We start from the raw sequence: 72,089 nt of genomic DNA, 5'->3' as shown, positions 1-72,089 counted from the left end.
AAATGATATAAGTGAAGCATGAGAGATCAATTATTTCTTTAAAATAAAACCACCACCGTGCTCTAAAAGGATATAAGTGAAGCACTAGAGCAACGACAAACTACTCCGAAAGATATAAGTGAAGATCAATGAGTAGTTGAATAATTATGTAACTATGTGAAGACAATCTAACATTTAAGAATTCCAGATCTTGGTATTTTATTAAAACATCAAGCAAAACAAAAGAAAAGAAAATTATGCTCCAAGCAAAACACATATCATGTGGCGAATAAAAATATAGCTCCAAGTGAAGTTACCAATGAACGAAGACGAAAGAGGGGATGCCTTCCGGGGCATCCCCAAGCTTAGGCTCTTGGTTATCCTTGAATATTACCTTGGGGTGCCTTGGGCATCCCCAAGCTTAGGCTCTTGCCACTCCCTATTCCATAGTCCATCGAATCCTTACCCAAAACATGAAAACTTCACAACACAAAACTTAAAGTAGAAAACTCGTGAGCTCCGTTAGTATTAGAAAATAAATCACCACTTCAAGGTACTTTAATGAACTCATTATTAATTTATATTGGTGTTAAACCTACTGTATTCCAACTTATCTATGGTTCATACCCTCCGATACTACTCATAGATTCATCAAAATAAGCAAACAACACATCGAAAACAGAATCTGTCAAAAACAGAACAGTCTGTAGTAATCTGGATCAAACTTATACTTATGAAACTCATAAAATTCCAAAATAAATTTCTGGACGTGAGGCATTTATCTATTAATCATCTGAAAAAAGAATTAACTAAATAGCACTCTCCAAACAAAAATGGCAGCAATTCTCGTGAGCGCTAACGTTTCTGTTTTTTACAGCATGATCGACAAGACTTTCCCCAAGTCTTCCCAACGGTTCTACTTGGCACAAACACTAATTAAAAGCATAAAACCACATCTAAACAGAGGCTAGATGAATTATTTATTACTAAAAAGGAGCAAAAAGTAAGGAACAAAAATAAAGTTGGGTTGCCTCCCAACAAGCGCTATCGTTTAACACCCCTAGCTAGGCATGATGAATTCAATGATGCTCACATAAAAGATAAGAATTGAAATATAAAGAGAGCATCATGAAGAATATGACTTGCACATTTAAGCCTAACACACTTCCTATGCATAGGGATTTTGTGAGCAAACAATTTATGGGAACAATAATCAACTAGCATAGGAAAGTAAAACAAGCATAACTTCAAGATTTTAAGCACATATAGAGTAAACTTGATATTATTGCAATTCCTACAAGCATATGTTCCTCCCTCATAATAATTTTCAGTAGCATCATGAATGAATTCAACAATATAACCAGCACCTAAGGCATTCTTTTCATGATCTACAAGCATAGAAAAATTACTACTCTCCACATAAGCAAAATTCTTCTCAATCGGAATAGTGGGAGTGCCATAAGAGACTTGAATACTATAAATTGTTTCCACATTAAAAGAGTAATGTTCAGAAAAAGGGTAATCATAATCATGACAAGTTTTATAAATATAATCATCACTACTTTTTATAGCATATGTATCATCACAATAATTATCATAAGTAGGAGGCATGCTATCATCATTATAAATTTGCATATCAAAACTTGGGAGACTAAAAATATCATCTTCATTAAGCGTAGCATCCCCAAGCTTAGGACAAACATTAACTGCAGAAAATATATTCTCAAAAACATCATCTTCATCAAACAGAGCATCCCCAAGCTTGGGCATTTTCATATCATAAGCATAATCACTTTCATCATTAATAGTGCGGATAGCACCAATAGTATAGCAATTATCATATTCTTCCAAGCAAGTGTCAAAAAGATTTTCAAGATCATAAGAAGTATCATTATTTTCCACAATTATATTTTCATGAGGCACAATAGTAATAGGAGCAGCATTATTTGGGGGAGATATCTTTTTACCTCTCTTCCTTTTTCTTTTCTTCTTCTTCACCACATCATGTGTGGGTTCAATCCTCTTTTTGGAGCTCCTTATTAATGAGATTGGTTGAATAGGAGGGTCTTCCTCGTTACCTGATTCATCATAAGAAATAATAGGAGAATATTGGTAAGTCTCTTCCCTTTCATTAGTATTCTCTTCATCTTCTATTTCTTTTCTTTTCTTTATGTAGTTGGTAATATAAGGATTTTCAATACAATTCACCGCACAATACATATAAATTTCCTCTAGATCAAAATGAAGAACTCTATCAAGGGCAAATTTTGGAATATCCTTAGTTATATGTTTCATTTCTTCATAACCCAAGAGCAAACTAAGTTCATTATGATGTTCAAGGGAAATCAAGTCATCACAATTTTTGGACACGATACGATCATGAAACAATTTGCATTGGGTATCGAAATGATCATGTTCATTGCAAAGCTCACAAGTACGGCTAAGAAAATTTAAATTTTTAGCACATTCATCTAGCCTTTCTTGCAACAATTTAGTTTCTAAGTACTTATGCCTCTTGCAATATCTATCTTCCCTATTTGGTGTGTACTTACAAACCCAATGTACTCCACAAAAATTGACATGTTTATAGGAGACATCATAACTAGTGCAATCATCATTAGTATCATGGATATTCAAGGAATTCATACTAACAACATTGCAGTCATTCTCATCATTCAAATATTTAGTGCCAAACATTTTATATATTTCTTCTTCTATCACTCATGAAAGATATTAAAAAGATGAAGCATATGAGGCAAACTTAATTCCATTTTTTGTAATTTTCTTTTATAAACTAAACTAGTGATAAAACAAGAAACTAAAAGACTCGATTACAAGATCTAAAGATATACCTTCAAGCGCTAACCTCCTCGGCAACGGCGCCAGAAAAGAGCTTGATGTCTACTACACAACCATCTTCTTGTAGACGTTGTTGGGCCTCCAAGTGCAGAGGTTTGTAGGACATTAGCAAATTTCCCTCAAGTGGATGACCTAAGGTTTATCAATTCGTAGGAAGCGTAGGATGAAGATGGTCTCTCTCAAGCAACACTGCAACCAAATAACAAAGAGTCTCTTGTGTCCCCAACACACCCAATACAATGGTAAATTGTATAGGTGCACTAGTTCGGCGAAGAGATGGTGATACAAGTGGTATATGGATGGTAGATAAAGGGTTTTGTAATCTGAAAAAAATAAAAACAGCAAGGTAACTAATGATAAAAGTGAGCACAAACGGTATTGCAATGCGTTGAAACAAGGCCCAGGGTTCATACTTTCACTAGTGCAAGTTCCCTCAACAATAATAACATAATTGGATCACATAACTATCCCTCAACATGCAACAAAGAGTCACTCCAAAGTCCCTAATAGCAGAGAACAAACGAAGAGATTATGGTAGGGTACGAAACCACCTCAAAGTTATTCTTTCCAATAAATCCGTTGGGCTATTCCTATAAGTGTCACAAACAACCCTAGAGTCTGTACTAGAATAACACCATAAGACACAAATCAACCAAAAACCTAATGTAACCTAGATACTCCAATGTCACCTCAAGTATCCATGGGCATGATTATATGATATGCATCACAGAATCTCAGATTCATCTATTCAACCAACACATAGAACCTCAAAGAGTGCCCCAAAGTTTCTATCGGATAATCACGACGAAAACGTGTGCCAATCCCTATGCATAGGTTCATGGGCGGAACCCGCAAGTTGATCACCAAAACATACATCAAGTGAATCACGTGATATCCCATAGTCACCACAGATACGCACGACAAGACATACATCAAGTGTTCTCAAATCTTTACAAACTCAATCCGATAGGATAACTTCAAAAGGGAAACTAAATTCATTACAAGAGAGTAGAGGGGGGAGAAAACATCATAGGATCCAAATATAATAGCAAAGCTCGCGATACATCAAGATCGTATCACCTCAAGAACACGAGAGAGAGAGAGAGAGAGAGAGAGAGATCAAACACATAGCTACTGGTACATACCCTCAGCCCCGAGGGAGAACTACTCCCTCCTCATCATGGAGAGCACCGGGATGATGAAGATGGCCACTGGAGAGGGATTCCCCCTCCGACAGGGTGCCGGAATGTGTCTAGATTGGCTTTCGGTGGCTACAGAGGCTTCTGGCGGCGGAACTCCTGATCTATTGTGCTCCCTGATGTTTTTAGGGTATATGGAGATATATAGGCGGAAGAAGTACGTCAGGGGGGCCACGAGGGGCCCACGAGGGTGGAGGGCGTGCCCTAGGGGGTGGGCGCGCCCCTACCTCGTGGCTCCCTCATTTCTTTCCTGACGTGTACTCCAAGTCCATCAGGTTGCTTTCCTTCCAAAAATAAGTTCCGTGAAGTTTCAGGTCAATTGGACTCCGTTTGATTTTCCTTTTCCGCGATACTCTAAAACAAGGAAAAAATAAAAACTAGCACTGGGCTCTGGGTTAATAGGTTAGTCCCAAAAATCACATAATATAGCATGTAAATGCATATAAAACATCCAAGGTTGATAATATAATAGCATGGAACAATCAAAAATCATAGATACGTTGGAGACGTATCAAGCACCACTAGGTGACAAACCTGCTGCAGGAGCAACACCAGATGTTATGAACGTCTGGCAGAGCAAAGATGATGACTACTCGATAGTTCATTGTGCCATGCTTTACGGCTTAGAACTAGGACTTCAACGACATTTTGAATGTCATGGAGCATATGAGATGTTCCAGGAGTTGAAGTTAATATTTCAAGAAAATGCTCGGATTGAGAGATATGAAGTCCCCAATAAGTTCTCCAGCTGCAAAATGGAGGAGAATAGTTCTGTCAGTGCACATATACTCAGAATGTCTAGGTACAATAACCACATGACTCAGCTGGGAGTTAATCTTCCTGATGATAGTGTCATTGACAGAGTTCTTCAATCACTGCCACCAAGCTACAAGAGCTTCGTGATGAACTATAATATGCAAGGGATGGATAAGACAATTCCCAAGCTCTTCGCAATGCTAAAGGCTGCAGAGGAAGAAATCAAGAAGGAGCATCAAGTGTTGACGGTCAACAAGACCACCAGTTTCAAGAAAAAGGGTACAGGGAATAAGGGGAACTCCAAGAAGAACGACAAGCAAGTTGCTGCTCAAGTGAAGAAGCCCAAGTCTGGACCTAAGCCTGAGACTAAGTGCTTCTACTGCAAAGCGACTAGTCACTGGAAGCGGAACTGCCCCAAGTATTTGGCGGAGAAGAAGGATGCCAAAGTGAAAGGTATATTTGATATACATGTTATTGATGTGTAGCTTACTAATGCTCGCAGTAGCACCTGGGTATTTGATACTGGTTCTGTTGCTAATATTTGGAACTCAAAATAGGGGCTACGGATTAAGCGAAGATTGGCTAAGGACGAGGTGATGATGCGCGTGGGAAATGGCTCCAAAGTCGATGTGATCGACGTCGGCACGCTACCTCTACATCTACCTTCGGGATTAGTTTTAGACCAAAATAATTGTTATTTGGTGCCAGTGTTGAGCATGAACATTATATCTAGATCTTGTTTGATGCGAGATGGTTATTCATTTAAATCAGAGAATGGTGGTTGTTCTATTTATATGAGTAATATCTTTTATGGTCATGCACCCTTTATGAGTGGTATATTTTTACTAAATCTTGATAGTAGTGATACACATGTTCATAGTATTGAAGCCAAAAGATATAAGTTTAATAATGATAGTGCAACTTATTTGTGGCACTGCTGTTTAGGTCATATTGGTGTAAAGCACATGAAGAAACTCCATGCTGATGGACTTTTGGAATCACTTGATGCTTGCGAACCATGCCTCATGGGCAAGATGACTAAGACTCCGTTCTCCGAAACAATGGAGCGAGCAACAGACTTGTTGGAAATAATACATACTAATGTATGCGGTCCGATGAGTGTTGATGCCTGCGGCGGTTATCGTTATTTTCTTACCTTCACAAATGATTTAAGCAGATGTGGGTATATCTACTTGATGAAACATAAGTCTGAAAAATTTGAAAAGTTCAAAGAATTTCAGAGTGAAGTGAAAAATCATCGTGACAATAAAATTAAGTTTCTATGATCTGATCATGGAGGAGAATATTTGAGTTACGAGTTTGGTCTTCATTTGAAACAATGAGGAATAGTTTCGCAACTCACGCCACCTGGAATACCACAACGTAATGGTGTGTCCGAATGTCGTAACCATACTTTATTAGATATGGTGCGATCTATGATGTCTCTCACTGATTTACCACTATCATTTTGGGGTTATGCTTTAGAGATGGCTGCATTCGCATTAAATAGTGCACCATCAAAATCTATTGAGATGACACCTTATGAACTATGGTTTGGCAAGAAACCCAAGTTGTCGTTTCTTAAAGTTTGGGGTTGCGATGCTTATGCGAAAAAGCTTCAACCTCATAAGCTCGAACATAAATTGGAGAAATGTGTCTTCATAGGATACCCAAAGGAGACTGTTGGGTATATCTTCTATCACAGATCTGAAGGCAAGATATTCGTTGCTAAGAATGGATCCTTTCTAGAGAAGGAGTTTTTCTCGAAAGAAGTGAGTGGGAGGAAAGTAGAACTTGACAAGGTAATTGTACCTACTCCCTTATTGGAAAGTAGTTCATCATAGAAATTAGTTCCAGTGATTCCTACACCAGTAAGTGAGGAAGCTAATGAAGATGATCATGAAACTTGGATCAAGTTACTACCGAACCTCGTAGGTCAACCAGAGTAAGATCCGCACCAGAGTGGTACGGTAATCCTATTCTGGAGGTCATGTTACTTGACCATGACGAACCTACGACCTATGAGGAAGCGATGATGAGCCCAGATTCCGCAAAATGGCTTGAGGCCATGAAGTCTGAGATGGGATCCATGTATGAGAACAATGTGTGAAGTTTGGTTGACTTGCCCGATGATCGGCGGGCCATAGAGAATAAATGGATCTTCAAGAAGAAGACTGACGCTGACGGTAATGTTACTGTCTACAAAGCTCGACTTGTTGCAAAAGGTTTCCGACAAGTTCAAGGAGTTGACTACGATGAGAACTTCTCACCTGTAGCGATGCTTAAGTCCGTCCGAATCATGTTAGCAATTGCTGCATTTGATGATTATGAAATTTGGCAAATGGATGTTAAAACTGCATTCCTTAAAGGAGCTGTCAGTTGGTGCAGTTCCAAGCAGAGCGTCGTGGCGGGATCTACGTGTGAAGCGGAGTACATAGCTGCTTCGGAAGCAACAAATGAATGAGTCTGGATGAAGGAGTTCATATCAGATCTAGGTGTCATACCTAGTGCATCGAGTCCAATGAAAATATTTGCTGACAATACTGGTGCAATTGCCTTGGCAAAGGAATCCAGATTTCACAAGAGAACCAAGCATATCAAGAGATGCTTCAATTCCGTCCGCGATCAAGTCAAGGAGGGAGACATAGAGATTTGCAAGATACATACGGATCTGAATGTTGCGGAACCGTTGACTAAGCCTCTCTCACGAGCAAAAGATGATCAGCGCCAGGACTCCATGGGTGTTAGAATCGTTACAATGTAATCTAGATTATTGACTCTAGTGCAAGTAGGAGACAGAAGGAAATATGCCCTAGAGGCAATAATAAAGTTGTTATTTATATTTCCTTATATCATGATAAATGTTTATTATTCATGCTAGAATTGTATTAACCGGAAACTTAGTACATGTGTGAATACATAGACAAACAAAGTGTCACTAGTATGTCTCTACCTGACTAGCTCGTTGATCAAACATGGTTAAGTTTCCTAGCCATGGAAAAAGAGTTGTCATTTGATAAATGGGATCACATCATTAGAGAATGATGTGATTGACTTGACCCATCCGTTAGCTTAGCACTTTGATCGTTTAGTTTATTGTTATTGCTTTCTCCATAACTTATACATGTTCCTATGACCATGAGATTATGCAACTCCCAAATACCGGGGGGACACTTAGTGTGCTATCAAATGTCACAACATAACTGGGTGACTATAAAGATGCTCTATAGGTGTCTCCGATGGTGTTTGTTGAGTTGGTATAGATCGAGATTAGGATTTGTCACTCCATGTATCGGAGAGGTATCTCTGGGCCCTCTCGGTAATGCACATCATTGTAAGCCTTGCAAGCAATGTGACTAATGAGTTAGTTACGGGATGTTACATTACGGAACGAGTAAAGAGACTTGCCGGTAACGATATTGAACTAGGTATTGAAATACCGATGATCGAATCTTGGGCAAGGAACATACTGATGACAAAGGGAACAACGTATGTTGTTATGCGGTTTGACCGATAAAGATCCTTGTAGAATATGTAGGAACCAATATGAGCATCCAGGTTCCGCTACTGGTTATTGACCGGAGATGAGTCTCGGTCATGTCTACATAGTTCTCGAACCCGTAGGGTCCGCATGCTTAACGTTCGGTGATGATCGGTATTATGAGTTTATGTGTTTTGATGTACCGAAAGTAGTTCGGAGTCCCAGATATGATCACGGACATGACGAGGAGTCTCGGAATGGTCGATACATAAATATCGATATATTTGAAGCCTATGTTTGGACATCGGAGTGGTTTCGGGTGAGTTCACGCATTTACTGGAGTGCCGGGGGGTTACCGGAACACCCCGGGAGTATATGGGCCTTATTGGGCCTTAGTGGAATAGAGGAGAGGAAGGCCAAGGAGGAGGGTGCGCCCCCCTAGCCCAATCCTAATTGGGTGGGGCCGGCCTCCCCTTCCTTCCTTCTCTCTCACTACTAGGGAAAAGGTTAGCAGCAGCGTGGGTTCTAGGTATATCAGTAGCGCGGGGACCGGTGCTACTAATAAGGCGCTACAGCTAACCCGTAGCAGTAGCGCGTGCACACCCGCGCTACTGCTATACAAGTGTAGCAGTAGCGCACTTCGTGGAAGCTCGCTACTGCTAATAGCTCTAGCACGCTTTGCCTGGACGCGCTACTGCTACTGTAGCGCTGCTGCTAACTTTTCTCCACTCGCTACTGCTAATTTTAGTAGTTTTTGTCTGCATATTTCTTTTGTATTTGAATAGGCTTTATACAATAATCTTTAGCATATGATACACATACAAATGTAATCATAGCATATACATACAAATAGTCTCATCAAATCATGTCATCATACAAATAGTCTCATAAAATGTAATCATACAAATGTAATCTGCAGAGTCTTCTCGAAAACCTTCTTCACTGGGTCCCAACGGTGCCGGGCCCTGAGGACGTCACGCTCTTGCGGGACGGTGAACTCCGCCAAGGGGCCTGGAATGCCCAGACTCGTGGCTTTCGCGTCCTCCTTGGCCCATATGGACCTCTTCACGCAGTAACCACGGCTTCTGAGGTGGTGGCACCCAATGTTCTTTTGTTGAAGCCCCTTCATGTACTATGACTTTTTTTGGCATCTTCGGCCTCGCAATCTGCGTTGAATATTTCAAAGTGCTCTGCCGTAATTGTCGGATTATCCTTTACAATCTCGGAGTAGGGTTCCTTTTCCTTGATGATCCGATATTTCACCCTTGCTTTCCAGGTGGCCAACGCATCGCTAAACTTGCTCATGGTGTGTTTGTTTATCTTCTTCATTGTCGGGTCCTTATCTGGATCTTTATAATCCTTTTCATTCCGGCCCGGGAACAAGAATATCTGGTGCAGCTTCTTTAGGAGGGAGGGCCTCATATTATCTATCTTGTTTAGTTTCTCATCGTTGATGGTGGCGGTTGTCCGTATGATGCAGCCAATTTGATTGTCGTAGCACGCGCGCGCTTCCTTGGGCGTGTTTAGCTCAAAATTGCCGTCGTCCACCTTCGTGACCACCAGTCTAGTAGTCCTGAGCTTGTTAGGAAGCCGTCGCCTCTTTGCTTTCGATTCTATACTGGCTCCGCTCCCCGAGGCAGCGCTGGTCTCGATGTCGGTCTGAGTCTCAGCACCGGTCTCAGTTTCAGCGCCGGTCTGCGTGTCAGTCTCAGTCCCCGATGCGACCGGTGGGCCTAGCAACAACATCGGTTGATCGTCGACAAGGCTCAAAAATTCGTCTACCACCAGGTAGACGTCGTCGCAATCACCAGAACCCTGTCCTTCATCGTTGCTAGCCATGTTTCCTACGACTAAATCTAGTAAATTAATTCTAGACCTAATAAAATGAAAAATGACATACAAAAGGTCTATGTTTTGTAGGAACATTGACTCCTTCCTGGTGCGGCAAATCCCGGGCACTCGATATGTCCTAGTTTGTAGCACAAGTCATGCCGAAATTCACAGAAAATTTCGGCATGACTTTTGCTAAAAAGTGGACAAATCGAGAACCTGAAATTTGCCGGAACGGAAATGAATCAACATTCCGGCAAAACATAGGCCACTCAGCTTCATTTCCTGGAAACAACAAAGCCACTTGGGCACAATCGAACCACTTCAATGAAAAGATATAACATGAGCAAACACTATTGAGGAATTTGCATATAACATGGCCACTTTAACGAAAAGGTATAATCAACAATAATGGAATATGCAAATGAACATCAATGACATATATCATATAACAACAATCTTGTTTTTTATTTACATAGAAACAATTATTTTAACCAAGTTTTTGAAAAGAAAAACAATTTTGTTTTTTGTTTATAGCTAAATGTCATAGCTACTGTTTTTTATTTATAGCTAAATACTTTTGTTTTTTATCTAAAGCTAAAAGTCTAGGAACTCCATTTTCTCTAACCCTTCTGACCTCACCGAAATTTCCACAGCAAGACCTTAGTACCTACACCCAATTTGTTAAAAAATATCCAGGTGCATAGTCCAAATAATTCAAATTTCATTTGAATGAAATTTGGAACAGATTCATATCCATAGTCCAAATAAGTTTTTATAGCTAAGTGTTTTTTGTTTATAGCCTCTGTTAATTTAAATCTAAATGCTACTATTATTTACATACCCTCTATTAATTTAAAGCTAAATGGAATTACTATTTAGGCACTTTCATAAAAAAATGCCCTAGCTAATTTCCTATAAAAATTGCTAATCATTTTTCCTAAATGCTAAAAAATGCCTACTGCCCTAAACAAATCTAGGGTTCATATGAACACCTAGGGTTCATATGAACATCAACACAACATTAACATATATATATATATATATATATATGAATTTCCCTAGCAGAGAGAGAGGAGGCTAGGGGAGAGGAGAGGCAGAGACTTACGGTCGGCGGCGAGGGCAGGCTCTGGCTCGGGCGGCGGAGGTCCTGGGCGGGCTCGGGCAGCGGCGGTGAGCTCGAGGGAGGCGACGTTGAGGTCGACGACGGCCTCGGACGGCGGCTGTGAAGTCGAGGGCAGCCTTGGCCGGCTGCGTTGTGGTCGAAGGCGGCCTCGGGAAGCGGTGGTGTGGTCGAAGGCGGTAGGGCGACGATGGCGATGGAGCAGTTGGGGGAGAGGGGGGAGTGGAGGGGGAAGGACTTAGCGAAATTTTGAGCCCGCGCCGCCGGGGGTTAAGTCAAACTAGGAGTAGCGTTTTCCAGGGAAACGTGCTACAACTGTTCCTTTCTATTTTATTTTTATTTTTCTTTTGTTTTCTTTACATTTTATTTTTTTCATTTCTCCTCTTTCTATTTCTTTCATTTTCATTTACTTTTCTACTTATTTTTCTATTCATTTTCTTTCTCATAGCTGTAGCGCTCTACAGCATAAACGCGCTGCTACAAAGTTTTTAGCAGTAGCGTGCTTCTGGAAGAATCGCTACTACTATTCCTAGCCTACCGGCACCAGTGAGGGAATTATAGTAGTAGCGCTTTTCCGCGCAGACGCGCTACTGCTATAACAATGGTTGTAGTGTGCTTTTGTAACAAGCGCTACTAATAAGTAGCAATAGCACCGTGTTTTGACCAGCGCTACTGCTATACCTTTGTGTATAAGGGTTTCCCTAGTAGTGTCTCCCCCTTCCTTCTCTCCTACTCCTACTAGGGAAAGGGGGAATCCTACCCCCGATGGGAGTAGGACTCCTCCTAGGGCGCGCCATAGAGAGGGTCGGCCCTTCCCTTCTCCACTCCTTTGTATACGGGTGAGGGGGGCACCCCATCGACACACAAGTTGATCTCTTAGCCATGTGCGGTGCCCCCCTCCACAGATTTCCACCTCGGTCATATCGTTGCAATGCTTAGGCGAAGCCCTGCGTCGGTAACTTCATCGTCACCGTCATCACGCCATCATGCTGACAAAGCTCTCCCCCGACACTCAGTTGGATCTAGAGTTCGTGGGACGTCACCGAGCTGAACGTGTGCAGATCACGGAGGTGACATTCCTTCGGTGCTAGGATCGGTCGAATCGTGAAGACGTACGACTACATCAGCCGCATTGTCATAACGCTTCCGCTTAAGGTCTACGAGGGTACGTAGACAACGCTCTCCCCTCTCGTTGCTATGCATCACCTAGATGGATCTTGCGTGTGCGTGCGATTTTTTTTGAAATTACTGTGTTCCCCAACACAAACACCCTAATAAAAGATGAAAATTGAGGACGTGTTACATATATCCACTTACGCCAAATCCATAACTTGCTTGGTACTGACCATATCATTTTTTGGGACTAACCTATTAACTCAGTGTCGAATGCCAGTTGTTGTTTTTTGTCTGTTTTTTCTTTTTCAGAATATTAGTACCAAACAAAGTTCAAATGTCACAAAACTTTTTGGAGATTGTTTTTCTGGCAATAAGAGACCGTGGAAGCTTCGGGAGTGTAGGATCGAAAGTATGTCTAGAGGTGGGGGGTGATTAGACTACTTGACCAAATAAAAATCTAGCCTTTTCCCAATTTTAAGTTTTGGCAGATTTTAGCAACTTAGCACAATTCAAGTAATCAACCTACACATGCAATTCTAAGACTATATCAGCGGAATGTAAAACAATTTCATATGAAGGTAAAGGGAGGAGTTTGGAGGGAGCAAACGAAATGTAGACACGGAGATTTTTGGCGTGGTTCCGATAGGTGGTGCTATCAAACATCCACGTTGATGGAGACTTCAACCCATGAAGGGTAACGGTTGCACGAGTCCATGGAGGGCTCCACCCACGAAGGGTCCATGAAGAAGCAACCTTGTCTATCCCACCATGGCCATCGCCCACGAAGGACTTGCCTCACTAGGGTAGATCTTCACGAAGTAGGTGATCTCCTTGCCCGTACAAACTCCTTGGTTCAACTCCACAATCTTGACGGAGGCTCCCAAGTGACACCTAACCAATCTAGGAGACACCACTCTCCAAAAGGTAATAGATGGTGTGTTGATGATGAACTCCTTGCTCTTGTGCTTCAAATGATAGTCTCCCCAACACTCAGCTCTCTCTCATAGGATTGGATTTGGTAGAAAGATGATTTGAGTGGAAAGCAACTTGGGGAAGGCTAGAGATCAAGATTTATGTGGTTGGAATGGAATATCTTGACCTCAACACAAGTGTAGGCGGTTCTCTCTCAGAAAATGTATGTTGGAAGTGTAGGCATATTCTGATGGCTCTCCCCACGAATGAAGAGAGGGTGGAGGGCTATATATAGCCTCCACACAAAATCTAACCGTTACACACAAATCACCAAACTCGGTGGGACCGAATTATAAAACTCGGTCATACCGATTTAGTTCAAAATGTGAATGTTAGGATTTTCGATGGGACTGACATGTCAACTCGGTGGGACCGATTCCATTAGAGTTAGAGCATAACATAATCTCGGTGAGACCGATTGCACAAACTCGGTGGGACCGATTTTGGTAATAGACAAACAGAGAGTTGGTCATGCAAACTCGGTGGGACCAATTCGCTCATCTCGGTTAGACCGAAATGTTACGAAGGGGAAACAGAGAGTTTGCATTTCAATCTTGGTGGGACCGATCGCTCATCTCGGTTGGACCGAAACATTACGAAGGGAAACGGAGAGGTTGCAATCCCATCTCGATGAGACCGAGATCCCTATCGGTGAGACTGAAGTGACTAGGGTTTGTGGCAGTGGCTATGTCAAGTGAACTCGGTGGTGCCGGATAGAAGATTTCATTGGGGCCAAGTTTGACTTTTGGTTTGGGACATATCTGGATATGAGAAACTAGTTGTGGGTTTTTGGAGCATATCACTAAGCATTTTGAGCAAGTAACTCATTAAACAACACCTCACCCCCTTTTAATAGTATTAGCCTTTCCTATGGACTCGGTGTGATCTTAGACCACTAAAAGTAAAATGTAGAGTCTTGTGCTTTGAGCCTGAGTCAATCTTTGTCCTTAGCATTTTGAGGGGTCCACTTTCTAATCCATGCCATGCCAATCATTGAGCTTTCCTGAAATGTCTATCCTAAAATAGCATTAGCTCAATGAGCTATATGTTGTTAGGAATTACCAAAACCACCCAGGGATAGTTGCACTTTCAATCTCCCCCTTTTTGGTAATTGATGACAACATATAGATCAAAGCTTCGACAAATGATCATAAGATTGAAAAACATCGTCGCTTTGAGAAGTATGTGATAAGCAAGAGCTCCCCCTAAATTTGTGCATTATTTAAGATTTGCTTTTGAATGCAAATGCAGAATCGATTAGGATCATGGGTTTCTCTTCCATGTCACATACATCTTGGTGGAGCACTCAAAGTGATAGAAATTAAAAGCTTGCACTCATCACCAAGCAAGTGAATGATCATTTATGAGATATAGGAGATAGTATCATCCAAACAAGCATTAAGGTAGAAAATGATCAATCACATGATCACACAAGTATCTCACAAGGACATAAAGTATCTCACACAATAAAAAATTCAACCAAAAGCAAGAGAGATAAAAAAGCAAGACACTCTCTCTCGAAGCCTATGATCTATACATATTTCTCCCCCTTTGGCAACAAGTTACCTAAAATTTCGAAAATGCATAGTGTTATGTGTTTCTCAGGCTTGGTCTACGGGAGGTGGTGTAGAGAGAACTCCAAGGACGAAGGCATGAGTCGATGTAGTTGAAGTTGGTGGAGTGGGTGCTGGAGGTGGCATTGGAGCTATAGCTGCTGGTGCTAACACTGTAGCTCTAGCATCTGAAACTGGCACTACAGCAGACCTCGGACCTCGTGGCACATGCTGAAAAGCATCAATAGTTGTCTTACCTCTCCTCTATTCTGGTTCCTCCTTAAGCTTCTCAACTGCAGTCTAAATCTCAGTTACCTTTAGATCAAGATCATAAAATTTTGTCTCCATAATCCTGTCCAGGCTCTCCTGATTCTGAGTCAGGGTGGCCAAGCCCTTCTCAATCCTCAGTGTAGCTTGAATCAGATAGCCTAATTGATCTTGCTTTGTCTTGAGGAAAACTTGAGATGCTTCTTCTGCACTTGGCATCCTTGCAGCTTTCTCATCCTTTGCTTTGGCTCTCTTCTCCTGGACTTGAACTGATGATGGTTCCTCCTCATTCATCACAATAGTGTTGTCTTCAAATTCAGGACGTAAGGGTACATGCTGATTGTGCAGCAAATAAATTCTTGTGCCCATCTTAGAATTGATGAGCTCCTGAATATGTGGAGCATACCCATAGCTTCTATTTTGATCAGCAGTTGTCATCTTGATTGTTTTTACAATCAAACTCATAACTTTGAATTTCTGAGGGACATCAAAGATTTGCAGCATGTTGATGGAGTGTCCACTGATCATCTTGCGATCTCCTGACTTGGGTAGCAATGTGTGCCTTAAGATCCAGTTGATGGTAGGCAGACGAGACAACAAGAAATGTACAGACCCGAGCTTGTGTGTCTCCAAAGCTTTATCTGGGATCTCCTTGTACATGTTTGTCATGGAGTTGTGGTATTTCTTCTTGGTGGCATACACATCCAAGTCATCTTCATGTTCCTCTGGGGCATTGATCAGTTTTGCCCATTCTTCAATAGTGGATTGGTACCTAGTACCTTCAGACATCCATACTATCCTTCCATTTGGATAGAAGTGGGCAGTGGAGTAAAACTGCATGATCAGCTCATCATTCCATTTGGTGAGCTTCTGTCCAACAAATTCATCTACTCCACATGCCTTGAAGCTATCATATACTCCTGGGAAGTGATCTTCATTCTCCTGGATGTATTCCCAATCCACCCATTTCATGTCACATACAATGGGCTTCTTGTCAAGCAGAATTGTCTCATAGAAGTCTTATTGTTCCTTTGTATGGAACATGTAGTCAACTGCAGTCCTCCTCCTAATAGCATAGGGATCAGACTGTCTCCACAATCTCAGTCCTGCATCTTTTCTGATGTGCATGTCCTCAACGACTGGATGAGTATCATTATGGTTAGCAATTTTGGGCTTCAACTTCCTCAAAACAAGTGAATCATCTTCCTCTTCTTCAGCTTCAGGCACTGGGGCCTTGTTCTTTTCTGTTGCAGGAATACTTCTAGTGTTTCTCTTGGGTGTAGAAGGCTTCTGAGCAGTAGCCTTGGGAGCGGATTTGGGCTTTGATGGAGTAGCCCCTGATTTAATAGCATCTCCCATGAGCTTGTGAGACTTGGGAGCTGGAGCGGCAGCCTCTTCCTCCTCCTCTTCTTATGGATCTTTCATAATCGAGGATCTACCAAGCACTCTGGCAGTGGTCTTCTTGACCCTTTCTTTTCTCTTCTTTCCCTCTCCAGCAGCATCTCCAGTTGGCTTGGAGGTTTCAGCAGTTGAGGCTCTAACCTTTAAGGTTGGCACCCTCTTGGCAGGGGCCTTCTTGTGCAAGCCAGACTTAGTTGTAGCAGCTGACCCATATTCTTTCTTCAGCACCTTCTTCTTGGAGCTGACTTCCTCCTAATCAACCACATAGTCCTCATTTCAGAATCTGAGGTTTTCTTCTTCCTTGACCTGGTGGCTGCTTTGGGCAAGTTACTTGGCGTGCTCCTGCTGCCATCATCAGAACTGCTAGAGGGACTAGTGCCCTCACTCAATTGCACTTGTTCTTCAGACCTGTTCTGGCTGTCGCTCTGGTCATACATCTCTGCAAACTTACTAACAACAGACCCTGTGAATAGATATAGATGAGGTAGAGTGGATGAGCATCACAAAGTGCAGTGTTTTTGCAAAACAAATGACTTAAAAACTTAGTTTTAGTTCTTCACAGAAAGCATTTCGGGGCTACCGATTTGTAAACTCGGTGATACCGAAGCAGCTTTTGGAACCTAAACTAGTGAACTCGGTCAGACCAAGTCACAGTTCGGTGGCACCGAGACTGCTAGGGTTTCACAAAGAATCGAACTCGGTTACACCGATTTGCAATTTTTGGTCAGATCGAAAATGCACGTGCTATGACCTAAGCCAAATCGGTGAGACCAATTTCTACAATTCGGTCGGTCCGAGATGATTCTGGTGGAGACCTAACCCTAAATTTTCAAGTCCAATCTAATCTAAAGGAAGTTTTCAGTGGATAGAGTGTTTGCATACGTGGTCATGATCATGGCAAAGTAATGTGCTACGAATCAGAGTTAAAAGAATAGCACAAAGGATCGAACTCGTGCCCTAGTTCAGCAGAATTCGCTACGGCGGTAATGGAGGGGCAGAATTCCATTGACGGCGATGGAAACCAGCGGCGGGAGGTCGCTGGCAGCGAGAAGACGATCCGGAGACCCGAGGCGGCAGAGCAGGATACGCGCGGGCTGAGAGGTTTCGAAGAAATTTCCAAAATCTCACCCGTGGGTGTATATATCCCGACCCTGTCGGTGTGACCGAGTGGAACAACTTGGTGGCACCGAGGTGCAGAATCGCAAGCGGTTACTGCAACTTGGTGTGACCGTAAAGTTCAAATCGGTTGCACCGAGATTGAAAACCTAGATCAACTTAGTGAACTCAGTGTGACCTAAGTGGATGACTCAGTCATACCGAAATGCACAAAGAGGTTTTGGAAGTTTAAGTCTATGACGAATCGGGGACTCCAAGTGCTGCTCATACAGAGTGGTTCTAATCTGACTTGATCAAACTTTGTGATGTAGCATGAATAGAGTTTGAGATGAGAAAAGCATAGATACCTAGAGGGAGTTCTTAGGCATTCTTGTCCATCCATTTGGCAAAAGAGAAAAAGACAAACAATCAAAGCAACAAATGGATGTCCTCGAATGAGTAAAGTATGCATCCAACATGCTCACACAATAGAATGGCAAATGAAATATGTGACAAAGCATGCACAATCACTCTAGCATCTATCAAGCAATTTGTCGATGACTAGGTCATCTATATATGAGTATATTGACTTAGGAGTCAAATGAGAACATTTGATCGTAGGTCATACTCATCGTTTAAGCACAAGTGGGGTTACCACTTTTACATAAAGTATTGTTGTGCTCACATAATTAGAGTTGCTTTAGCTCAATTGATTAGAGTAAAGCTCCCCCTAGATGTGATATCCCCCCTAAGAGGGATGAACTAACCTTGGGTTTTGTCGATGATGACTTCATGTAGGTGTTGTAGATGTAGATGCTCAACGTTGATGTAGATCATTCGGAGCAATCCTTTGGAGTGAGTTGCACTTTCAATACCTACATGGGTTAGTCCCACAAGGAACAAACAAGGATGAGTGATATTCACATGAGATGATGTCCATGAATGCATTAGGTTACCTTGTCCCTTGTCTTACCAACAAGAGGGTTTGTGACTCCTTGAACTAGTGCAAGATATGGAAGTTGTTTGAACTTGTCCTTGCCAAGATGATAAGATTGAAGTATGTTGGCGAAGTCACCCTCAAGAACGTGTAGTTCTTCTTCTTAGGGATCCACACCATCTTGATGGGAATCCTTGGAGTTGTAGTCGTACTTGATGAAGTGGAACTTGATGTAGTCTTGGCAACCCACTTGACCAAGGCCTTAGGTGCTTCTTTAAATGCATCAATCTCCTCTTGAAGCTTGTCCTTGCCTTTTAGCTTGTGGTCTTGTTTGTGGAAGATCATCTTGAGATTGTGTTCCTTGGAAAGAAGTAGGATCATACTTCTCTTGTTGAGGAACAAACTTCGTCTTGGGGTATTGATCTTATTCCCACTCAACTCCATTGGCATTGAACTTTCATTCAAAACCAACACCTTGATTCTTCCCGTGTCTTCCTTGCTTGCGTATAATTTCCTCAAATTGCGTACTTCCGGCAAGACTCCTATAAACACCTTTCTCTATAATTCCCTTCAATAAGCTATTTTCTTTCTCAAGAGTAACTTGGCTAAGGGAATCATAGTGGAATCAAGAGAACTACTCGAAGCAACAACATTGGATTTAGCACGATTGTTGTTATTACTAGAGGAAGAATCTTTCTTGTTCTTGTTGCTAGATTTAACTTGTGGCATGTAAGTAGACAAGAGTAAACTCTTGGCAATGTAAGAAGAACTTTTCTTGCGAAGATCATCATTGATTGGCTTTAAGAACTCATTCTCTTGCTCAAGGTTGAGATTTTCAAAGCGTAGCTTTTCATGAGTCTTTAGAAGTTCTCGATGATCTTCCAAGGTAGTTTCATGAGCTAACTTAAGAGTGTTTAGTTCTTCAGTTAGACGCTCAATCTCCTTCTTATTATTGTCATTCGTTTTATCTTGATTAGCATGATTAATAGCAAGTTCATCATAGTTTTCATAACTAGAGTTGTCAACAAGTAAATCATCATCACCTAGCAAATCATCTTCATCACTATTGAAATCAACATACTCGGGGTGTGATACCTTTGGACCTTTATCCATGAAGCATATTCCAATTCCTTCATTTGGTGACTCAAATATGTCGTAGGAGTTGGTTGACACAAGTGCTAGACTGGCATCACCTTCATCTTGAGTGTATTCGGAGTCGGAGTGATTGTCGGAGTCGGAGCCGGATACCCATTCACCAACATGAGCTTGATGTCTTCGTTTTGTGTAGCTCTTTGATGATTTGTCCTTCTTTTCTGAATCCTTGCTTCTCCGTGATGTTCTTCGTTCATAACGGTCATCTCTACTCCTTCTCTCTCTTTGTGGTGATTCTTCTCTTCTACTTCTTCTTTTAGGAGAATCTTCTCTTCTTTTGTAGGGAGCCGTACACTCATTGGAATAGTGTCCGGGTCTTCCACAATTGTACCAATTTTGCTCACGACTAGAAGATCTTTTGTCATTGTAGGACCTTGACTTGGAAATTCTTTACTTGCTTCTACTTTTGTAAAACTTGTTGTAGTTCTTCACCATTAGGCTCAATTCTTTGTTGAAGGTTTGTTTCTCACTTGATGATTGAGGAGTCCTGGACCAAGGGGTCCTCGGGCGTCTGGCCTGGTATCTATGCGCCGGACTGATGGGCTGTATGAAGACCAAAGACTGTACCCGTGTCCGGATGGGACTCTCCTTGGCGTGGAAGGCAAGCTTGGCGAACAACTATGAAGATTCCATCTTATGTAACCGACTCTATGTAACCCTAGATCCCCCCGGTGTCTATATAAACCAAAGGGTGTAGTCCAAAAAGGATGTACTCAATACCGTAGTCATACATGCTAGACTTCTAGGGTTTAGCCATTACGATCTCGTGGTAGATCAACTATTGTAACACTCATATTCATCAAGATCAATCAAGCAGGAAGTAGGGTATTACCTCCATAGAGAGGGCCTGAACCTGGGTAAACATCGTGGCCCCTGTCTCCTATTACCATCAACCTTAGATGCACAATTCGGGACCCCCTACTCGAGATCCGCCGGTTTTGACATTGATATTGATACTTTCATTGAGAGTTCCACTGTGTCGTCATCGCAGAGGTTGATGGCTCGACTTATCGTCAAGGAAAATATCACCTCCGAAGGAGCTCTGGCCTTAGGCCAATCCCTCCGGCTGGGCGGTTTGACCATGATCGCCCGCTCGGCCTTCGAGCCGACAAGGATGACCTCTCGAGTCATCGAAAAACGTATCTGCGATGATTCTGAATACGCCAAACGGATGGATCCAACGAAGTTATCGTCTTTGACCGAACTCCTTGATCGCATCGCCGCCTTGGGGTCTCTACAGACTACGATCGGATGGGGCTTAAACCCAACCAGAGAGAGATTAATTCTCCACCGATCACCCACCAGATAGCGGTAGTCGAGGAGCAAGATAACCTTTCCTCTATCTTGAGGACGAATTATGTTCGGATCTCCGACCTCGAGAAGCCGGATACCTATCGGCAGAAAGACATGCCTCGTCCTCTGAACTTAGAGTCGGACGGCGGGCTTCAAAAATTAGAAGATACTCCGGAGCCCGGACTGTTCAGTCCGGAAAAATCTCAGACTCCGGATCATCGGTCAGGTCAGGGTTCAGATCCAATTCCACCCACCCACCCAGACATAAGTGCTCTCACGAGCATACAACAGCAGTCTCAGGAAACGGTCCACCACTTTTAGGCCAGATTCCTCCTTGTCAAGGACAAGGTTAAAGATTGCCGCGACAAAGACGCAATATCGGTGTTCCGCAACAATTGCACGAACGAAGGACTCCTCAACGCCATTAATTGCCGCCGCATACTACACTTCGCTGACTTGGCAACTATTGTAGAGAAGTACAATGCAATGGAGAGCGCTTGGAGAGATCAGACAGATTGAAAGCTATCGGTCCCAACTCAACCACTGGTCCAGGCAAAAAGGGCACACCCCTATAACGCGCCTAGATCAATAGCCAAGAAATGCAAACCCATCACGCGGTGCGGAACCGTTCTGTAGGGATGGCTTGATGGCCCATGCAAAATACACACCATATCGGATACCATACCAACCCACAGCCTTAGAGCATGTTGGATACTCCGGCAGGTAGCCAAAAACGGCGAGGAAATCCTCACCAAACACACCCAAAAGCAACACCCTCCAGAAGACGATGAACCCAGAGTACTGACAGTCTTTGAGACATTCACTTCAAACAATAGGCGCAAAAGGGCACTCCGCGAACTCGCCGAATTCTGCCAGACCGCAGCAATAAACCCCTGGAACGACACATCGATAACCTTCAATGCTGGCGACGAACAAAAACACAGGACGTTCTGAACACCAGCCGCCTTGGTCCTTAGCCCAATTGTGGATGTCTTTTGGCTCACCAAGGTTCTCATGGACGGCGGCAGCGGACTGAACCTCATCTATGAGGATACAATACAAAAAATGGAAATAGACAGGAGCCGCATCGAGCAAAGCAGCACGACCTTCCGAGGAATCATTCCCAGTCAGGAGGCACGGTGTGCGGGAAAAATCACCCTCGACGTGGTATTCGGCACGCCGGAGAACTATCGGTCCGAAGAAATAACCTTCTAGGTGGCCGCCTTCAACAACGGATATCACGCCCTCTTAGGGCGAGATGCATTTACACGCTTTCAAGCAATACCCCATTACAGGTACATGAAGCTTAAGATGCCCGGGCCAAATGGTATAATCACTCTAGTTAGTGATCCGGACATAGCACTCCGCGCCGAGAATAAGACCGCGTCCCTGGCCCTTGAGGCATTATCTGAAGCCCTCGTGGCCGAAGAGTTAACCGTGCTGCGCTCCATGCTGGACAGAGATGATGTGGTCTGGTACGTCTCCAATGTATCTATAATTTTATTGCTCCATGCTATATTATCTACTGTTTTGAATGTTTATGGGCTTTATTATACACTTTTATATCATTTTTGGGACTAACCTATTAACCCAGAGCCCAGTGCCAGTTTCTGTTTTTACCCTGTTTTAGGGTTTCAAAGAAAAGGAAAATCAAACGGAGTCCAATTGACCTGAAACTTCACGGAACTCATTTTTTGGAAGGTAAGAAGCCCAGAAGACTAGGAGTGCACGTCGGGGGACCTGCGAGGAGGTCACGAGGCAGGGGGCGCGCCCACCCCCCCTGGGCGCCCCCTCCACCCTCGTGAGCCCCTCGTGGCCCCCCTGACATACTTCTTCCGCCTATATATCTCCATATACCCTAAAAACAACCAGGAGCACAATAGATCGGGAGTTCCGCCGCCAGAAGCCTCCGTAGCCACCAAAAGCCAATCTAGACCCATTCCGGCACCCTGCCGGAGGGGGCAATCCCTCTCCGGTGGCCATCTTCATCATCCCGGTGCTCTCCATGACGAGGAGGGAGTAGTTCTCCCCCGGGGCTGAGGGTATGTACCAGTAGCTATGTGTTTGATCTCTCTCTCTCTCTCTCTCTCGTGTTCTTGATTTGGCACGATCTTGATGTATCGCGAGCTTTGCTATCATATTTGGATCCTATGATGTTTCTTCCCCCTCTACTCTCTTGTAATGGATTGAGTTTCCCCTTTGAGGTTATCTTATCGGATTGAGTCTTTAAAGATTTGAGAACACTTGATGTATGTCATGCCGTGCGTATCTGTGGTGACAATGGGATACCATGTGATTCACTTGATGTATGTTTTGGTGATCAACTTGCGGGTTCTGCCCATGAACCTATGCATAGGGGTTGGCACACGTTTTCATCATGATTCTCCGGTAGAAACTTTGGGGCACTCTTTGAGGTTCTATGTGTTGGTTGAATAGATGAATCTGAGATTGTGTGATGCATATCGTATAATCATACCCACGGATACTTGAGGTGACATTGGAGTATCTAGGTGACATTAGGGTTTTGGTTGATTTGTGTCTTAAGGTGTTATTCTAGTATGAACTCTAGGGCTGTTTGTGACACTTATAGGAATAGCCCAACGGATTGATTGGAAAGAATAACTTTGAGGTGGTTTCGTACCCTACCATAATCTCTTCGTTCGTTCTCCGCTATTAGTGACTTTGGAGTGACTCTTTGTTGCATGTTGAGGGATAGTTATGTGATCCAATTATGTTAGTATTGTTGAGAGGACTTGCACTAGCTAAAGTATGAACCCTAGGCCTTGTATCCTAGCATTGCAATACCATTTACGCTCACTTTTATCATTCATTACCTTGCTGTTTTTATTATTTCAGATTACAAATACCTTTATCTACTATCCATATACCACTTGTTTCACCATCTCTTCGCCGAACTAGTGCACCTATACAATTTACCATTGTATTGGCTGTGTTGGGGACACAAGAGACTCTTTGTTATTTGGTTGCAGCGTTGCTTGAGAGAGACCATATTCATCCTACACCTCCTACGGATTGATAAACCTTAGGTCATCCACTTGAGGGAAATTTGCTACTGTCCTACAAACCTCTGCACTTGGAGGCCCAACAAAGTCTACAAGAAGAAGGTTGTGTAGTATACATCAAGCTCTTTTCTGGCGCCGTTGCCGGGGAGGTGAGTGCTTGAAGGTATATCTTTAGATCTTGCAATCGAGTCTTTTAATTTCTTGTTTTATCACTAGTGTAGTTTATAAAATAAAACTACAAAAAATGGAATTGAGTTTGTCTCATATGCTTCATCTTTTTAATATCTTTCGTGAGTATGATGGAAAGGACAATTGTGCTCAAGTGCTAGAATAAGAATGCATTAAATTGTTTGGCACTAAATATTTGAATGATGAGCATGATTGCAATGTTGTTAGTATGAATTCTTTGAATATGTATGATGCTAATGATATGCAAAGCCACTAGCTTGGGTAAGCTATGTTTGATGAAGATGATATTTTTTGTCCCCCAAGTTTTGATGAGCAAATTTATTATGATGAAAGCATGCCTCCTATCTATGATGATTATTGTGATAACACCTATGCTTTAAAGAATAATGATAACCATGAAACTTTTCATCTTGATCTTAATTTTCAATCACATGATAGTTATTTTGTTGAGTTTGCTCCCGCTATTATTCATGAGAAGAATTTTGCTTGTGGAGAGAGTAGTAAAATTTCTATGCTTGTAGATCATGAAAAGAATTCTTTAGGTGCTGGTTATATTGTTGAATTCATTCATGATGCTACTGAAAATTATTATGAGGGAGGAATATATGCTTGTAGGAATTGCAATAATATCAAGTTTCCTCTCTATGTGCTTAAAATTTTGAAGTTATGCTTGTTTTGCTTTCCTATGCAAGTTGATTCTTGTTCCCACAAGTTATTTGCTCAAAAAATCCCTATGCATAGAAAGAGGGTTAGACTTAAATGTGCTAGTCATATTCTTCAAGATGCTCTCTTTATGTTACAATTCTTATCCTTTATGTGAGCATCATTGAAATCATCATGCCTAGCTAGGGGCGTTAAACGATAGCGCTTGTTGGGAGGCAACCCAATTTTATTTTTGTCCCATGCTTTTTGCTCCTGTTTAGTAATAAATAATTCATCTAGGCTCTGTTTATATGTGGTTTTAGTTGTTTAATTAGTGTTTGTGCCAAGTAGAACCGTTGGGAAGACTTGGGGAAAGTCTTGTTGATCATGCTGTCAAAAACAGAAACTTTAGCGCTCACGAGAATTGCTGCCATTTTTTATTGGAGAGTGCTATTTAGTTAATTATTTTTGCAGATGATTAATAGATAAATTCCTCAGGTCCAGCAATGTATTTTAGAATTTTTGGGGTTCCAGAAGTATACGTTTGATCCATATTACTACAGACTGTTCTGTTTTTGACAGATTCTGTTTTCGATGTGTTGTTTGCTTATTTTGATGAATCTATGAGTAGTATTGGAGGGTATGAACCATAGATAAGTTGGAATACAGTAGGTTTAACACCAATATAATTAAGAATGAGTTCATTACAGTACCTTGAAGTGGTCTTTTGTTTTCTTTCGCTAACGGAGCTCACGAGATTTTCTACTTTAAGTTTTGTGTTGTGAAGTTTTCAAGTTTTGGGTAAGGATTCGATGGACTATGGAATAAGGAGTGGCAAGAGCCTAAGATTGGGGATGCCCAAGGCACCCCAAGGTAATATTCAAGGACAACCAAGAGCCTAAGTTTGGGGATGCCCCAGAAGGCATCCCCTCTTTCGTCTTCGTTCATCGGTAACTTTACTTGGAGCTATATTTTTATTCACCACATGATATGTGTTTTTCTTGGAGCGTTAATTTATTTTGTTAGGATTTGCATGATGTTATTTAGAACATTGTTTTGCATCTTTTATTTCAATAAAAGTGGCATTGATAGCCTTTACTATGCCTATTTTACAAGTATACATGTTGCTGTTTGAAAACAGAAAGTTTACCGCTGTTGGAATAATTCCCTAGAAAAGTCAGAATGTGATAAAATGTTGAAACCTTTTGCATATTAAGCTATGATAAATTTACTAAAGTGGGAATTTTCTTTAATAATTTTTGGAGCTAGGGAAGTATGGATGTTGCAGCATTCTTTACAGACTATCCTGTTTAGGCAGATTGCTGTTAAGTTTGCATTGTTTGCATATGGTTGCTTCTTTAATGATTCTATTTGAGGATAGGACTATTAAATATGCAGAGGAATTTAGTATGCAATGTTGAATAATAATTTTAGTGATTTTCTACAGTAGAGTATGATAAGGTTTTGGCAATGGTTTATACTAACTTATCTCACGACTCCTTATTGAGTTTTGTGTGGATGAAGCTTTTGAGATTTAGGGACACCTTGATATGAGAGGAAATAATGAGACACAAAAGCTCAAGCTTGGGGATGCCCAAGGCACCCCAAGATAATATTTCAAGAAGTCTCAAGCATCTAAGCTTGGGGATGCCCCGGTTGGCATCCCACCTTTCTTCTTCAACAATTATCGGTTAGTTTCGGTTGATCCTAAGTTTTTGCTTCTTCACATGATGTTTGCCATTCTTAGAATGTCATTTTATTTTGCTTTGCTTGCTGTTTGAATAGAATACCAAGATCTGAAATTATTAAATGTTAGAGAGTCTTCACATAGTTGCATAATTATTCGACTACTCATTGATCTTCACTTATATCTTTCGGAGTAGTTTGTCATTTGCTCTAGTGCTTCACTTATATCCTTTTAGAGCACGATGGTGGTTTTATTTTATAGAAATAGATGAAATCTCATGCTTCACTTAGATTATTTTGGGAGTCTTAAATAGCATGGTAATTTGCTTAAAATCCTAATATGTTAGGTATTCAAGAATAATAAAATTCTCTTATGAGTGTGTTGAATACTATGAGAAGTTTGATACTTGATAATTGTTTTGAGATATGGAGATGGTGATATTAGAGTCATGCTAGTTGAGTGGTTATGAATTTGAGAAATACTTATGTTGAAGTTTGTGATTCCCATAGCATGCACGTATGGTGAACCGTTATGTGATGAAGTCGGAGCATCATTTATTAATTGATTGTCTTCCTTATGAGTGGCGGTCGGGGATGAGCGATGGTCTTTTCCTACCAATCTATCCCCCTAGGAGCATGCGCGTAATACTTTGCTATGATAACTTGTAGATTTTTGCAATAAGTATATGAGTTCTTTATGACTAATGTTGAGTCCATGGATTATACGCACTCTCACCCTTTCACCATTGCTAGCCTCTCTAGTACTGCGCAAATTTCGCCGGTACCACAAACCCACCATATACCTTCCTCAAAACAGCCACCATACCTACCTATCATGGCATTTCCATAGCCATTCCGAGATATATTGCCATGCAACTTTCCACCATTCCGTTTATTATGACACGCTTCATCATTGTCATATTGCTATGCATGATCATGTAGTTAACATCGTATTTGTGGCAAAGCCACCGTTCATAATTCTTTCATACATGTCACTCATGCATCATTGCACATCCCAGTACACCGCCGGAGGCATTCATATAGAGTCATATCTTGTTCTAAGTATCGAGTTGTAAGTAAATAAAAGTGTGATGATCATCATTACTAGAGCATTGTCCCAGTGAGGAAAGGATGATGGAGACTGTGATTCCCCCACAAGTCGGGATGAGACTCCGGACAAAAATAAAAAAAATTAAAAGAGGCCAAAGAAGCCCAAATAAAAAAAGGAGAAAAGAGGCCATAAAAAAAGAGAAAGGCCCAAATAAAAAAATAAAAAAAATAAAAAAGTGAGAGAAAAAGAGAGAAGGGGCAATGCTACTATCCTTTTACCACACTTGTGTTTCAAGGTAGCACCATGATCTTCATGATAGAGAGTCTCCTATGTTGTCACTTTCATATACTAGTGGGAATCTTTCATTATAGAACTTGGCTTGTATATTCCAATGATGGGCTTCCTCAAAATACCCTAGGTCTTCGTGAGCATGCAAGTTGGATGCACACCCACTTAGTTTCTTTTTGAGTTTTCATACACTTATAGCTCTAGTGCATCCGTTGCATGGCAATCCCTACTCACTCACATTGATATCTATTGATGGGCATCTCCATAGCCCATTGATATGCCTAGTTGATGTGAGACTATCTTCTCCCTTTTTGTCTTCTCCACAACCACCACCTATAGTGCTATGTCCATGGCTCACGCTCATGCATTGCGTGAAGATTGAAAAAGTTTGAGAACATCAAAAGTATGAAACAATTGCTTGGCTTGTCATCGAGGTTGTGCGTGATTTAAATATTTTGTGTGGTGAAGATGGAGCATAGCCAGACTATATGATTTTGTAGGGATAGCTTTCTTTGGCCATGTTATTTTGAGAAGACATAATTGCTTTGTTAGTATGCTTGAAGTATTATCATTTTTATGTCAATATGAACTTTTGTCTTGAATCTTTCGGATCTGAATATTCATGCCACAATTAAGAAGAATTACATTGAAATTATGCCAAGTAGCACTCTGCATCAAAAATTCTTTCTTTTATCATTTACCTACTCGAGGACGAGCAGGAATTAAGCTTGGGGATGCTGATACGTCTCCAACGTATCTATAATTTTTGATTGCTCCATGCTATATTATCTACTGTTTTGAATGTTTATGGGCTTTATTATACACTTTTATATCATTTTTGGGACTAACCTATTAACCCAGAGCCCAGTGCCTGTTTCTGTTTTTACCCAGTTTTAGGGTTTCAAACAAAAGGAAAATCAAACGGAGTCCAATTGACCTGAAACTTCACGGAACTCTTTTTGGAAGGAAAGAAGCCCAGAAGACTTGGAGTGCACGTCAGGGGACCTGCGAGGAGGTCATGAGGCAGGGGGCGCGCCCTCCACCATCGTGAGCCCCTCGTGGCCCCCCTGACGTACTTCTTCCGCCTATATATCTCCATATACCCTAAAAATAACCAGGAGCACAATAGATCGGGAGTTCCACCGCCAGAAGCCTCCGTAGCCACCGAAAGCCAATCTAGACCCGTTCCGGCACCCTGCCGGAGGGGGCAATCCCTCTTCGGTGGTCATCTTCATCATCCCGGTGCTCTCCATGACGAGGAGGGAGTAGTTCTCCACCGGGGCTGAGGGTATGTACCAGTAGCTATGTGTTTGATCTCTCTCTCTCTCGTGTTCTTGATTTGGCACGATCTTGATGTATCGTGAGCTTTGCTATCATATTTGGATCCTATGATGTTTCTTCCCCCCTCTACTCTCTTGTAATGGATTGAGTTTCCCCTTTGAGGTTATCTTATCGGATTGAGTCTTTAAAGATTTGAGAACACTTGATGTATGTCTTGCCGTGCGTATCTGTGGTGACAATGGGATACCACGTGATTCACTTGATGTATGTTTTGGTGATCAACTTGCGGGTTCCGCCCATGAACCTATGCATAGGGGTTGGCGCACGTTTTCGTCGTGATTCTCCGATAGAAACTTTGGGGCACTCTTTGAGGTTCTATGTGTTGGTTGAATAGATGAATCTGAGATTGTGTGATGCATATCATATAATCATACCCACGGATACTTGAGGTGACATTGGAGTATCTTGGTGACATTAGGGTTTTGGTTGATTTGTGTCTTAAGGTGTTATTCTAGTACGAACTCTAGGGCTGTTTATGACACTTATAGCAATAGCCCAACGGATTGATTGGAAAGAATAACTTTGAGGTGGTTTCGTACCCTACCATAATCTCTTCGTTCGTTCTCCGCTCTTAGTGACTTTGGAGTGACTCTTTGTTGCATGTTGAGGGATAGTTATGTGATCCAATTATGTTAGTATGTTGAGAGTACTTGCACTAGCGAAAGTATGAACCCTAGGCCTTGTTTTCTAGCATTGCAATACCATTTACGCTCACTTTTAGCATTCGTTACCTTGCTGTTTTTATTATTTCAGATTACAAATACCTTTATCTACTATCCATATACCACTTGTTTCACCATCTTTTGGCTGAACTAGTGCACCTATACAATTTACCATTGTATTGGGTGTGTTGGGGACACAAGAGACTCTTTGTTATTTGGTTGCAGGGTTGCTTGAGAGAGACCATCTTCATCCTACGCCTCCTACGGATTGATAAACCTTAGGTCATCCACTTGAGGGAAATTTGCTACTGTCCTACAAACCTCTGCACTTGGAGGCCCAACCAAGTCTACAAGAAGAAGGTTGTGTAGTAGACATCATGGTCCTAGACAAACGACCCAAATCCACCTCATTCCAACCGGCTGAAGAAATAGTTAAATTCCAAGTTCATCCAACGGACCCCAAGAAGACATCATCCATCAGAGCACAACTAGACCCGACGGTTGACGCCGCTCTACGAGAGTTCCTGCTCGAGAATTGGGATATATTCGCCTAGCACCCTTCCGATATGCCAGGAATCCCATGCGAGTTGGCCGAACACAGCCTCAACATATTAAAGGGACACAAGCCGGTCAAGCAAACACTGCGACGCTTTTCCGAACCCAAACACCAAGCAATGGGGGAAGAGCTAGCCAAGCTAATCGAGGCCGGATTTATTAGAGAAATAAAACATCCGGACTGGCTGGCAAATTTGGTGATGGTACCAAAGAAGGACAAATCATGGTGCATGTGTGCTACCTCTTGAGCACTGCGTTGGTTTTCCCTTGATGAGGAAAGGGTGATGCAGCAAAGTAGCGTAAGTATTTCCCTCAGTTTTTGAGAACCAAGGTATCAATCCAGTAGGAGGCCATGCACGAGTCCCTCGCACCTACACAAACAAATAAAATCCTCGCAACCAATGCAATAAAGGGGTTGTCAATCCCTTCACGATCACTTATGAAAGTGAGATCTGATAGATATGATAAGATAATATTTTTGGTATTTTTATGATAAAGATGAAAAGTAAATAAAGCAAAATAAAAACGGCAAAAGAAATAGCTTGTTGATGGGAGATCAATATGATGGAAAATAGACCCGGGGCCCATAGGTTTCACTAGTGGCTTCTCTTCAGAGCATAAGTATTACGGTGGGTAAACAAATTACTGCTGAGCAATTGACTGAATTGAGCATAGTTATGAGAATATCTAGGTATGATCATGTATATAGGCATCACGTCCGAGACAAGTAGACCGACTCCTGCCTGCATCTACTACTATTACTCCACACATCGACCGCTATCCAGCATGCATCTAGAGTATTAAGTTCAAAGGAACAGAGTAATGCTTTAACCAAGATGACATGATGTAGAGGGATAAACTCATGCAATATGATATAAACCCCATCTTGTTATCCTCGGTGGCAACAATACAATACGTGCCTTGCTGCCCCTACTGTCACTGGGAAACGACACCGCAAGATTGAACCCAAAGCTAAGCACTTCTCCTATTGCAAGAAAGATCAATCTAGTAGGCCAAACCAAACTGATAATTCAGAGAGACTTGCAAAGATAACCAATTATACATAAAAGAATTCAGAGAAGATTCAAATATTGTTCATAGATAAACTTGATCATAAACCCACAATTCATCGGTCTCAACAAACACACCGCAAAAGAAGATTACATCGAATAAATCTCCACAAGAGAGGGGGAGAACATTGTATTGAGATCCAAAAAGAGAGAAGAAGCCATCTAGCTAATAACTATGGACCCGAAGGTCTGAAGTAAACTACTCACACATCATCGGAGAGGCTATGGTGTTGATGTAGAAGCCCTCCATGATCGATGTCCCCTCCGGCGGAGCCCCGGAAAAGGCCCCAAGATGGGATCTCATGGGTACAGAAGGTTGCGGCGGTGGAATTAGGGTTTGGCTCCGTATCTGGTAGTTTCGGGGTACGTAGGTATATATAGGAGGAAGAAGTACGTCGGCGGAGCAACATGGGCCCCACGTGGGTGGAGGGCGCGCCTGGGGGGGTAGGCGCGCCCTCCTACCTTGTGCCTTCCTGGTTGATGTCTTGACGTAGGTTCCAAGTCCTCTGGATCACGTTTGTTCCGAAAATCACATTCCCAAAGGTTTCATTCCGTTTGGACTCCGTTTGATATTCTTTTTCAGTGAAACTCTGAAATAGGCAAAAAACAGCAATTCTGGGTTGGGCCTTCGGTTAATAGGTTAGTCCCAAAAATAATATAAAAGTGTATAATAAAGCCCAATAATGTCCAAAATAGAATATAATATAGCATGGAACAATAAAAAATTATAGATACGTTGGAGACGTATCACTGTGCGTCGATTTCAGAGACCTCTACAAGGCATGCCCCAAGAATCCCTTCCCCCTTCCCCGCATCGATCAAATCATCGATGCCACCATAGGACACGACTCATTGTGTTTCCTTGACAAATATTCCGGATACCATCAAATCAAAATGAAGGAGTCCGATCAAGCTTCAACGACATTCATCACCCCATATGGGCCATTCTGCTTCAACACCATGCCCTTCAGGCTCAAGAACGTCGGCGCCACATACCAACGCATGATTCAAACATGCCTAGAGAAACAGATTGACAAGACAGTTGAAGCTTATGTGGACGACATCATCATCAAAACTAGGCACGTCGAAACACTAATAGACGATTTACGTATCACATTCGAGAACCTCCGCGTGTATGACATTAAGCTCAATCCGAAAAAGTGCGTTTTCGGTGTTCCTGCTGGAAAACTTCTGTGCTTCATCGTCTCCAATAGAGGAGTTGAAGCAAACCCAGCCAAAATCCAAGCTTTGTCACAATTGGCTAAGCCAACAGACCTGGAACAAGTTCAAAAGCTTGCGGGTTGCGTGGCAGCTCTAAGCCGCTTTATCTGCAGATTGGGAGAAAAGGCACTGCCACTCTATCGCCTTCTACGGCGAACCGACCACTTCGAGTGGACGGAAGCGGCAACAGCCGGACTGGAGGAAATAAAAACCCTTCTTGCGAGCAATCCAATCCTGGTAGCACCAAACACCGGCAAACCAATGTTATTATACATATCGGCAACACATCAGGTGGTGAGTGCCGTACTCGTCGTTGAACGAGAACAGGATGGACATAAATTCCTGCTTCAGAAGCCAGTATACCACGTATCAACTGTCCTTACACCATGCAAATCCCGGTACCCTCATTATCAAAAGATAGCATACGCGGTCTTCATGGCATCCCGAAAGCTCCGTCACTACTTCCAGGAGTGTTCGATCACGGTGGCTTTCGAAGTACCACTCAATGACATTATAAACAACTGCGATGCTACAGGCTGGATTGCCAAATGGGCCATTGAGCTCCTCCCATTCGACATCACATATAAACCATGTCGACCTATCAAATCCCAAGTACTGGCCGACTTTGTTGCCGAATGGACAGAAGCCAAACTCCCTAAAGAATACGACACATATTCCAATTGGGTCATGTATTTCGATGGCTCCAAAATGCTGGCAGGGTTAGGAGCGAGCGTCGTTTTAACGTCCCCTACTGGAGACGTCGTTAAGTACGTCCTCCAAATACTATACACAGACTCCAATAATGCGGCCGAATACGAGGCCTTATTGCATGGTCTCCGGATGGCTGCCTCCATGGGCATACAACGCCTAGAAGTGTGCGGGTACTCAAACCTCACAATATCTCAAATAAATGGAGACTTCGACGCCTAAGATCCGAAGATGGCAGCGTATTGTAACATAGTCATAGAAATGTCGGCCTGGTTCGAGGGGCTCGAGTTCCATCACGTGGCTCGAGAAAGTAATCAAGCGGCAGATGTTCTTGCTCGTATCGGCGCTAAGCACGACCCCGTCCCACCTAGTATCTTCCTAGAAAGGCTTTTTAAGCCATCCGTGGTGTTGCAGGGGAAAAATGGCAACACTAGTCCGGATCCAAACATAACCATAGATCCCGGAAACACCGACGTCGTCGGAGGCTCAGCCACAGAAATAGCACCGTCGGCGCATCCCATCATGGCTGTCATTACCCCATGGACTGAACCCTTCCTAGCCTACCTTAACAGGAAGGAGCTTCCTGAGGACCAGAATGAGGCCCGTTGCATTGTTCGGCGTTCGAAGGCCTACAAGGTTCATGACGGAGAGCTCTATAAGAAAAGCGCTACCGGAGTCCTTCAACGATGTATATTCGAGGAAGAGGAGCGGCAGCTCTTGGCTGAAATTCATGCCGGACTCGGCGGTCACCACGCCGTAGCTCGGGCCCTTGTTAGCAAGCCCTTCCATACAGGGTTCTATTGGCCGACGGCCCGAGCAGATGCACAGGACCTTGTCCAACATTCCATCGGATGCCAACTCTTTGCCAACCAGAGCCATATGCCCCCCACTGCCTTACAAACAATCCCCATCACTTGGCCTTTTGCGGTCTGGGGACTCGATATGGTCGGACCCCTTAAAGGAGGAAGCCATAAGATAAAGTATCTGCTGGTCATGGTGGATAAATTCACTAAGTGGATAGGGGCTAAACCAATCAAAACGGCTGAAGCGGGGCCAGTAAAAGATTTCATATCTGGCGTGGTACACCGTTACGGTGTCCCGCATAGCATAATCACCGATAATGGCTCCAATTTCACAACCGATGAAGTGAAAATCTGGTGTGCTAGTCTAGGCATTATGCTCGATTACGCCTCTGTCTATCACCCACAGACAAACGGTCAAGTCGAACGGGCTAATGGTCTTATCATGAGCGGCATCAAACCCAGACTAGTGCGGTCTTTGAAGGAATTAGACAAGCACTGGGTGGAGGAACTCGACTCTATACTCTGGGGGCTGCGGACCACGCCCAACCGCACTACCGGATATACACCCTTCATCGTGGTGTACGGTGCGGAAGCAGTGTTACCCTGCGATATTATTCATGACTCACCTCGAGTGCGTATGTACGAAGAGAGTGAAGGAAGTATGCCCTAGAGGCAGTAATAAAGTTATTATTTATTTCCTTATATCATGATAAATGTTTATTATTCATGCTAGAATAGTATTAACCGGAAACCTGATACATGTGTGAATACATAGACAAACAGAGTGTCACTAGTATGCCTCTACTTGACTAGCTCGTTGATCAAGGATGGTTATGTTTCCTAGCCATAGACATGACTTGTCATTTGATTAACGGGATCACATCATTAGAAGAATGATGTGATTGACTTGACCCATTCCGTTAGCTTAGCACTTGATCATTTAGTATGTTGTTATTGCTTTCTTCATGACTTATACATGTTCCTATGACTATGAGATTATGCAACTCCCGTTTACCGGAGGAACACTTTGTGTGCTACCAAATGTCACAACGTAACTGGGTGATTATAAAGGTGCTCTACAGGTGTCTCCGAAGGTACTTGTTCAGCTGGCGTATTTCGAGATTAGGATTTGTCACTCCGATTGTCGGAGAGGTATCTCTGGGCCCACTCGGTAATGCACATCACTATAAGCCTTGCAAGCATTGTAACTAATGAGTTAGTTGCGGGATGATGTATTACAGAACGAGTAAAGAGACATGCCGGTAATGAGATTGAGCTAGGTATTGAGATACCGACGATCGAATCTTGGGCAAGTAACATACCGATGACAAAGGGAACAACGTATGTTGTTATGCGGTTTGACCAATAAAGATCTTCGTAGAATATGTGGGAGCCAATATGAGCATCCTGGTTCCGCTATTGGTTATTGACCGAAGACGTGTCTCGGTCATGTCTACATAGTTCTCGAACCCGTAGGGTGCGCACGCTTAAAGTTTGGTGACAATCGGTATTATGAGTTTTTGTGTTTTGATGTACTAAAGGTAGTTCAGAGTCCCGGATATGATCACAGACATGATGAGGAGTCTCGAAATGGTCGAGACATAAAGATCGATATATTGGACGACTATGTTGGACACCGGAAGTGTTCCGAGTGGTTTCGGATAAAAACCGGACTACTGGGGGGTTACCGCAACCCCCCCCCCCCCCCCGGGGAGTTAATTGGGCCTCATGGGCCTTAGTGGGAAAAGAGGAGGGGCGGCCAGGGCAGCCGCGCCCCCCCTCACCCTCTAGTCCGAATTGGACAAGGAGGGGGGCGGCGTCCCCCTTTCTCCTTCTCCTCCCCTCTCCCTTCTTTCCCTCTCCTACTCCAACAAGGAAAAGGAGGAGTCCTACTCTAGGACTCCCCCCTGGCGCGCCCTCCTCCTAGCCGACCACCTCCCCCCTTGCTCCTTTATATATGGGGGCAGGGGGAACCCTAGAGCTCACAACAATTGATCATTGATCTTTTAGCCGTGTGCGGTGCCCCCTCCACTATAATTCACCTCGGTCATATCGTAGCGGTGCTTAGGCGAAGCCCTGCGTCGGTAGCATCATCATCTCCATCATCACGTCGTCGTGCTGATGGAACTCTCCCTCGAAGCTCTGTTGGATCGGAGTTCGTGGGACATCATCGAGCTGAATGTGTGCTGAACTTGGAGGTGTCGTGCGTTCGGTACTTGGATCGGTCGGAACATGAAGACGTACGACTACATCAACGGCGTTGTGCTAACGCTTCCGCTTTTGCTCTACGAGGGTACATGGACACACTCTCCCTCTCGTTGCTATGCATCACCATGATCCTGCGTGTGCATACGAATTTTTTTTAAATTACTATGTTCCCCAACAAAGAGAGAAGCTGAGCAAGATCAGTAGGACAACTTAGATACCTTGGAGGAGGAGCGCGACGTTGCAAAAGCCCGTTCCGCATATTACCAACAGCAGGCTCACAGGTACCAAAGAAGAGAAGTGCGGGCCAAGACTTATAACGTTCGTGAACTCGTTCTACGCTTGCCGGAGAAGAAAAAGGACAAACTCAAGCCCAAGTGGGAGGGACCCTTCATCATTGAGTAAGTTCTCATCGGAGGAGCGTACCGCCTACGTGATGCATCAGACAATCACCTGGAGCCGAACCCCTGGAACGCGACCAGACTACGACGATTTTATGCCTAGCACCGAACTCTGTGTTCATTTCCTCCCTCCTGTTATTATAGTTATTTTTTCCTGTGTTTTCATTTTTTTTCTTTAAGCCTTACGGCTTTAGTACGGCTAGACCATCCCTACCTGATGCATACATCTCTACAAATGTATGTTCATTATACCTGGGGGCTTTTGTATAGAAGCTTGCTATTATTTTTCGAGCATCAAGCCCAATACATATGTGTCTTTCCATATGTACCTTTTCTTCGCCATTATATGCATCGATACCACTTAAGTTTTGGCCAAGCTGGGTTGCCTGGCTCCTGTGCTTATGCCCTACATTCCCGTTAGTTTGTCTAGGGCATAAAGGGAGCTTTGCGATTGTTACTGCCAGGTTATCTGGATGTGTACCTCAGACTGGGTGAAGCCGAAAGCTAGTGTTCTTAAGGGAATATTCGGTCAACGAATTAAAGACGTTTCCGCATTCACTCCAATGTGAACCCCAGATGTTACTTACTCTATGATTTTCTCAATCATAGTTCGGGCATGCACATTAAACGCATGCACACCTAGGGAAAGGAACCCTTAACGGAACTATTCTCTCTAGAAGATGTTTCTTACATAATGTAACATAACATAACTAGCCAGATACACATTGTCTGTTCGAGCAATTATGACCCCTACGCCTGGTTCCCATGCATACCCCGGTATATTCTATCGTTAGGGTATTCGGAAACACTCCGCACCTTCGGGTCCAGAGGTTGAAGCGAAAAGGTCGGCGATGACAATTGTCTTTATTATCCAGCTAGAAGGAAAGTACATAGTCACTCAGGACTCAAGGACTTCCTATTATATACCGTCCAACAGGCGGTCTAACTTACAATCTTGTTGGGAATATCTAGCGACCACTTCCACTTGGTCATATACTAAACTAACGGGAATTTCTTCCCCATTTGACCCTACCGGTCCAACCCGGGCCATGTGATTCGGATCTAGCTTGGTATACCGCGTTTTCACCATGGCCCAGGCCTCTCGAGCACCCTCTCGGCAAGCCGTTAGCTTCCACAGTCGGATACGCCGTCGCGCTCCCTTGAACAGCTCTACCAGCTTCTCCATGCTTCCTGGAGGGGAGTCGGATGGCCATAAGGCCTTGGCCACACTCCGCATCGCCTGCCGAGCTTGCTCGTGCAACTGCGACAACCCTCGTAGAAGATCACTTGATGATCCGTACACCTCCGTTTCGGGGCGGTTCGTCAATACACCTGCAATTACAACTATATCAGCTACTTTTACCTCCAAACTGTTATAAGATAAAAGTGGTCACGTACTAAATATGCCGCCTCGCAGCTTCTTGTTCTCCTTCACATCGTCAGCTAGCTGAGCTCTCACATCTTTCAGTTCTTCGCCCAGCTTGGTGTTCAAATCCTGGAGTTTCTTTTTCTGTTGCACGACTTTTGTTAATACACGCTCACCCGCTGCTAGTAGCTTTTTGGCTCTGTGTTCTTCGCCTCGAGCGGCGTCTAGCTGCTCTCGTAATTGGTCTAACGACCCAATACAAAGATAAGCACCCAGATTCATACTATCAGTGTATCATTCTGAATTCTCCATAGAAGGAAATATTACCGGGAGATGCCTTGTATTTCTCCAGTTCAGCATTGGCAGTAAGCAGCCGGCGCTGACACTTTTCTAGTTCCTGAGTTAACAGGGTGTTCTTCTCCATAAGCACCTCGTTGTACATTAATCCTTAAATCAGTTGTTTCAACTCCTTTAAGTCTCTAGGGTTACTGGCATATGGTTATCATAGTCAGATAAAACAAATTTACCTGCACATCTTTCAAATGCTGCTTTGTGGCCCTGTTAAGCCCATCTCGAGCAGCTCGGATGTGTGCATCAGCCAAGTTGAAGGCGTTAAACAACTCTTCTGAAAAGCCAGGGTCTTGTAAAATGACTCGGAGGCGACAATGATTCATGGCACTCTCCACTTCTGAGTTGGTGACGGATACATCATCCGAGTCCTTGGCTAGAGGACAGTCCGGTATCACCCCCGCATCAACCCCCGTCTTCACGGCAGGTTTTGAATCCTGGTTGCAGGAAGTACGGCCGCTCAAACCTCCAGATATAGTCCGGCGCACCTTTTTCCTGACACATGGAAAACGGGAAGGTCATGGTTGGATGTGACTGCCCAGGTGCATATTGGCAAATTCATACCTCTTCGATGAAGGTCCAGCCATGTCTTCATTTGTTTTCCTCTTGGAAGGCTCGCCTGGTGTGGGGGACGCTCTCTTCGGAGATACCACCGGAGCGGTACGGCACGCTGAACGCTTCCCCTTTTGAGCACATAACAGTGAGGTGGGTAAGAAGGAAGAAGAGATCTCTTTTGGATAAGGTGTCTTCGGATTACTTACGTATGAAGCTGGAAGGAGGCCGGGGTAATCGGTGATAATGTGTACATATGTATCGTCATAGATCATCTGATAGAATATTCCTTTCTCAAGCTCCACAAATATGTCTGGATCTTCTTCATATCCGGGATCAAGATCCCGGTTGCAATGCTCTGGCTGGGGGCCAGGGTCATGGATCCCCTCGACAGCCTTTCGCCATTCCTGTTAAGAGCAGATAAGACGCTGCCTGTCAACAAATGATCCAGGTACAAGAGTAAAATAGTGGAGCTGAACCTTACCCAGCTGGGAGGATTGTACATGGAAAATCCGTCCCGATATTGGAGACGGTTGAATTCCTCCTTTTCGGCCATAACGTGAGGCGTCGTCTTCTCCGTTATAAGGCCACATGGGCAGTCCTCGGTATTGGAGTGGTTGGACCCCCTACGTTATAGAAATCACCATCACCTCGACTATTGATAATCCGGACTGGGCAAGCCTCTTGATCTTGCCCAGTAGCAAGCTAATCTCTGCGCTATTCTCTTCCTCGAGGCTCCAAGGACGCCAGCTATGGTGTTTCTTCAGTGGAGCATTTGAAAACTCGGGGAGGCCAATACGGACGTGGTCGGCTAGAGCGACATCGTCAATGTAGAACCATTCGGAAGGCCACTCTTAAGGAGCTTTCCTCGGCGTGCCGGACAGGTATCCGGTCCCGGCGATGCGCCACACTTCGGCTCCCCCCACTTCAAAAATTGAACCACCTTGATTGCGAGGGACGAGGCAGAATAGTCTTCTCCATAAATCGAAATGGGCCTTGCAACCTAGGAATAGTTTGCATAGAGCAACATAACCCGCAATGTGGAGGATGGAGCTGGGGTGAGATTGTGCAGCTGGAGGCCATAGTACTCTAGCAGCCCTCAGAGGAATGGGTGAATTGGAAACCCCACTCCCCTCAGCAGATAGGGGACAAAGCACACTCATTCTCCCGCAGACGGATTGGGAGAATACTTCGCCTGGGTTTTGCCGTTAAAGGAGGTCAACCCTGCTCGAACAGGGACCAGATCTACCGGAGGGAGAAATCCCTGTATTTGCAGCTTCGCCAATCGGCTATGGGACACATAGCACCTCTCCCACTTGCCTCTCTCTAGGTTGGAATGGGGAGAGGAGCTGGGAATGTTGGCCATATTGGAATGGTCTTACCTGGCAGTCTCTGAGGATTTTCTCCGCTTGGTGCCGAAAGGATCTGAGATCCAGACTCTTTAAATAGATGCTCTTCCTTGCAGGGCTGGGGTGTTATTTGCAAAAAATACCCTGACTGTCTGCATTCGCTCGACACGTGCAAGACGAGGACATTAAGCGCAGAAGCCGAGGGGAGACATTGGATCTACGGCCGAATACACTACTGGGAAATCATTAAAGGAACCCGCCTTGCAATACCGAAGACAATTTGTGTGCCGAACACCTCGCTATTGAAAACTGGTTCAAGTGCTACTAAGGGAGTCCTAGACTAAGGGGTCCTCGGGCGTCCGGCATGGTATCTATGGGCCGGACTGATGGATTGCATGAAGACCGAAGACTGTACCCATGCCCGGATGGGACTCTCCTTGGCATGGAAGGCAAGCTTGGCGAACAACTAAGAAGATTCCATCTTATGTAACCGACTCTATGTAACCCTAGATCCCCAAGGTGTCTATATAAACCGGAGGGTGTAGTCCGGAAAGGATATACTCAATACCGTAGTCATACAGGCGACTTCTAGGGTTTAGCCATTACGATCTCGTGGTAGATCAACTCTTGTAATACTCATATTCATCAAGATCAATCAAGCAGGAAGTAGGGTATTACCTCCATAGAGAGGGCCTGAACCTGGGTAAACATCGTGTCCCCTGTCTCCTGTTACCATCAACCTTAGATGCACAGTTCGGGACCCCCTACCCGAGATTCGCCGGTTTTGACACCGACAATGATGTGGGGGCATCACTTGTTGTGAAACTCTTCCTTATCCTTGAGTGATATCTCATGAGCAACAATTCTTCCAATGACTTCCGTTGGCTTGAGATCTTTGTAATTGGGCATCATTTGGATCAATGTGCACACGGTATCATATTTTCCATCCAAGGCTCTTAGGATCTTCTTGATGATGAATCTATCGATCATCTTTTCACTTCCTAAGCCGGCAATCTCATTTGTGATGAGAGGCAAGCCTAGAGTACATTTCAGCGACACCTTCACCATCCTTCATTTTGAACTTGTCAAGTTGACTTTGAAGCACATCCAATTTGGATTCCTTGACGGAGTCGGTAACTTCGTCCATATCAATCAAAGTATCCCAAATTTCCTTTGCATTCTTAAGACGGCTGATTTTGTTGAATTCTTCGGGGCACAATCCGTTGAAGAGAATATCACAATCTTGAGCATTGTATTGCAGCATCTTCAACTCTTCCGCGGTAGCTTCATGGTTCGGTTCTCTCCCATCAAAGAATTCACCTTGCAAGCCAATACATACAATAGCCCAAATGGCGGGATCATGCCCAAGAATATGCATTTTCATCTTATGCTTCCAACTAGCAAAATTAGTACCATCAAAGTAAGGACCTCTATGGTGTAATTTCCCTCACTAGACGCCATACTCTCCTAGGTTGTGAAACCAAGGCTACGATCACAAAAGGCAATGGAAATCAAGGCAAATGGAGACCAAAGCTCTGATACCACTTGTAGGATCGAAAGTATGTCTAGAGGGGGGTGATTAGACTACTTGACCAAATAAAAATCTAGCCTTTTCCCAATTTTAAGTTTTGGCATATTTTAGCAACTTAGCACAATTAAAGTAATCAACCTACACATGCAATTCTAAGAGTATAGCAGTGGAATGTAAAACAATTGTATATGAAGGAAAAGGGAGGAGTTTGGAGGGAGCAAACGCAATGTAGACACGAAGATTTTTGGCGTGGTTCCGATAGGTGGTGCTATCATACATCCACGTTGATGGAGACTTCAACCCACGAAGGGTAACGGTTGAGCGATTCCATGGAGGGCTCCACCCACGAAGGGCCCACGAAGAAGCAAACTTGTCTATCCCACCATCGCCATCACCCACAAAGGACTTGCCTCACTAGGATAGATCTTCACGAAGTAGGCGATCTCCTTGCCCGTACAAACTCCTTGGTTCAACTCCACAATCTTGGCGGAGGCTCCCAAGTGACACCTAACCAATCTAGGAGACACCACTCTCCAAAAGGTAATAGATGGTGTGTTGATGATGAACTCCTTGCTCTTGTGCTTAAAATGCTAGTCTCCCCAACACTCAGCTCTCTCTTATAGGATTGGATTTGGTAGAAAGATGATTTGAGTGGAAAGCAACTTGGGGAAGGCTAGAGATCAAGATTTATGTGGTTGGAATGGAATATCTTGACCTCAACACAAGTGTAGGTGGTTCTCTCTCAGAAAATGTATGTTGAAAGTGTAGGCATATTCTGATGGCTCTCTCCACGAATGAAGAGTGGGTGGAGGGGTTATAGCCTCCACACAAAATCTAACCGTTACACACAGATCACCAAACTTGGTTGGACCGAATTATAAAACTCGGTCAGACCGATTTAGTTCAAAATGTGAACGTTAGGATTTTCGGTGGGACCAACATGTCAACTCGGTGGGACTGATTCCATTAGGGTTAGGGCATAACGTAATCTTGGTGAGACCGATTACACAAACTCGGTGGGACCGATTTTGGTAATAGACAAACAGAGAGTTGGTCAGGCAAACTCGGTGGGACCGATTCGCTCATCTCGGTTAGACTGAAACGTTATGAAGGGGAAACAGAGAGTTTGCATTGCAATCTCCGTGGGACCGATCGCTCAGCTCGGTTGGACCAAAACGTTACGAAGGGAAACAGAGAGGTTGCAATCCCATCTCGGTGAGACCGAGATCCCTATCGGTGAGACCGAAGTGACTAGGGTTTGTGGCAGTGGCTATGTCAAGTGAACTCGGTGGCACCGGATAGAAGATTAAGGTGGGGCCGAGTTTGACTTTTAGTTTGGGACATATGTGGATATTAGAAAGTAGTTGAGGGTTTTTGGAGCATATCACTAAGCATTTTGAGCAAGTAACTCATTAAGCAACACCTCACACCCTTTTAATAGTATTGGCTTTTCCTATGGACTCAATGTTATCTTGGATCACTAAAAGTAAAATGTAGAGTCTTATGCTTTGAGCTTGAGCCAATATTTTGTCCTTAACATTTTGAGGGGTTCACTTTCTAATCCATGCCATGCCAATCATTGAGCTTTCCTGAAATATTTATCTTAAAATAGCATTAGCTCAATGAGCTATATGTTGTTAGGAATTACCAAAACCACCCTGGGATAGTTGCACTTTCAGGGAGGGGACGAGAAAATGGAGCAGTGGCCCACAAGGCACCAACGCGTCCCCAGGGGGTAGGGCGCACCCTGCTGGCTTGTGGGGCCCTGTAGCTCCATTTGACCTAACTCCGCCTTTATAAATTAAAATTGGGAACCAACAGAGGATTCCACGAGATACTTTTTCCACCGCCGCAAGTTCCTGTTCTTGAGAGATTCCATCTGGAGGCCTTTTCCGGCACTCCGCCGGAGGGGGAATCATTCACGGAGGGGCTCTACATCATCCTTGCCGCCCTTCCGATGATGCGTGAGTAGTTTACCACAAACCTATGGGTCCGTAGTTAGTAGCTAGATGGCTTCTTCTCTCTATTTGATCTTCAATACAATATTCTCCTTGATGTTCTTGGAGTTCTATCTGATAAAATCACTTTTTGCGGTGTGTTTGTTGGGATCCGATGAATTATGAGTTTCTGATCAGATCTATCCATGAATATTATTTTGATTTTTCTCTCAACTCTTTTAGGCATGATTGATATAGCTTCGTATTTCTCTCTGATCTATTAATTTGGTTAGGCCAACTATTTTGCTTTTTCTTGCAATGGGAGAGGTGCTTTGTAATAGGTTCGAACTCGCGGTGCTCAATCCCCGTGACAGAAGGGGACATGACACATATGTACCATTGCTATTAAGGGTAAAAAGATGGGGTTATTGTTCCATGATATTATAGTATCAATCTGGGATGTTTTATATACAATTACAGACAACTATATATATATATATATCATTTTTGGGGGCTAACCTATTAACTTAGTGCCCAGTGACAGTTGTTTTTTTTTGCCTATTTTTGGTTTTTTAGAATATCAGTACCAAACAAAGTCTTAATGCCACGAAATTTTTTGTTGATTTTTTTTGGGTAATAAGAGACCCTAGAAGCTTGGAGAGGGGACAAGAAGATGGAGCATTGGCTCACAAGGCACCAGGGCACGACCAGGACGGGTGCGAGCGAGCGGCTATGGTTGGTTGGGCGCACGTGGGCGTGCGCTAGGTCGAGGCCAGGTGAGCAGGACACACATGAGAGCTCGGCCATGCGTAGGCGAGCACACTGGAGGTGCGGGTGGGACAGACGGGGATTGGGGTGTGGGCGCGGTGAGCAGAAGCTCTCAGATAACCCACAAGTATAGGGGATCGCCACCATTTTTGAGGGTAGCGTATTCAACCCAAATTTATTGATTCAACACAAGGGGAGACAAAGAATATTTGCAAGTATTAGCAGCTGAGTTGTCAATTCAACCACACGTGGAGATTAATTATCTGCAACAAAGTGATTAGTAGTAAAAGTAGTATGATAGTTTTGATAGCAGTGGTAGCAGCAATAGTAATGGTGATAACAATGATTTTGTAGCAAGTGTAACAGTAACAGTAGCAGTAGTAACTTAGCAAGAACAATATATAGGAAATTCATAGGCATTGGATTGGTAGATTCATTGGATGATATTCATCATATAACATTCATAACCTAGGGCGATACAAAACTAGATCCAGTTCAAAAATATAATGTAGGCATGTATTATGTAAATAGTCATACGTGCTTATGGAAAGAACTTGCATGACATCTTTTTCCTCCCGTGGCAGCGGAGTCCATATGGAAACTAAGGGATATTAAGGCCTCCTTTTAATAGAGAACCGGAACAAAGCATTAACACATGGTGAGCACATGAACTCCTCAAACTACGGTCATCACCGGAAAGTATCCCGAATACTGTCACTCTGGGGTTTACGAATCATAACACGTAATAGGTGAATATGACTTGCAAGATCGGAGCTAGAACATAGATATAATAGTGATAACATAAATGGTTCAAATCTGAAATCATGGCACCCGGGCCCAAAGTGACAAGCATTAAGCATGGCAAAGTCATAACAACATCAATCTCAGAACATAATGGATACTAGGGATCAAGCCCTAACAAAACTAACTCGATTACATGATGAATCTCATCCACCTCCTCACCAACCAGTGAGCCTATGAAGAAATTACTTACTCCTGGTGGGGAGCATCATGGAATTGGCAATGAAGGAGGGTTGGTGCTGACGAAGATCGAAGATCCCCCTCTCCGGAGCCCCAAACGGACTCCAGATCTGGCCACCCGATGAAGACCATGAGGTGGTGGCGGCTCTGTATCGTGAAACAAGATAATTCTTCCTCCTTGATTTTTTTCTGGAAAATAGGTATTTATGGATTTGGAATCAGGGTCTGCGGGGCCACCAGGTGGGCACAACCCACCTGGGCGCGCCTGGAGGTGGGGCGCGCCCTAGTGGGTTGTGCTCACCCAGGGCCCCCTCTGGTGGTTTTTGGCTCCAGTATTTTTCTTTTTATTCTGAAATATTTCGTTCCAATCTGAGAACTTTTATTTCTGCACCCATGGTAGTTCTGCTAAAAACAACGTCGGTCTGGGTTAGTTTCATTCAAATCGTGCAAACTAGAGTCCAAAACAAGAGGAAAAGCGTTAGTAAAAGTAGATACGACAGAGACGTATCAACTCTCCCAAGCTTAAACCTTTGCTTACCCTCAAGCAATTTAGTTGATAAAATGGAAGTGAAAAAGTAAAACTCTTACAAAGTCTTTTTCTCTTGTTTACATAAATAAGCTTAAGCAGCACCCGGGTTTTCAGCAAAGATCATGACTAACCATGTCAACAATAACTCTTAAAATTATATTAACTCATATCAATGGCATAATCAACTAGCGAGCAATAATAAGATATGTCAAATGCCAACACTTTGTCAAAATAATCATGATACAATATGACAAAGTGGTATCTCGCTAGCCCTTTCTAAGACCACAAAACATAAATGCAGAGCACCTCCAAAGTTCAAGCAGCGACTAAACATTGTAATTCATGGTAGAAAATATCTAGTCATGATGCATCCAACATTAACTATACACAATGCATGAGGATGACAATAGTGCTCTCAGATCTGGCGCTTATTTGAGAAGGTGATAACTCAACATGAAAGTAAATAGATAGTCCCTTCATAGAGTGAAGCAGGGATTTGCAGCGGTGCTAGAGCTCAGCTTTTAAAAAAACATTGATAAATGAAATTTTGAGAAATGCACCCTTCCTGTTTATGTCACGACTGAAAGTTATCAATACCTTCCATGCTAAACACATTAGTGGCGGTTCCCAAGAGATAAAAGTAAAGGTTTACTCCCCATCCACCAACAAACACACTCTAGGGCTAGCCGAATCCACGGGTACCGTCCATACCAACATCAGTCCTGGGGGAGTTTTGTTTAAGTATTTGCAATTTTTTAATTCGGGGCTGGGAATCCCTATTACCGCCCCTCTTGTGCAAGGAGGAGTGAATAAACACTCATCATGAGAATAATACGCTTAGCATGGAAGATACCGACTACCCCCTGTCGCTCTATGAATAATCTAGGCACACAAAAACAGATGTTTATATGAAGTTTTAAAGGTGGTACATGCAAATTTACTTAGAACGGTAGGGTAATACCGCATATAGGTAGATATGGTGGACTCATCTGGGATAAGTTGGGTTTTAGGCTTTTGATGCACAAGTAGTAATTCCACTTAGTACAGGCGAATGCTAGCAGATAGGTTGAGAAGCGGCCAACTATAGAATGAAAACGGTCATGAACATGCATTATGTATAATGAACATTGGATAGTAGCATTAGTAGGATATGAACACCATGAACATAAATATCACAGAGGCTATGTTGGTTTTGATTCAACTACATGCATAAACATGTGCCAAGTCGAGCCACTTGAAACATTCAGAGGAGGATATCAAATCATCATACCACATCACAATCACTTTAACGCAATGTTGACACCCAAGATAAATCATTATCCACTCCTAGCTACTTAAGCATGGCATGAGAAACCATAATCTCTAATTGTCATTGCAAACATGTTTGATCATAATAGGCTAAATCATAGATACTAGGTCAAACATATTTACAAGAACATAACAAGTCGAGTTCATACCCGTTTCTCTCTACCACAGCCAGTTCATCAAATATCATCATTATTGCCTTTCACTTGCACAATCGAATGATATGAAAATGATAATAATGCAAGAGTGTCGTGGACTAAGCTGAATCTACAAACATTTTATTCAATAGGAGAAGACAAAGCAATTTGGGCTCTTTGTTAGACTAACAATAATGCATATGAGAGCCACTCAACATTTTCATTGTGGTCTTCTCCTTGGTATGACTCGATAAAAAGAAAAGATGTTCAGAGAAACACATTGAAATATTTTTGAAGTTCTTAGTTTTTCTTGAAGAAGGCAAATTGAAAGGAAGAAAAACAAAAACGAGAAAAACTATTTACACAGGAAAGCTCCCAACAAGCAAGAAGAAGAATCGAGAAATATTTTTGGGTTTTCTTTTAATACTACTACTAATTAAACTAGAAAGAAAAACCGAAAAGAAGCAAGAAATATTTTTGGGTTTTCTCAAAGTTTTTCAAACACACAAGAAGAAAGCGAGAGAAAAATCTAACATGGATAATACAACGAAAAAGTGTGGGCACCGACAAATGGAATGAAATGTGTGAACATGAATGTAATGTTAGTGGAAATACGTACTCCCCCAAGCTTAGGCTTTTGGCCTAGCTTGGTAATCATCATCCGCGGCTTGCGTAGTAGTCGGAGTGGTAGCTTACAGAGGCTCTTGGTGCAACCTCCTCAGCCTGCCGAGCAGCCGCGAGCTCCATGTTGTGTGCACGAGCCTCGCTCTTAGAAACATAATATCTTCCTTTGCATAAAATCGTTGCATGGCCATAAGCAAGATTTGGTAGCTGCTTCCCGTATCGAACTTGCGCTTGGTCCAACATAAGACCGGCGCACCGAGCCACTACTAGATGATGCCTCCAAAGACCTCCTCCTCGAAGAACTCCTAAATAAATTCATCTTATTCCTATGAACAAAATTCTGAAAAAAATTAGCCCACAAAATTTTTGTCCACAAAACTTCACAAGATTGATAGCAATTACTCATAGGGACGTATAGAGGCCATATGAAGCATTCAAACCACTTAGAACTATAAGAATTCAACATGCAAGCTCATCTACAGCAGAACCAAGAGTAGCAAATTATTCAAAATATATATATCGATACCTACTATTAATGGGAATAGGTATTCTTGGTTTGGTTTAGTCCTTTATGTTTGGTTTACACACGTTAAGAGATCTGGGCCAGTTACTTGTATGTTGATGGGCCTTTTATGGGCTTTCATAGAGAGACCGCGAAAAATAATTGGGTCAAAATAAATCAACATTGTGGGAATTGAACACAAGACCTCTTGTCTATCTCTTAGATGTAACAACCAAAGACTTATGCACCTTACATATTTACTAATCCCAACTCACTCTAAATATACGAGTGGCAGTCATCATGTTTATTTATTTTTATTTTGCGAGAAAAGGAGTCGATATTAAAACGGCCAAATTACTGAAAGGTCCACACAGAAAAGGAAATTACAACCAAGCCCCTCTGCAACCCAACTACGCCGGCGCCATGGACGAGCCGGTGACGCGCCGTTCGCCGCTGCTCGCTGACGCCTTGGATTGAAGCAGCCCCCGGGCGAAACGGGAAGTCTCCGATCAACGGTCCCTGAGGACCTACACCCATGGCCATCATCGTCATCGCACCGGTCAACATCGCCTTCCTTCTCTAGATCTTGAACCGCCGGAATCGCCATCCCTCGATCTCCGGCACGGGGGAACCGTGCACGGCCTCTCCACCGAGCAGCGAGCACGAAGAAAGGAGCTGGTCCACCGCAGAGCTCCACCGGAACTTCGCCGTCGAAGGGGAGACCAACACCTACAAAAAGCCGATCCAGTCGCGCCGCCGCCTCTAGGACGCCATCGGCTGGCTCCCTAGGCACTCCTACACTATGTACATGCTGCAAATCGGGCCTCCCCAATCCTCACGCCGCCGGAGCGTCCGGCGGAGGGCGAGGGAGCCGCCGATTCGGCAACGGCAAGGTGGAGAGCCCGGGGTTCGCACAAATCTCCCTTCGTTCATGTAGATGGGGAAGGGTGAGGTCCAAGGCTCATGTTTAGGGAGAGCTAATTGAGCGAATGAGCTAATAGAGAAAGGCTTGTGGGCTTAAATATAATATTTTAAACGAATGTGGCTAATTAAAGAAAGGATTATGGGTAAATCGGTGGAATAACTATTAGAAAGATTGTGGTCTTAATAAATTCTACATGAAGGATTTGAGGTAAAAAGGTAGGATAATTAAAAGAAAGGATCTATAGGCCTTAATGTGTTGGGGCTACTAAATTAGAAAAGGAAGGATTTGGTTCCCGACTGGACTTCATGGTAATTAATGAAAGGATAATACTTAAATGCCATTAAAAAGGATTGTATTTAAATGAAATCAGTGGGACACATTACGCCCCACAAAGAAAATATGAACACGACTAAATTGCAATGTATTTTTTATGTTCATTTTGTAGAAGGAAGATGATGCATTGCAACATGTTCTTCATAATAAATCCGATGCTGTGGGACATTATGCTTGTGCAAAACATCAATTTTCCACATTGCAACGCACGGGCATATGTGCTAGTAAAACACTAAAGCAAAAACTAATTGGAGCAATGGTGGAGTCACATACCAAGTAGCAATCCCCCAAAATAGTTTTGGAAATGGTGCTTCGAGCAAAGAGATTAAAATTCGCAGGTTTGAGGGCAAGAACATGAGAGAGAGAGAGAGAGCAATGGTGATTTTTTTCTAGAGATAGGTGATGACATGGGCTAAAGGGATAGGTGAGGGGGCCCACATGGGCACCATAACCCACCAGGGCGTGCCTGGGGCTGCTGGTGTGCCCAGGTGGGTTGTGCCCACTTGGTGCACCCCCCCCCTCTGATGTTATTTGCACTAAAAATTCAGAAAAAAATCGTGTTAAATTTTCAGGGCATTCTGAGCACTTTTATTTTTGGGTCATTTTTTATTGCACGGAAAATACAGAAAACAGGATAAACATGGCATTTTATTTTATTTAACTAAGAAAAATAGAAAGCAAATGATAAGGATAGAAGGTAGTGCCTACTAAATTCATCAACTTCATACCTCTCAAATATGATCCATTAATAAGGTTGATCAAGTCTTATTAACAACCACCTTCGATTAGCATGAAACCGAAGAACTTTCGTAAAACACTAAGTTACCTCAGTGAGGATATGTATGTCCCCAACAATAAGTATATCATATTTCTTTTTGGCAGTAGGTATAGGTAGTTGAAAACTTCCGATAGTGATTGTCGGAGATTTTTCAATAACATTAGTACGATTCACTTGGAATTGTTTCTTCGGAAAGTGCACTGTATGCTCATTACCATTGATATGAAAAGTGACCTTGCTTTTATTGCAATCAATACAGCCCCTGTAGTATTCAAAAAGGTCTACCATGGATAATCGACATGTTGTCGTCCTCGGGCATCTCAAGTATAACAAAGTCACTTAAGATGGTAACATTTGCAACAACAATGAGCACATCCCCACAGATACTGATAGGTATGGTAGTTGATTTATCAGCCATTTGCAAAGATATTTCAGTAGGTGTGAGTTTATTCAACTCAAGTCTTTTGTATAAAGAGAAATGCATAACACTAACACAAGCTCCTAAATCACACAAAGCAGTTTTAACATAGTTTCTTTTGATGGAGTAAGGTATAGTTGGTATTCCCAGATCTCCAAGTTTTTTAGGTACCCCATCCTTAAAACAATAATTAGCAAGCATGGTGGAGATTTCATCTTCCACTATTTTTCTCTTATTTGCTGATGATGTCTTTCATGTATTTTGCATAAGGGGCCATCTTTAAAATATCAGTCAAATGAGTGCACAAAAAGATTGTCCAAAGCATTTTAGCAAAGCGTTCAAATTCATCATCATCTTTCTTCTTAGTTGATTTAGGTGGAAAGGGCATGGGCTTTTGAACCCATGGTTCTCTTTCTTTACCATGTTTTCTTTCCACAAAGTCTCATTTATCATATCTTTTATTTTTAGTTTGTGGGCTATCAAGATCAACAGCTCATTCTATCTCAACATCATTATCTAGTTCTTTATCATTGTTTGGTTGAGTGTCTTCATGAACATGATAATTATCTTTTTCATTGTCACTAGATGAATGTTCATTGCCAGATTGAGTTTCAGCATCAAAGATAGAAACATCATTATTATCTTCAGAAGGTTTTTCTACTTCAGGTTCGCTAGAGGTATGTGTCGTGGTTCTAAGTCCAACAGTAGAATGGGGGGTAGGAATATAGAGGCAAGATCCTAGCTATGGAGGAGTTGTACACACGAGTTTTACGAGTTCAGGACCTTCTCGGAGGAAGTAACAGCCCTACATCTTGGAGCCCGTAGGCGGTCGACTGGATTATATGTGTGTGTCTGTGTGTGTGTTACAGGGGGTGCGAACCCTTGTCCCTGAGGAGGGGGTGGCTTATATAGAGTTCGCCAGACCCCTCCCGCCCTCAGTTACAAAGGGTTTAAGGTACATAAAGATGGATATGTTACTGGTAACGCCTGTAATAAAAGTACATAATGACCATTAAGGCTATGACTTAAATCCCGACTGCTGCAGAGTGGAGTGGCTCTAGATCTTCTGGTAGTCAAGTGGTTGTCCGTTCAGTCGAGTGTCTTCAAGACTGTCGAGTGGAACATGGCTTCATGGTCGAGTGGATGATGATTTTTCTTTGAATGCTCCTGGCACCTTTAGGGATGTCCTTGGGGAGGGTATCTTGAACAGATCCATGACCCTACCCTAGGTACATAGCTTCATCATTAGCCCCCGAATGGATCAGGGTTTGAGTGAGGAAGGAGTTGAGAACACTTCCGACTCATTTTTCGTGCTATGAGTATATCTTGCTCTGGATCAATGAACTGAGGGGATGACACCAACTTCTTTTTCAGTCGCCTTGGTCCATTCTTAGTTTTTGTCGAGTGAACTTTTACGGTAGAGTTCCGAATGATGATGTGGAGGATGTCTTCCGTCTGACAAGTTGTTCTGCTGTCCGCGGATTTCGCGGGATTCGAATTTCGAGAAGCGCGCCGGACGGGCGAGGCCATGGTAATCGGGACGGATTAGGCAGGTTGCCTTGATTCCCGCGCCACCTTTTTCGCCATGTATCGCGCGCGTGACTATTGCGGGATCTGTTTAGATCGTCCGGGCCTACAAGTCAGTCGCTCGGAAGTGACCTTATAAAAGGCACTGGACTGGGCTTTTGAACAGTGCGCCCTCATTCTCTTTCTTCTTCCTCAGATTTCTCTGCTGCGCCCGCTTTCGCTCTCGGTGTTGTAGCCTCGCTCGGACTCGATCCACCGCCATGGGAAAGGAGAAGACGGTGGCATTGGAGCGCGCGAAGAAGGAGACCGCGAAGGCAAAAGGAAAGAGGACCGACCGGGGCGGGTCCTCGTCAAGGTTCGGCCTGCCGCCGGGCTGGATCCAGGGTGATTGGATCCGCTCGACGATCAGCCAGGATGACCTCGACGACCTGGTTGAGGGGGGATTGATCTCCCACGAATCGGCGCGGCTCCCGGGGAACGAGACCAAGCCGCGGGCACTGGAGGGTGAGTGTGTTCTCCTCGCCACTCACCTCGACCACGGGTTCTCTTTGCCTCCCCATCCTTTCTTTCGTGGCTTTTTGAACTTCTTTGGGCCTCAACTCCACCACTTCACTCCAAACACCATAGTGTATCTTACTGCCTTTGTGTCGATGTGCAAAAATTCCTTGGGTTGTCGACCGCACTGGGGTCAATTCAAGCACATATTCACCTGCCGCTCCCAGTCGGTCAAGAAGGCCAACCCGAGTGACGAGAGGACGCACGTGATTCAGATGTGCGGGGGCCTTGGAATCCAAATGAGGAATAAGAGCACCTTCCCAGCTATGATCCTTCCTGACTCGGTCCGGGGCTGGCAGTCGACCTGGTTTTACTGTAAGGACCAGCCGACCCCGGGTTAGTCGACTGGACTTCCCCCCTTTTCCTTGGCTCGAGTGGAGAAGCCCTCCTCCTTGAGGGTGATCCCAGAAGAGAAGGCGCAGGTGAAGGTGTTGGTCGAGCGGGTCGTCCAACTTGTCTGTGATGGGGTGACTGGAATGGACCTGCTGGAGGTCTTTCTCAGTCGACGCATCCAACCACTTCAAGGCCGTGATCATCCGATGTGGATGTACTCGGGACTCGAGGACTCCACTCGGATCCACCCGGAGGACGTTAGTGAAGACACGGTAGAGAAGTGGCTGAGAGGAATCACCGGCAACAAAGATAATCCCCGGGGGTCTAGGAGGGTGATTCCATTCGACCATTCGCGCCAGCCGGAACAGGTATGATTCTGCTTTGTCAAGTATCTTCTCGATTCACTATGTAACACCTTGTTGACGGTCGACTGTATTTCTTTTGTTCATTGTCTTTTCAGGCTCTTATTGATATGTACTTGATGCCCAATGGAGTGCAGGAGCAAGACGTCGAGGAAGGGGCGAGCGGGGGCGAGAGTGGTGAGTGGCACTCGGATGCGAAGGAGGATGAGGAGAGCGACGACTTGAGTGACGACGAGGAGGTCGACTCGCCTCCTCGCAGAGAGAGAAGATCCAAGCACGCTCAAGACCCGGCGAGCACCCCGGTCCTGGTGGCTGCATCGACTGGGCCATCTTCGAAGCGCCCTCGGACGTCTTCACTAGCGCCGAGTGAGAAGATATCGAAATGGCCCAAGATTGTGCCGCCTCCTACTCCAAAAGCACCGAAAGCCACCTCCTTTAAACCACCGAAGGCTTTGCCCCGAATTAAAGTGACCATCCCCACCATCTCCGGCTAATCATCTGATCTGTTCTTCTGGCCGACTCGAGCAACAGAACGTAACCGACTGAATGTTGACATTTGCAGTGCTGCTACATCTGGAACTTCTTCCTACCAATATCGAGATGAGGAGATGAAAGACGCGGTTACCTCCAACCCAGGTAAAAACTCTTATGATCTTGTTCTTGATTACTTGGTCAATTAAATTCTAGCGATTCACTTGGGGTCAACTGATTTCTCTACAGCTCCACCCAACATCATCGATCTTCCAGATGATGATGAAGATGTGGCCCCTAGGCCCAGAAAGAACAAAAAAGTAGCAGCTGGCAAGACATCTCAGCAGGGACCGACGACCACACCAACCGCCCGGCAATCTGAAGACGCAGGCGGGGCCTCTATAACTTTCTTTGTGCCATTGTCGAGTGAGCGCCCTGCACCGTCGATTGAACCGGTGTTCCCTTCAGTTGTCCAGCCTCATGCTTCAGAGCTCCAAGCTGCCGCACCTGGGTCGTCTGTCCCCTTCTTCACCAACTACCATGTTCCGGAAAACCAGTCGGACGCGGCTGCGAAAGCCATCCGTCAGGCTAACGTGATGATGGAACGGATGAAGACGGTGCACGAGCATAGCCAGGCTGTTTACGACGCCAGCGCTGCTCTCCGGGCCAATGTCCAGGTAAGTAAACTTCCGACTAACCTTGTTCTATTAGGATATGCTACCTGAAATATTTTCTTCCATACAATCTCTTATTGTTTGCGTCAACTCTGTACACCCACTAGGTGTATTGTTGTCTTTGGTATTTGCACTCTTCCACTCGGTCTAGGCGAGTAGGATCTGAACCGGTGGGGGCACTCTAAGTGCACCCACTGGGGTAGTCCCCGAGACCGCAGTCGACTGCGGGCATCGACTGGGGTCTGAGTTTTTTTCTTTCTTTTCTTCCACTTGACCCGGGCGGACCGATCGAATGGGATCTGAACCAGTGGGGGCACGTCAAGTGCACCCACCGGGTGTAGTCCCCGAGACCGCGGTCGACTGCTGGTAGTTGGCCAGGGTCTGAATAGTTCTTTTCTCTTCTTTTTTTTACTTGACCCGGGCGGACCGGTCGAGTTGGGTCTGAATCAGTGGGGGCACGCCAAGTGCACCCGCTGGGTGTAGTCCCCGAGACCGCAGTCGACTGCGGGCAGTCGGCTGGGGTCTAAGTGAACTTTTAAGTTTTATTCACTCGGAAGTAAATAACCTTTGATCTTGTTGATTGACACATCTTTTACCTCCTGCGGAAATCTTGTTCTCACATTTCTAAGTTTGCCAAGTTTGAGGAGAAGCAGAGGCAACTCAACCTCGACTTGGAGTTGGCCCGGCAAAAGTTGAAGAAAGCCGAGGATGAAGCTGCTGGTATGGAAGGTAGCTGCGTGTCGACTGTTCACGTTGATCGTCTTTTAAGATATTTCTTTGATCTCGTGTTTGATCCGATTGCTTCTTTTGCAGAGAAAATGAGGTTGGCTCTGGAGAAGAAGGACTTGGACCTTGCAGCTGCATAGAAGGAAGCTCAAGACAAGACTGCCCTTGCAGACCAGAAGCTGGCTTCGGTCGGAGCGTTGGAAGGGGAGGTGAACAAGCTGAAGTCCTGTCTCAATGAGTCTAACCGAGAAGTAAGTCGTCTGAAGAAGGATAAGATTGCCCTGAATGAGAAGCTGGAGTCTGTGGTCCGCAAGAGAAATGACACGGAAGCCTATCTGAGAACTCTTGCCAAGAAGCTCTATCTTATGGTGGAAGGTACTCTTTTAATCCGACCACTTTGCTGCTTGCAAGTTAATCCTGTCCAGTCGGCTCACTAACTCTTTGACTGCAGAATTCTGCCAAGACTTTGACGAGGAAACCGGAAGGATCGAGACTGGTCTAGACCCTATCGTTTCTCCGGTTTGCGACGAGACTGCCATGAACGTGCTCCTACTGGAATCCCGTGTCGCTGGCGTCACAAGTTATCTCGCACGCCTGAAGGTAACAGTTTCACGGATCGACTCATCACTCTGGCCAGGGGCGACGCTTCAAAGTGACCTGGAATCTCTGATGGCTTGGCTCAATGAGATTCCTGGTCGAGTGCAAGAATGGAAGAAGTCATCTGCCCGGTGTGGTGCTGACGTGGCGTTGTCCTTGGTTAGAGTCCACTGCAAGGAAGCTCGTGAAGACAAGCTGGCGGCGATCAAGGTCGCCAACACCAAAAGGCATGACTTCCAGTCCTTTATGGAGACTTTCATTGCTGCTGCCACTCGGATCGGAGATGGAATCGACTTGGACGAATTTGTTGAACCCTCCAGCCCTACTTCTGCTGAGTGAACAAACTATGAGATTTAAACCTATCTTAAATTTGCCTCAGAATGTCGAGTGGTTGCTGTAACCATTAAACTCCTTCGGGATTGATGCTTGAAAACTTTTGATTTGTTGCTTGGAACTTTAGGATTTATCCGAACTGCTTTTGAGTATACTTGCGATTGCTTTTGGGATCTGCTCCGTTGTATTTGTGGCGTAGTTCGGAGGAGGAGGTTGCAGTCGACCTGCGCCTCGCCGTCCTTGCGGACAAGGATGGAGCGCACATTGTACTTGTGGTGAAGCTCGGAGAAGAGGGTTGCAGTCGACCTGCGCCTCATCATCCTTGCGGACAAGGGTGGAGCGTACGTTGTATTCGTGGCGTAGCTCGGAGAAGAGGGCCGCGGTCGACCTGCACCTCATCGTCCTTGCGGGTAGGGATGGAGTGTACGTTCTACTGGTGGTGCAGCTCTTAGGGAAAGGATTTTACAAACTTAGGCGAGTACTGGACTGCAGCTAAGCCTCCGAGTGGGAGGATTGCTCAGCGCTCGGTAGGATTTTTTAAACTTAGGCGAGTACTGGACTGCAGCTAAGCCCCCGAGTGGGAAGATTGCTCACCACTCGGTAGGATTTTTTAAACTTAGGCGAGTATTGGACTACAGCTAAGCCCCCGAGTGGGAGGATTGCTCACCACTCGGTAGGATTTTTTAAACTTAGGCGAGTACTGGACTACACCTAAGCCCCCGAGTGGGAGGATTGCTCACCACTCGGTAGGATTTTACAAACTTAGGCAAGTACTGGACTGCAGCTAAGCCCTCGAGTGGGAGGATTGCTCACCAGTCGGTAGGATTTTTTAAACTTAGGCGAGTACTCGACTGCAGCTAAGCCCCCGAGTGGGAGGATTGCTCACCACTCAGTAGGATTTTATAAACTTAGGCGAGTACTGGACTGCAGCTAAGCCCCCGAGTGGGAGGATTGCTCACCACTCGGTAGGATTTTATAAACTTAGGCGAGTACTGGACTGCACCTAAGCCCCCGAGTGGGAGCATTGCTCACCACTCGGTAGGATTTTTTAAACTTAGGTGAGTACTGGACTGCAGCTAAGCCTCTGAGTGGGAGGATCGCTCACCACTCGGTAGGATTTTTTAAACTTAGGCGAGTACTGGACTGCAGCTAAGCCTCCGAGTGGGAGGATTGCTCACCACTCGGTAGGATTTTATAAACTTAGGCGAGTACTGGACTGCAGCTAAGCCCCTGAGTGGGAGGATTGCTCACCACTCGGTAGGATTTTATAACCTTAGGCGAGTACTAGACTGCAACTAAGCCCCCGAGTGGGAGGCTTGCTCACCACTCGGTACGATTTTACAACCTTAGGCGAGTACTGGACTGCAGCTAAGCCTCCGAGTGGGAGGCTTGCTCACCACTCGGTAGGATTTTACAAACTTAGGCGAGTACTGGACTGCAGCTAAGCCCCCGAGTGGGAGGCTTGCTCACCACTCGGTAGGATTTTCTTTCGAACTTAGGCGAAACGGATTCGCGGCTAAGCCCCCCGAGTGAGAGGCTTGCTCATCACTCGCTAGGATTTTCTTTCGAACTTAGACGAAACGGATTTGCGGCTAAGCCCACCCACTGGGGGATTTCAGAGGTAAAATAAAAACAACAACAATCGTGCGAGAAGACTGTAAAGCTCTTGTCTTTGATGAACAAATTACAAAGGTATTTCTTATTACATTTTATTCGGACGAGTGCTTAAGTATAAAAGGGGCGGAGCAGCTCCGCGTTCCAAGCCCATGGCTCGTCCTTCTGATGCTCGACGCAATAAAGATGGTATGCTCCATTGTGGAGAACTCTGGTGATGATGAAGGGGCCTTCCCAAGCAGGGGCGAGCTTATGTGGTTTCTGTTGATCCACTCAAAGAACCAAGTCTCCCTCTTGAAAGGTTCGACCCCTCACGTTTCTGGCGTGGAATCGACGCAAGTCTTGCTGATAAATGGTCGACCGGATCAAGGCCATCTCTCTTTCCTCCTCTAAGAGATTGACTAAATCTTGCCGGGCCTGTTCTGCTTCCTCTTCGCAGAAGAGCTCGACTCGGGGTGCGTTGTGGAGCAGGTCACTTGGCAGAACAGCTTCGGCTCCATAGACCAAAAAGAAAGGAGTTCGTCCAGTCGATCGATTGGGAGTTGTCCTCAAACCCCAAAGAACTGACGGAAGTTCATCGACCCAAGCACCTGCTGCGTGTTTGAGATCACGCATTAGTCGGGGTTTCAGTCCTTTGAGAATTAGGCCATTCGCTCTTTCTGCTTGTCCGTTCGACTGCGGGTGAGCGACTGAAGCATAGTCGACTCGTGTGCCTTGAGAAGCGCAGAAAGCTCTAAACTCATCAGAATCGAAGTTTGACCCGTTGTTAGTGATGATGCTGTGTGGAACTCCAGATCTGAATGTCAATTCTCTGATAAAACTGACAGCGGTGTTGGCTTCAAGATTCTTGATAGGTTTAGCTTCAATCCATTTGGTAAACTTGCCGACTGCTACGAGCACATGAGTGAAGCCGCTCCTACCAGTTCATAGTGGTCCAACCATATCCAATCTCCAAACAGCAAAGGGCCAGACGAGGGGAATGGTCTTCAGGGTTGACGCTGGCTTGTGAGACATGTCAGAGTAAAACTGGCAGCCTTCACATCTGTTGACTATATCTTTCGCCATTTCATTTGCTCGTGGCCAATAAAATTCGGCTCGGTATGCTTTAGCCACGATGGCCCGAGAGGACGCATGGTGACCACAGGTCCCCGAGTGGATGTGGTTGAGGATCATTCGACCTTCTTCTGGTGTTATGCATCTCTGACCGACTCCAGTCACGCTTTCCCTGAACAGTTGTCCTCTTATCACAGTAAAGGCCTTGGATCGACGGATGATCTGTCGAGCCTCTTGTTCGTCCTCTGGGAGTTCCTTCCTAAGGATGTATGCAATGTATGGCACTGTCCAGTCAGGAGTAATGACCAAAACCTCCATGATTAGATCGACCACGGCTAGGACCTCGACTTCAGTCGGATCTGTGGCGCTGTTAGGCTGTGGGGGCTCTTCACTCGGAACTGTTGGTGTGTGAATATGTTCCAAAAACACATTGCTAGGAATGGCTTCTCTCTTGGAACCTATCTTTGCCAAATCATCGGCTGCTTGATTTTTCAGACGGGGTATGTGATGGAGCCCTAACCCCTCAAACTTCTTTTCCAACTTCCTCACCGCATTGCAGTAACCAGTCATATCTGGGCTTCTAACGTCCCATTCTTTCATCACTTGATTGACCACCAAATCTGATTCACCGTAAACCATGAGGTGACGGACGCCGAGTGAAATGGCCATACATAACCCATATAGGAGTGCTTCATATTCTGCTTCGTTATTGGAGGAATCAAAGTGAATCTGGAGGACGTATCTGAGCTTGTCTCCTCGGGGGGATACCAGTACCACCCCAGCACCAGAACCATTCAGCATCTTGGATCCATCAAAGAACATGGTCCAGTGCTCCGAGTGAACTTGAGTCAGCAGTTGTTGTTCGATCCACTCGGCGAGGAAATCTGCCACTGCTTGGGACTTGATAGCTTTCTTTGCCTCAAACTAGATATCTAAAGGAAAGAGTTCAATCGCCCATTTTGCCACTCGACCAGTTGCATCTCGGTTGTGCAGAATCTCCGATAATGGAGCGTCGTTGACGATTATAACAGAGTGATCAGAGAAATAGTGTGCAACCTTCTTTGTGGTCATGTAAATCCCATAAACAAGCTTCTGATAGTGTGGATATCTCTGCTTTGACGGAGTCAGAACTTCCGAAACATAATAAACCGGGCGCTGAACTTTATAGGCTTTTCCCTCTTCTTCCCGCTCGACCGTAAGTACTGCACTGACGACTTGTCCAGTGGCTGCTATATAAAGCAGTAAAGGCTCTTTGCTGATTGGGGCAGCAAGCACCGGCTGGGTGGAAAGCAGGGCTTTTAGCTCTGCAAATGCTGCATCAGCTTCAGGAGTCCACTCGAACTTATCTGATTTCTTCATCAGTCGGTAAAGAGGCAGTGCCTTTTCACCGAGGCAAGAAATGAATCGACTTAGGGTGCCCAAACAACCAGTAAGCTTCTGGACATCATGCACACGCACAGGGCGTTTCATCCGGAGTATGGCACCCACTTTCTCTGGGTTAGCGTCGATCCCTTGTTTGGAAACGAGAAAACCGAGTAATTTTCCGCCTGGAACTCCAAACGTGCACTTTGATGGATTAAGCTTGATATCATACCTTATGAGGTTGGCAAAGGTCTCAGGAAGGTCAGCCAGTAGGTCGGAACCTTTAGGTGACTTGACCACAATGTCATCCATGTATGCTTCCACATTCCGACTGATCTGAGTAAGCAGGCACTTCTGAATCATCCGCATGAATGTGGCTCCAGCGTTCTTCAAACTGAATGGCATAGTGACATAATAGAAGCACCCAAATGGAGTGATGAAAGCTGTTTTTATCTCGCCGGGTCCGTACAGACAGATCTGATGATACCCGGAATAGGCGTCCAAAAAGGACAAATGCTCACACCCCGCAGTCGAGTCGACTATTTGGTCGATGCGAGGGAGAGGAAAATGGTCCTTCGAGCAGGCCCGATTGATATGCTTGAAGTTAATGCACATGTGAAGTGAGTCGTCCTTCTTTGGGACCATGACAACATTAGTTAACCACTCGGAGTGGTAAATCTCACGGATAAACTCAGCTGCCAAAAGGCGAGCCACCTCTTCACCGATTGCCTTCCTCTTCTATACGGCGGACCGTCGAAGATGTTCTTTGACTGGTTTCACTTTTGGGTCGACTCACAAACGATGCACAGCCAGTCCCCTGGGAACACCTGGCATGTCTGAAGGTTTCCATGCAAAGATGTCCCAGTTCTCACGGAGGAACTGGATGAGCACTTCTTCCTATTTGGAGTCGAGTGTTGTTGAAATGTGAGTTGGAGCAGCATTGGGATCCGTCGGGTGAATGTGAATCGACTTTGTTTCGCCAGACGACTGGAATGCTGAATCTGTGGTAGGCTTCTTGGCTCGCAACAAATCACTCGGATCTGCATTTTTTTTATATTCCTGCAATTCTACTACGGCCATCTGTGCATCGACGATCTTTGAGCCCTTCCGGAAGCACTCTTCCGCCTTCTTCCGACTACCAGTGATAGTGATCACCCCTTTGGGACCAAGCATCTTTAATTTGAGGTACACGTAACATGGTCGAGCCATAAAACGTGCATAAGCTGGCCTGCCCAGAATATCATGATAGGCACTCTGGAAATCCACAACTTCAAATGTCAACTTTTCTTTGCGGTAATTCTTGGAACCACCGAAAACCACGTCGAGAGCAATCTGGCCGAGTGATGCAGCCTTCTTGACGGGAATGACCCCATGGAAACTCATATTGCTTTCACTAAGTCTGGACATCGGAATGCCCATTCCTTTCAACGTCTCTACATATAGTATATTCAGGCCACTGCCACCATCCATCAGAACCTTAGTCAGTCGGGTGCCTTCGACTACTGGGTCGACCACCAACGCTTGCCTCCCAGGGGTGGCTATGTGCGCTGGGTGATCGGACTGGTCGAATGTAATGGCAGTCCGGGACCACTTCAAATAACTGGGTGTCACTGGAGCGACCATGTTCACTTCTCTGTTGATGACTTTCAATCGACTTTTACTCTCAATGTCAGCGAAAATCATTAGAGTGGAATTCATGTGGGGATAACCATCATCATCCTCTTCCTCGACCTCAACCTTGTCTGCTTCTTTCTCCTTTTCCTTGGGTTGTTTCTCTCAGAATTGCTAGATTAGGAGTCGACACCGTCGAGTGGTATGCTTCGGGTAAATGAAATTACCCTCTTCATCTTTTTTGGTGTGATTGTGGCATGGTAAATCCAGCACATCATTTTCCATCTTGATCTTTTACTTTCTTGGGGTTCCACGGCCCTTTGGGCATCCCCTTGAACTTTCCTTGAGTCACGGCTAAGGCTTCACCAGGAGCGGCTGGCTCGGCTTTGCGCTTCTGCTTCCAACTGGAGTTTCCTCCTCCGGTTTCGTGGGTGACTGTTTTGTGCTTGCCACTCCGGAGTCGGTCTTCTTCTTCACCGTTGGCGTACTTGGTGGCAATTTCCATCATCCGAGTCAGAGTCATATCTCCTGTCCGATCAAATTTCATATTCAACTCCCGATATTTGACGCCTTCTTTAAAGGCACAAATTGCATGATGATCAGACACATTCTCCACCGTGTGGTGCAATGTGATCCATCTCTGGATATAATCTCTCAAAGTTTCATTCGGTTTCTGAACGCAACATTGTAATTCTGTCAGCCCTACCGGTCGTTTGCAAGTACCTTCAAATGTTCTAACAAATACTCAGGAAAGATCTTCCCAAGTATAAATGCTACCAAGTGCTAACTGATTCAGCCACGCTCTGGCTGAGCCCTCCAACATCAAAGGAAGGTGTTTCATGGCCACCTCATCATTGCCACCACCGATCTAGACAGCCACTCGGTAATCTTCAAGCCAAGTATCAGGCTTGGAATCACCAGTGAATTTACTAACTCCGGTCGCCAACCTGAAGTTGGGAGGAATCACCGCAGCCCTGATGGCTCTGCTGAAGCACTCTGGACCTGAGACACGCGCTCTGCTGCTGGTTGGAAAATCTCTGTCAGGACCATCTCTATGAGCTCTATTTCTGTCGACCAGACCCTGAACGAGAATAGATCTCGCGTCAAATCCTGGTTCCCTGGGGTCGACTAGAATCCTTCGCCAACCACTGTGAGGGCGTCTATCATTCTGTTGCCGAGGCACGTACGATCCACTCCTTGGGGGTGGCGTGGGCACTCGACGACGATCGTCGTGATCGAGTCGGTGATCATACTGCTCGCGGCTTCTGTACTGATCTCGTCGATCTCCACGTCCCTCACGCCTCGGGGGCAATCTTGGGCTGTGAGCCGACTGGACTGTGTCTGCAACCATGGATCTGCTGTGAATCCTATTCCGCGACTGAGATACTACTGTGTTCTGCTCACCCGCGGCTCGGAGCAAGGCCCGGATCTGCACCAAACCCCGACCAGCTTCTGACTGGGAAGGTTGAATTGACTCCGCTATTCGGGCCGCAGCTGCAAGATTCTGAATTGGAGTTCGGTATACCTGAGTCGGAGGCGGAAAAAGTTGACGTCGACTGGATTTGGGAGCATGCTGCCTAGCACGCTCGTCGAGTGCGCGCTGGAGGTTCTCCAGTCGAGTGCGCTCAGCCAAGTTGGCCAGGTGCGCCTCCTCCAAGGCCTGGGCCTCAGGGGTTTCTCCAACGATAGGAGTGTGAAGTGCATCCATGTTCCGGCAGCGAAGTTCTTCTCTTTGCTGTGAAGAGAGGGGTTCGGGGCGGTACTCTTCATGAACACACGATGGATCACCGGCCCCATCGCCTTCGTCTTCATGGGTGAAGCCAGGAGGACTGCGTGGTCCATTGACCATCAAAACTTCCATCGCAGGGTCGCTGCTATCACACTCGGATGCAGTCTCTACGGAGCCAGTCGACAGATCGAACATGCCGTAGAGGGTTTCGTCGGGCTCGATTGCCGTGACTTGGGGGGTGGCTGACTGGCGAGCCACCGCATGCTTCACCCACCGCTGAAGCCTCGATCGACCGAAACGTTTGCTCCGGCGGGCCGCAAGGAGGGGGGAAGCTACAGGAGCCGATCGATACTGGGTCGACAGCTATCACAGGAGGACGCCGCGGATGCACGCGCGAAAGTGCGTTGCCCCGCGGACGGGGAGTGCGTCGACGTCGAGTGGAGCCTCCTGAAGCCAAGCGGAGTCGTCGGCGACAAACACGAGCGCGCCGAGACGGATCTCGCGACCCTCAGCCAAACCTCCGCCTGAAACCATGATGAAGGGGATCAAAAAATTGCAACTTCTCCAACAAGTCGCTAAGACACCTGCCCCACGGTGGGCGCCAACTGTCGTGGTTCTAAGTCTGACAGTAGAATGGGGATAGGAATGTAGAGGCAAGATCCTAGCTATGGAGGAGTTGTACACACGAGTTTTACGAGTTCAGGCCCTTCTCGGAGGAAGTAACAGCCCTACGTCTCGGAGCCCGGAGGCGGTCAACTGGATTATATGTGTGTGTGTGTGTTACAGGGGGTGTGAACCCTTGTCCCTGAGGAGGGGGTGGCTTATATAGAGTTCGCCAGACCCCTCCCGCCCTCAGTTACAAAGGGTTTAAGGTACATAAAGATGGAGACATTACTGGTAACGCCTGTAATAAAAGTACATAATGACCATTAAGGCTATGACTTAAATCCCGACCGTTGTAGAGTGGAGTGGCTCTAGATCTTCTGGTAGTCGAGTGGTTGTCCGTTCGGTCGAGTGTCTACAAGACTGTCGAGTGGAACCTGGCTTCATGGTTGAGTGGATGATGATTTTTCTTCGAATGCTCCTGGCACCTTTAGGGATGTCCTTGGGGAGGGTATCTTGAACAGATCCATGACCCTACCCTAGGTACATAGCTTCATCAGTATGCAAAGTCCTATCACTTTCCTTTTTTATTTTTAGAAGGACTAGGTGCATCAGTGTTAATTCTTCGAGAGTCTTGTTCAATTCTACCTCCTCTAGTCATTCTACCTCCTCTAGTCATTACTCTAACAGCATGATCATTGATATTATTGTTCATTTCATCTAGCAATTCTCTTTGGGATTTAGCAACTCGTTCTAATTGAGTATGAACCATAGAGGCATGTTTTCCTACACCTCTAACATCATTAGAAATTCTAAATAGCAAGTCACTCAAGCGGGCAATCATATCAGAGTTGTATTTCAATTGTTTCATAACATTTTCATTGAAGTGATCTTGTTTTCTAATGTAGTTATCAAACTCGTAAAGGCATTGATAGGATGCATATTATAAGGATTGTCCTTTTCATCAAATTTCGTCGAAGAGTTTACCTCTACCACCTTGGGTGGTGGTGTATCAAGTCCATGTATTTCTTCAGTAGGAGGTAAAAATTTTACATTTTCAGCTTTACTACCATTTCCTTCATACATTTCTTTGCTCTTGCATATCTTCAGGACTGATATATAAGATACCCCTCTTCTTTGGAGTGGGTTTAGGCGGTGGTTCGGGAAGAGTCCAATCATCATAATTTTTCAATATGTTATTCAATAATTCCTCAGCTTATTAAACAGTTCGTTCCCTAAAAACACAACCAGCACAACTATCTAGGAAAACCCTAGAAGCATCGGTTAGTCCATTATAGAAGATATCAAGTATTTCATTTTTCTTAAGTGGATGATCAGGCAAAGCATTAAGCAGTTGGAGAAGCCTCCCCCAAGCTTGTGGGAGACTCTCTTCTTCAATTTGCACAAAGTTAAATATTTCCTGTAAGGCAACTTGTTTCTTATGAGCATGATTTTTTTAGAGAAGCAATAAATCGTATCCTAGGGACTACGCACACAACCAGGAGGAAGAGTATTATACCATATCTTAGCATCACCCTTTAGTGAGAAAGAAAATAACTTGAGGATACAATAGTAGCGAATTATATCCTCATGAGCAAAAAGGGTGGCTATATCATTTAATTTGGTAAGGTGTGCCACAACAGTTTCATTTTCATAACCATGGAAAGAATCATCAATAATCCTTATCATCAATAAAGATAGGTGAACTAGCAAAATTAGAATCACATTTCATCCTAGCATTCAAAGATTTCTCCTATAGTTTGCATAATAATTTCTTGAGATCATCTCTATCATTGCAAGCAAGAAAATCTCTAGTTATCTCCTCATCCATAGCATAACCTTCCGATATCTTAGGCATTTTATATCTAGGAGGGCTAGGTATAATTGGTGTTTCAAGTTTTTCAGTTTCAAGTACTTCATCAGTTTCAATAATGTCATCAATTTCGGCATGCTCCATATTTTTAGCGCTAGCAATTTGTTCGTTAAGAAATTCACCTAGTGGCACATTATCATCAAGCAAGGTACTAGCATCATCATGATTAGCATTTGTATAAGTAGCATCATCAATAGCTTGTGACATATTAGGACTAATAGCATGTGGTGGTGTTGCAAGTCTACTCAAAATAGAAGGTGAATCAAGTGCAGAGCTAGATGACAGTTCCTTACCTCCCGTCGTCTTAGAGGGAAAAATCATAGTCTTGGTATCCTTCAGATTCTTCATAGTGATCAATAGATAATGAACCAAAGTGACTCATATAGTTATGCTCCCCGGCAACGGCGCCAGAAAAAGGTCTTGATAACCCACAAGTATAGGGGATCGCAATAGTTTTCGAGGGTAGAGTATTCAACCCAAATTTAATGATTTGACACAAGTGGAGCCAAAGAATATTTGCAAGTATTAGCAGCTGAGTTGTCAATTCAACCACACCTAGAGATTAATTATCTGCAGCAAACTGATCAGTAGAAAAAGTAGTAAGATAGTTTTGATAGCAGTGGCAGCAGCAATAGTAACAGTGATAGCAATGATTTTGTAGCAAGTGTAATAATAACAGCAATAGTAGTAACTTAGAAAGATCAATATATAGGAAATCGTAGGCATTAGATTGGTAGATTCGTTGGATGATATTCATCATATAACAGTCATAACCTAGGGCAATACAAAACTAGCCCCAGTTCATAAATATAATGTAGGCATGTATTCTGTAAATAGTCATGCGTGCTTATGGAAAGAACTTGCATGACATCTTTTGTCCTGCCCTCCCGTGGCAGCGGGGTCCATATGGGAACTAAGGGATATTAAGGCCTCCTTTTAACAGAGAACCGGAACAAAGCATTAGCACATGGTGAATAAATGAACTCCTCAAACTACGGTCATCACCGGAAAGTATCCTGAATACTGTCACTCCGGGGTTTACGGATCATAACACATAATAGGTGAACATGACTTGCAAGATCAGATCTAGAACATAGATATAATGGTGATAACATAAACGGTTCATATCTGAAATCATGGCACCTGGGCCCAAAGTGACAAGCATTAAGCATGGCAAAGTCATAACAACATCAATCTCATAACATAATGGATACTAGAGGTCAAGCCCTAACAAAACTAATGATGGAAATATGCCCTAGAGGCAATAATAAAAGGATTATTATTATATTTCCTTGTTCATGATAATTGTCTTTTATTCATGCTATAATTGTGTTATCCGGAAATCGTAATACATGTGTGAATACATAGACACCAACATGTCCCTAGTAAGCCTCTAATTGACTAGCTCGTTGATCAACAGATAGTCATGGTTTCCTGACTATGGACATTGGATGTCATTGATAACGAGATCACATCATTAGGAGAATGATGTGATGGACAAGACCCAATCCTAAACATAGCACAAGATCGTATAGTTCATTTGCTAGAGTTTTCCAATGTCAAGTATCTTTTCCTTAGACCATGAGATCGTGTAACTCCCGGATACCGTAGGAGTGCTTTGGGTGTACCAAACGTCACAATGTAACTGGGTGACTATAAAGGTATACTACAGGTATCTCCGAAAGTGTCTGTTGGGTTGACACGGATCAAGACTGGGATTTGTCACTCCGTCTGACAGAGAGGTATCTCTGGGCCCACTCGGTAATGCATCATCACAATGAGCTCAAAGTGACCAAGTGTCTGGTCACGGGATCATGCATTACGGTACGAGTAAAGTGACTTGCCAGTTACGAGATTGAACGAGGTATTGGGATACCGACGATCGAATCTCGGGCAAGTAACGTACCGATTGACAAAGGGAATTGTATATGGGGTTGCTTGAATCCTCGACATCGTGGTTCATCCGATGAGATCATCGAGGAGCATGTGGGAGCCAACATGGGTATCCAGATCCCGATGTTGGTTATTGACCGGAGAGCCATCTCGGTCATGTCTAAATGTCTCCCGAACCCGTAGGGTCTACACACTTAAGGTTCGGTGACGCTAGGGTTGTAGAGATATGAATATGCAGTAACCCGAAAGTTGTTCGGAGTCCCGGATGAGATCCTGGACGTCACGAGGAGTTTCGGAATGGTTCGGAGGTGAAGAATTATATATAGGAAGTGCAGTTTCAGCCATCGGGAGAGTTTCGGGGGTCACCGGTATTGTACCGGGACCACCGGAAGGGTCCCGGGGGTCCACGGGTGGGACCACCCATCCCGGAGGGCCCCATGGTCCAAAGTGGGGAGGGGAACCAGTCCATAGTGGGCTGGTGCGCCCCCCTTGGCCCACCCCATGCGCCTAGGGTTGGGAACCCTAGGGTGGGGGGGCGCCCCACCTGGCTTGGGGGGCACTCCACCCCTTGGCCGCCGCCCCCCCTAGGAGATCCCATCTCCTAGGGCCGGCGCACCCCCTAGGGGGCCTATATAAAGGGGGAGGGAGGGGGCAGCCGCACCCTTGAGTCTTGGCGCCTCCCCCTCCCCTGCAACACCTCTCCCTCTCGTAGTAGAATGGCGAAGCCCTGCTGTGGTGACCCCTGCATCCACCACCACGCCGTCGTGCTGCTGGATCTTCATCAACCTCTCCTTCCCCCTTGCTGGATCAAGAAGGAGGAGACGTCACGCTGACTGTACGTGTGTTGAACGCGGAGGTGTCGTCCGTTCGGCGCTAGGATCTCCGGTGATTTGGATCACGTCGAGTACGACTTCCTCATCCCCGTTCTTTGAACGCTTCCGCGCATGATCTACAAAGGTATGTAGATGCAATCCGATCACTCATTGCTAGATGAACTCATAGATGGATCTTGGTGAAACCGTAGGAAAATTTTTGTTTTCTGCAACGTTCCCCAACAGTGGCATCATGAGCTAGGTCTATGCGTAGTTCTCTTTGCACGAGTAGAACACAATTTGTTGTGGGCGTAGATGTTGTCAACTTTCTTGCCACTACTAGTCTTATTTTGCTTCAGCGGTATTGTGGGATGAAGCGGCCCGGACCGACCTTACACGTATGCTTACGTGAGACTGGTTCCACCGACTGACATGCACTAGTTGCATAAGGTGGCTAGCGGGTGTCTGTCTCTCCCACTTTAGTTGGAGCGGATTCGATGAAAAGGGTCCTTATGAAGGGTAAATAGAAGTTGACAAATCACGTTGTGGCTTTTACGTAGGTAAGAAAACGTTCTTGCTAGAACCCTATTGCAGCCACGTAAAACTTGCAACAACAATTAGAGGACGTCTAACTTGTTTTTGCAGCAAGTGCTTTGTGATGTGATATGGCCAAAGTTGTGATGAATGATGAATGATATATATGTGATGTATGAGATCATGTTCTTGTAATAGGAATCACGACTTGCATGTCGATGAGTATGACAACCGGCAGGAGCCATATGAGTTGTCTTTATTTTTTTGTATGACCTGCGTGTCATTGAGAAACGCCATGTAAATTACTTTACTTTATTGCTAAACGTGTTAGCCATAGTAGTAGAAGTAATAGTTGGCAAGCAACTTCATGGAGACACGATGATGGAGATCATGGTGTCATGCCGGTGACAAGATGATCATGGAGCCCCAAGATGGAGATCAAAGGAGCTATGTGATATTGGCCATATCATGTCACTATTATTATTTGATTGCATGTGATGTTTATCATGTTTTTGCATCTTGTTTACTTAGAATGACGGTAGTAAATAAGATGATCCCTCATAATAATTTCAAGAAAGTGTTTCCCCTAAATGTGCACTGTTGCGGCAGTTCGTTGTTTCGAAGCACCACGTGATGATCGGGTGTGATAGATTCCAACGTTCACATACAACGGGTGTAAGACAGATTTACACATGCAAACACTTAGGTTGACTTGACGATCCTAGCATGTACAGACATGGCCTCGGAACACACAAGACCGAAAGGTCGAGCATGAGTCGTATAGAAGATACGATCAACATGAAGATGTTCACCGATGTTGACTAGTCCGTCTCACGTGATGATCGGACACGGCCTAGTTAACTCGGATCATGTTATACTTAGATGACTGGACGGATGTCTATCTGAGTGGGAGTTCATTATATAATTTGATTAGATGAACTTAATTATCATGAACTTAGTCTAAAATCTTTACAATATGTCTTGTAGATCAAATGGCCCACGTTGTCCTCAACTTCAACACGTTTCTAGAGAAAACCAAGCTGAAAGACAATGGCAGCAATTATACGGACTGGGTCCGGAACCTGAGGATCATCCTCATAGCTGCCAAGAAAGATTATGTCCTACAAGCACCGCTAGGTGACGCACCCGTTCCACAGAACCAAGACGTTATGAACGCTTGGCAGACACGTGCTGATGATTACTCCCTCGTTCAGTGTGGCATGCTTTACAGCTTAGAACCGGGGCTCCAAAAGCGTTTTGAGCCACACGGAGCATATGAGATGTTCGAAGAGCTGAAAATGGTTTTCCAAGCTCACGCCCGGGTCGAGAGATATGAAGTCTCCGACAAGTTCTTCAGCTATAAGATGGAGGAAAATAGTTCTGTCAGTGAGCACATACTCACTATGTCTGGATTACATAACCGCTTAACTCAGCTGGGAGTTAATCTCCCAGATGACGCGGTCATTGACAGAATCCTTCAGTCGCTTCCACCAAGCTACAAGAGCTTTGTGATGAACTTCAATATGGAGGGGATGGAAAAGACCATTCCTGAAGTATTTGCAATGCTTGAATCAGCAGAGGTAGAAGTCAAAAAGGAACATCAAGTGTTGATGGTGAATAAAACCACTAAGCTCAAGAAAGGCAAGGGTAAGAAGAACTTCAAGAAGGACGGCAAGGGAGTTGCCGCGCCTGGTAAGCAAGCTGCCGGGAAGAAGCCAAAGAATGGACCCAAGCCCGAGACTGAGTGTTTTTATTGCAAGGGAAGTGGTCACTGGAAGCAGAACTGCCCCGAATACTTAGCGAACAAGAAGGCCGGCAAAATGAAAGGTATATGTGATATACATGTAATTGATGTGTACCTTACCAGTACTCGTAGTAGCTCATGGGTATTTGATACCGATGTAGTTGCTCACATTTGTAACTCAAAGCAGGAGCTGCGGAATAAATGGAGACTAGCGAAGAACGAGGTGACGATGCGCGTCGGGAATGGTTCCAAGGTTGATGTGATCACTGTCGGCACGCTACCTCTACATTTACCCGCGGGATTAGTTTTAAACCTCAATAATTGTTATTTAGTACCAGCTTTGAGCATGAACATTGTATCAGGATCTCGTTTAATTCGAGATGGCTACTCATTTAAATCCGAGAATAATGGTTGTTCTATTTATATGAGAGATATGTTTTAT

The sequence above is a fragment of the Triticum aestivum genome, chromosome 3A (assembly GCF_018294505.1).
Source record: "Triticum aestivum cultivar Chinese Spring chromosome 3A, IWGSC CS RefSeq v2.1, whole genome shotgun sequence".
In the NCBI taxonomy this organism is placed as follows: Eukaryota; Viridiplantae; Streptophyta; class Magnoliopsida; order Poales; family Poaceae; genus Triticum; species Triticum aestivum.
This window is presented reverse-complemented; position numbering follows the sequence as displayed.